We start from the raw sequence: 72,089 nt of genomic DNA on the forward strand, positions 1-72,089 counted from the left end.
TATCATAAAACGCTTATTATATTATTTTTTAATATAAATATTTTTTTATTGGTAGGGACAGAAATCTGTAGTTCAAATTTCAAAACTACTACAATTAGCAGAATCATTGCATGCTTCAAAATTTGGCTAACATCACCATGCAGCACTTGCGGAATTTCATGAGGAGGTGATCTGAAGGTCCTCGCACCCAATGACCTGTGTACACATGCTAAACCCTTACTAGCCAGTCCATCTTTCTTCCTAAATAAAATTTTCAAAATAATATTCAATATAAAAAACATTTATTATATTTATTTTTAGTATTTTTATATATTTATATTTGTGTTTTTAATATAAATATCTTTTTAGTGTATTATATTTTTTAAAATTTATTTTTATATAAAAAATTAATTCAAAAAAATTAAACATGGACAAATCAAGGTGAGTCTGAGTTTATCTTTTTTTAATTTGGGTCGCCAAGTTAGAGTTTAGAAATTTAGACTTGATGTCTTGCATGGGTCAGGTCTAACACTACCCACAAACAAATCTACAAAATGATGCCCCAAGTTCTCATTTCGTAATGAGACATTGGGAAGAGTTTAAAATGAATTTTAACACATAAAAAATGTTAGAATGATATGTGAAAATTGAAGGTTGATTTTGAATTTAGATTTAACAATTTTCTTACTCAAATCTAAAAAATTGCATTTTGAGTTCTCGTAGTGCTTCAAAAGATTTCATATATACTAGTTTTAGAAAATAATGATAAGTGATTTTAAAGTGTGTTTAAATTTATGTAAATGTTAAATTCTGTTCATGAAAATTTGTTGGTAAAATATCTTTTTACGAAATTGAGTAAATTGGTCTCTCTAAAAAAATTTAGAGCAATTTAATCTCAATCAATTTCGAAAGTAAGCAACTAAAGACAATTAATCATGGCATTAATGTCTGTCATCAATTATACATGATTTTGATTGGTATAATTATAAATTTAACCTTCGATGTTTACATATTTTGTTATTTTAATCTTAATTTTAATTATAAATTTAGCTTCGACATTTACACAAATGTTACGTGATATATTTGTTAAATTAGGACCAAATGGACAAAATGTTTAAACTTTGAGGACTAAATTTACTATTACACCAATCTAAATCATGTACAAGTGACATAAAACATTAACATCATGATTAATATTCCTTAATTGCTCACTTTCGAAATTAATAGGGACTAAATTGTTTTGAATTTTATTTTCTCAAATTTGAAATTGAGAGAACCGGAGAGCCTTTTTTCCAAATTTGTTATATGGGCAAATATTGATTTTTGATATAGGTACATCTTGTTAAAGTGATCGTTTTGTCAATGTGACATCATTTATTCGTATCATTTATTCGTACTAATCATCAAGATGTATAAAGGGAGTTACATTTAAGGATTCGGATTCAAATATTGTTGATTTCTTACCCACAAATATTACAATTATTCTATGGGTAAACTACATCCAATGTCACTAAATTATTAATAAGTTTACGTTTTGGTCACTCAACTTTAAAAAGTTATAAAACGATCATTGAACTATTTAAAAGTTTTCATTTAAGCCCTTGGGCTGTTAAAATCGTTAAAAAACTTAACAACCCAATGGCTTAAAAAAAACTTTCGAATAGTTCGTTGGCTTAAATGAAAACTTTCGAATAGTTCAATGGACCTTTTTGTAACTTTTTGAAGTTTAGTGACCAAAATGTAAACCTACTAATAGTTTAGCAACTTTTGGTGTAGTTTACCCTTATTTATTTAGACCAAACATAAATCCAACTTACCGATAACCCGATGTCCGAACAAATGTAACATTGTTTTAGCACGGAAAGTTGGATTAAAGTCTACCTTACATGTCAACAACAGACATTCATTCCCATTACTTGGAAACACAATCCAGAGAACAACCAAAGAAAGATGGGGGATGAAGTAGATTCTACATCTGCAACGGGTTTCATTTTGGGTGATGAATTTGCTCTTGAGAATTATTATATTGGTTTTGGTTTAATGGAGGATCAAGACGATCACGTCCCATTTCCCTTGTTGACTAATCAAGAGCCTCATCAGCCATTGACGTCTCTCGATCGAGAATGCAATAACAACGGCGCCGCCCTTCATGGCTCTAGTGATCGCTGCTCCGCCGTCTCGGGGCCTCTCAGTTTCACCACTACTCACGGCCCTGACCTCGACGACCAGCAGTTGACTCTCCCTGGCATCGCTGAAATCGCAATTACTCAGCACCACCAGCAACATGGCCAGGTCAGCTTTTTCATGTATTTTTTGACATAATCAACTGATCAAACATATAAACTGGTATTGTTTCCTAGCCTATGTTACTCGGATTAAGTGTAAGTGTCAAATACGGATGGGAAGGATGCTTGGAGCTCATAACCTGGTTCCCATGTGTTAGAGCAAAGTTGCTTTCGTTCCCCCATTTATGGTCAAATGAAGGCACTGATGATAGCTTGGAAATATTTGAATCTGTGCTGTGACAGTTTTAATTCATTAGAAATCATGAATTTGTAATTATATATTTCATTTGTTTAACAGAAGATGGAGAACTCAGCGAAACATCAATTGAGTTGTGGCACTCATTCTTCATCGTTAGACAGTGATGGCTATGATACCGCGTCGTCGGAGAGTGTCTGGGATGAGATGCTGCAACAATCGAAATTGAAAATTGATCACCAAATTAGTATTCAAGCACCACAACTTGGGATGGAGTTTTCTTCCGAGGAGGATGCATACCAGTTCTACAAAGACTATGCTAAGGCAACTGGTTTCTCTGTGAGGAAAGGAAAGTATCAATGGTCGTCAAATGGAACAGCTAGGAAACGAACCTTTCTATGTTCGAACGAGGGGTTCCGGTTGAGAAAAACTAACAGCAGTGCACTAAGGTATAGAAGGAAAGAAACTAGAACTGGATGCGGAGCCATGGTTCAAATCACAAACGAAACTGAGAAATGGATGATCTCCCGCTTTGTTCTCGAACACAATCATAGCCTTGTCGAAGGTTCATACACTCGCAACCGGCAGGCCTTGGAAGATCATTGGACAAAGCGCACAATGGGGAAAACCCGAATGGCATAAAAGGCAGGGGGTGCAATTTGTGCAAAAGTTCGCAACGCAGATTTTAGTAGCCACTTGAGTTATCTGAACCAATGTAATCTAAACCCTGAAGATATCCAGGGTTTAATCAACTACTTCAAGCAACAGCAGCTCGAGGATCTTTCCTTCTTCTACACATTGCAAGTCGATGCAAAAAGCAGCCTCAGGAGTTTCATTTGGAGGGATGGCAGATCGAAAACAGACTATCAGCACTTCGGGGATGTCGTAGTTCTGGATACCACATTTCGAGTCGGGTCAGAAGGTATGATTTGTGCACCACTTTTAGGGCTTAACCATCATCGGCAGTATGTCTTGTTGGGCTGTGCTTTGCTGCTTGATGAAAGCTTGGATTCTTTTATGTGGTTGTTTGGGACTTTAATGGCAGCAATGGATGGTCTTCAACCAAAGACAATTTTAACTAATGAGTGTCAAGCAATGGCTGATGCAATAAAGGAAGTGTTACCTGATACACAAAATCATCTTGGCATGTGGTACATTCAACAAACTATTGAGGAATATCTTCCTGAACCTCATCAGCAGTCTGCATTCAGAAACCTTCTCGATAAATGCATCTTCGATTGCCAGTCCGAGGAAGAATTTGATATGTTGTGGAATTCTCTAGTGGATCAATACAAGCTGCATGAAAACGAACGCCTCAAAACCCTATACATGTTGAGGAAGAAATGGTCTCCTGTCTTTGCCGGAAGTACTTTCTTTGCTGGCATACAATCAGCAGATGGTTGCAAGGCCATTAGAACCATTTTCCAGAGCTTGATGAAAGAAAACATGACTCTGCTGAAGTTTGCTCATCGATATCAAACAGTAGCAAAGGAACAACGTATAAAAGAAATCGATGATGACTTATGCTGCAAGAAAATGTCTCCATTGATGATTCTAAAAGGCAGCATCTTGGAGAAACAAGCTGCAGATGTCTATACTTGTACCATTTTCAAACTGTTCCAAGATGAGTTACGCGGATGCCTATCTGTGGCAATCGAGGACATGGGGAAAACTGGCACCGTTGCTTCATTCAATCTGAAAGAGGAAGGTCAAAAGGACAACATTGTCAAGTTTTGTGATTCTTCGAATCAAATCACTTGCAGTTGCAAAAAATACGAATCTATGGGCATCTTATGTGTTCATATTCTTAAGGTATTGAATGCCAAAAATGTCTTCAAGTTACCTTCTCAGTACATATTGAAGAGATGGGCCAAATCTGCCACAGATGGGAATGTTTTGAATCGTCAAAAGTCACTGAAAGTGAAGAAACTAATGCAAAAAGCTCTACATGTCATTACCAAAAGCCTTGCTTCTGAAGATAGCTATAAGATAGTTGAGGATTCTCTGGACATAGTATTGGGAAAGGTCGAAAATGTTTTGAAAACCAAACATGATGGACACCGGGAAAAAGCAAAAGACGTTGAAATTCTTAACTCTTGTAATGAAGGTTTGGAAACTCAAACTGTGCTGTCTGCTCCACCGTTTCAAAAAGAAGCAGCAGAACATAGAATGAGAAGTAAATCAAAGAGAAAGCTCGAAGATGATGTGAGTGAGATAAGCTGCAAATCTATGGATGATTGTGTTCTCCATAGTTATCCTCCTAGAAAAGCAACTAAAGGTAAGAAATGTTATATTCTACGCCGCTCCAACTCTTCATTTTGGTTCAAGTACCCATTTCCAACATTGGATGATCTATCTGTCACTTGATTAGGAGAAAATAATGGAGCAAGGGCAGTATCTAGCCACTCGTATTTTGCATGGGATTTTTTGCAACAACCTGCCTGCATTTCACCCCGACCTCCATTGCCTTCACCGTCAACTGTCCACCAGTTCAAAGGTTTTAGCAAGCCTATGGGTAATTTTCAGGTAAAAAGACGAAGTACTATATAAATTGTTAATTAGCCGTAGAGGATATGCACTAAATTTCTAGTGTTTAGCAAGTAGTTTATCTCAGAGACCATTATATGTTTTAATTGTCATGAGGCATTCAGACTACAGAGCTATGTACGTGCTTGTCCATCATGATTTTGGACATAGGTACGGGGATATTGCATTGAACTTTATATTCAACGAGAAACTATATTATGGTATTGTAGGAAAGAAAGAAGCAAGCACAGGATGTACCAGTGAGTAGAAGAGAAATGGAGACAATGGAAATGACAATAATGGTGGGAATTCATACCAAGTTACTGTCTGGTTTTATATTCTTACCATCATTCTTATGTTGTAAATTCGTGATGCAGGCAAGGATGAAAGAGATGCAGGAGGGGATCTTAATGGCTATAAATGAGACTATGAAGTCTTAATCATGGCCATGAATAACAACCGAGTATAGAGAATCAATTATATTTATACAAGTCTCTTTACTTATTCTGAAAGACTGAAACAATTAAATGAGATGAATCCATGTTTACTTTTCATTTTATATTTGATTCTGCAATTTCATTTGAAGAACCTTGTCTTGCTGTTCACGGAGGCTCTCCAATTTGTTTTGTGAAGCGTTGCGAATCCAGAAAATGAAGGGAAAATATATGGAGCAAGTATGTAAAACTTCATTGATGAAACTTGGTATCTTATAAATGGGGGAAACAATCTCAAACAAAGCATTTAGATCATGTGATATCTCCTCCTCAAAAGAATAGCCTGAAACCAAAGATGAAATAAATACATAAAATGTGGGAACAAATTCATTGTTCCTCCACCGGGAAATAAGTGAAAATAGTTTTAACCATGTCTAGCAAAGTGGAAGGTCCTTTGGTGGTGGTATAATAGATTCTTCAGGTGACATCCCATTCTCAACAACAAAGGCCATCTTTAGACCCCACATCGTATGCAGTTCCAGGTGACAGTGCATAAACCAAACACCTGCAAATGTAGACACAAAAATCAGAGTAAATTCAATGACCTTACATTACATGGATCATCTCTGCGAAAAAGTTACCTGGATTATCAGCTCGAAATCTAATAGCTGTCCATCCTCCGGTTGGCACTCCGACAGTATTTCTCTCGGGAGGATCGACTAGGTTAAACTTAGCAGGGTCTTTGGAGGGATCAAAGTTTCCAACACCACTGCCAACTTACTGAGCCTTGTTCCTAGTGAAGTGCCTAAGTTCACTGTAAGTGGTACACCGGTGTAGTTAAATGGGACCGGAGGTCGGTCGGGAAAGTCAGTTTTGAATACTCCTTTGATGTGGAAATAATGAGCCTGCAGAAGACCAACCTTTGGCATCACAAATGTTATGTTGTTCAATGAAGCAGTTAGTTGTGTACCATTTTGACAACTTGAACATGGGTTCGCACCCAAACCGTGTAAAACAGATGATGGTCCACTTTAAGTGGGACTTTTGCCGGAGATTGTGGGGTATTTAGGCTTCTAAGCCGATTGTTATATCTCAATGCAACATTGGTGTTGTTTGGGGCAGGCAATTTGGGCATAGATGGGAGAACTGTGTTTGGGATGCCTTTGTAATGTAGAATTGCGGTAACAGTTTTGTTATCCACAGGAACTGGTGCGTCCATGAAAGGCCTGGCTGCCATGAAGTACCGACTCTGAGGTTGATCGGCTTTAATAAGAACATTGGTGGTTTGACCTGGCGCGATTAGGATAACCCTGGTTGTAAAGGGCTTTGTGTATACTGCATCAATCTCTACCACAGTCATGTTGTGACCGGCAGTTGCAAAAAATAGTTCATCATTGAGTGCAGCATTGATAATCCTCAACAGGTAAGTCTTGCCTGCCTCAACCTCCATGGAAAAGGTATCTAAAATTGAAACTGTAATAGCCCAAATTTGACCGGGCTGGAAATAGAATAAAAGAATTAAATAAATAAGTGTTTATTTAAAATGTCCATTAAAGTCCATTTACAAATAAACAGGCCCCAAAGCCTGATAAGCCCAAAGCCCGTTACACCTGTAACCCAATTAGCCCAAAAAACCATTTACCCGGTTACTACTCAGCAGACCTAAATTAGACCCAAACAACAGTGGCCCAACTGGCCCAAACCATTATACCGAGGCATGAAACCCTAGGGTTTCTGCCTCTCTTTCCCCTCGCGCCACAACAAGTTCTGGAAGGTTTGGGGAGCGTCTGTCCAGCTCCCCAATCAAAGCCATCACTCAAGGCTCTGCCTCCCTAATCAGCGCCTCATCGACACCACCACCAGACTTCAGGCCTCCATCAACGCTAGCGACTCTTCCATCACCGGATTTCTCGCGAGAGATCTGCAAAATGAAAAAACCACAATAGAAAACAGGGGCAAAATATAGAAAGAAATCAAAAGATTTCTTTCCCAGATTGTAAATCACTTACAAAGGGTTATAAAACCCATCTTTTTCTGATTTGTAATATACGATTTTCCAGAGAGAAATATACACATAGATTCAACAGAGCACAGTTTTACTAATTTACAGTACCAGAAGTTAATCAAGAGTAGAGGTGATATATCCTTTATTTTCATTTTTTTTCTCTTCGAATAGCATGCAAATACTGTTAAGATAAATCAAAAGAACGAACTTACCGTTAGAATCACATCAGAAAGTCGAGACTTTTCGAGTTCTGGCCACCGCACTGGGTGGCGTTGGTGGTGGCGCGTCGACGCGTAGGCGCGGAGGGAACCCAATGACGGAGACACCACGGCGCTCCGAGGGTTTACCCTCAACTCTTTTCAGAGTTTTCTTCTTTTTTTTTTATGGGCAAGTTTGCAAATGAATTTTCAGGCTAAGATTTGGCTTATATAGCCCCTGTAATACGACGTCGTTTGGCTTAATTCAATAAGTATTTAAACGGCGTCGTTTCAAAAGGAGAATCCGCGCGTTGACCCGATGACCCGGGGAGGATCCGCGTGTTTTTTGTAAATTGGGAAAATTTCCCAATCGACCCTTCTGTGTTTTCAAATTTTTAATTTCATTTTGGTTTTTATTTTAATTTAGCCCCAATATTTTATATTTGTTTCAATTTAATCCTAACGCTTTTTTTAAATCAATTCCAATGAACGACGTCGTTTTGGGATTAGGGTTTAATTACCAAATAAATCCTTCGGTTTTAGCGTGTGTTTTAATTAAGTCCCAAATTTTTATTATTTTATAAATTAATCCTAGATTTTTCAATTAAATTCAATTTTAATTTATTTTATATATATATTCTTTAATATTGGTTATAAAATAGTATATATTATTTTTATTATCCCATATATTATTATTTTTAGAAAAGATTTGTTTATCATATATTTTGTTGTTTTTTTTGCATTATATATATTATTTATTTTGTTATATTTGTATTTTTGCTATATGTTATATGTATTTTTATATTATTTATTTTACTATACATTTTTAGTTTTTATCATATATTCGTTATATATATTATTTATATATTATATGATTTTAGTACATATCATTTTTATTTATATCATTAATTATATTATAAAATATAATTATATTTTATTTATAAAATTAGTAAATACTATGTATTTTCTTATATGTATTAATTATTTTACTATATTTTTATATGAAATACTTATTAGAATATTATTATTTTATATATTCTTTATCACATATATTTTATCACTATATGGTTTATATTATTACATATTTTTATTTGTAAATTATATTATATTTTACCATATTTCCTTATTACCTTTATTTTATCCTAAAGTATACATTACTTATTAATTATATACATTTTTTTAAAAAAAATAAACAACCTAGTATACTATTTTTCTTATATACTAAGTTATTATACCTTATAATATAATTTGTATATATATATATTTTTTTAAAAAGGGATCTCTTTTTATTGTTCTTACATCGTTTAATATATTTCTAAATAGCTTACTTTTATATTTCATACATTTAATTTGCTTATTTATTTTTAAATTCTCTTTTATTTTGATATAGTTTAATAGGTTAAATTTTGTATAACATTTCTTTTGTATATTTGCATGAAGTTAATTATTTATGGTGGTTAGTATAAGATATTATCGTGTGTACACTGCAATTTATACTTATTGTATTTATTATACATGGTATGATATTTTGCATGGAATAATGATTCGTGAATATTATGATATATGTGTAAAATAATATTGTATGTTGTGTAATTTATGCTCTCATTTGTTGTTTCCTATACTATATTTGCATGAAATGATAAAGCATGTACATTGAAATTAGGTTATTTTAATTTTTTTTATATGTAAAACATATCATTTTTAAACTAAAAGTCATATTTTATTTAATTAAAAAGGAACTTTTAAAAAAGAGTAAGGCAATATTTTGAATACTTAGAAATTCAAGAAATAGTGTCCTAACATGCTGGGTTGTAATTTCTCGTTTGTCTAAATATTTAAAATATTTTTTAAACAAGTTTTATAAATCACGAGATGATTTTAGTTACGAAAGATATCATGTCCAATCATGCTGATCTGATGTTTGTACTCTTTTAAAACGAATGAATCTTGATTCTTCTCTCAAAACATCATGGTTTAAATGAAATATCATTTTTTAAAATTCTTTCAAATTCCTGACACTAAGACAAGAATTACTCAATTTGGTACCAATTATGGGCGTTACGAGGGTGCTAATCCTTCCTTGTACGTAACCGACTCCCGAACCTATTTTCTCATAATTTCGTAGGCCAAAACGTTTTATAGTGATCCAATCGCACTTTAAAAGATTGGTGGCGACTTCATTTTTGTTTTTTTTTTCAAAAAAAAAGTAGAACCCCGTTTTTTTAAACCCCTTTAAAAAATGGTTTCGACAGTAACAAGTCAGAGTGATGACAATTTCTTAAATTTGTTTTACTACTCTAAAGCTGGTACTTACGTTTCGAAGAACACGGTAAGAGTGGCCCCGGTTTCCCGTTGATCGTATGACTATCAGAGGTTGGTGGTGGCAACCCCAACTTATTGGCTTGGTTTACAAGCGTTTCAACGTCTGAATTCCATCATTCCCCTGCATACAAAAACTTAGCCTGTTATACTTCCATGTCTACATAGCAATGAACTTAGAAATATCAATTCCTCTAACCAATTACAACCTAGAATTATTTTAATTTCTCCATGAGGTTGAGGGAATGGAAACATCCTCCCTTCTTTCGGCATGATGACAATGGCACCGTAGACAGTAGCTCTTAGCCATAAAATATGTGCATGCCACCATAGTGTTCCTCGTTGTCCCATGACAGTAAAATCATAGGTGTAGCTGTGTCCAGTCTTGATGGGGCATTGTGTTATGTATGCAGGTCCATCCGCCCAACCATTACGAATTTGCTTTAACCCATGCCTGCTTAGTTACATGCAAACACAAGCTGATTCAATATATATATGTACATTGTGCATAAAGATAGATTGCAAATGAATGTAAATAACATGCCAATGAATAGAGATGCTATATTGTGCATAGTTGGTGACGTTGACAAGAACTCGATCTCCTTCTCTTGTGTAGACGGTCGGTCTTGGAAACTTTCCATTCACGGTGACAATTGGTTTTGCATAGCAAAGCCTGCTCACATTCTTCACTCTTATCTGAAGAGCAATGTAAGAGTTATATAAAACCCATTAACCAATCCTTCAATAAAACAAAGTTATGCAGTCAAAGAAAACACCCACATCAAACTGATACTTCCTCACAGCTTCAGCTGGAGAACTCAAAAACCAAGAAAAGTAGAAGCAGCCGAGAAAAAACAACTGCAAGTAACTATCAAGCTTCATTTCAATTTTTTAGATTCGAGTTCTGCTAACTAATTATTTTGTGCCGAAATGGAAAGAAAAGACATTGATATTTATAGTATTAGAAACTGTTGGGTTTTTTTATCACAAAAAAAAAAAGAACAAAAAATCTAAAATTTGTGTTGAAAGATGAAAACAGAAGCAAAACTCAGATGTTGAAGGAGAAAAGAAAAAACTGACTTCTTTCTTACATTTTTTTTAGCTAAAAAATGTACATATATTCAACTATTACATGAAAAGAGCAATAAATTTGATTGAAAAGAACATGCTAAAAAATGGTTGAATGATAATCTAGGACCTGTCTAAATCTGCTAAGTACAGAATAACTTTATCCTACAAAAGGTAGTTGTCAAATCAGATATAGGTCGGCAGATACACAATAGTACTTCATCCGGATAACATACGGTATATTTATATGCAAATGTATTTCATCCGGGTAACATACATACTGCTATTTGTTGTGTAACAACTCGATTTTGGGCCTAGTCGGAGCAGTGGTTTCAGAACCACTATTCTGAGGCTGGAGAAAATTATTTTGATAGTATTTTATGTGTTATAACATGTTTATAAAGGTGCATGAAAATTTTGGTATATTAATTTTAGTGATTTCTAGTCCAATTTCGAAAAAGGACTAAATCGCGTAAAAGGTAAAAGTTGTATTTTAGTACCCAAATGTGTCTAAATATGGCTTGGCCGGCCATGGGACAAGAAATTTCAAATGGTCAATGTATTTGGTAAGGTGATGTCATATTAGGTGATAAATGGTACCCTAAGGAATTAGCTTCAACTTTTTCATTTTCTTCATTCTTCTTTGACCGAAAATACCAGAAAAGAAAAGGGTTTTGAAGTTTTGAACTTTCAAAAAAGAAACTTCCTTGAAAGTAAGTGATTTTAATGTTTTTTCTTGAAGATTTTTACATTTTTGGAACCCCTAATACATGAGCTTTCATAAGAGAGGACCATTTTGCAAAATGATTAAGAGTTTGTTTTCTGAGTTTTTATGGAAGAATATGAGTTGTAGTTGCCTAAAAAACAACTTTTGTGAAGGAAATTTGCATGAAAATACCTTAAAAAGGTTATTATGCAAAGTTGTAAAATGGGTTGTTAATGTGTGTAATAATGATTTTTGTAAGTTGCCATAGTTATGGAAATGGTTTATCTAGGCTTAAGGAGTATAGAAATTGAATAAGAATCTTGTTTCGAGCCTAGGGGCAATTTGGTAATTTTGGCAAAATAGATGGGCAAAATTATAAATTTTGGCAAAGTTGTAAATTTTGGCAAAGTGTGTCAATGGACTAATTTGATTAGTACATTATTTTAATTAGCTAAATGTGATGTTTTAAATGTTGAAAAATGCGATTTGGGCCTAGAACGGGGAAAATTAATTTATGGACGATTACATCTTTTTCACCTTTGTGGTATCGAGGTAAGTTCGTATGTAAATAATACCATGCTATACATGTATTTAAATGTTATCATCACATGAATTGTACAAATATTAATGTGTATGTGATTAATATAAATATGATGAGACAAAGCCTTGATAAGCGAGGAAAAATTCTGTTTGAACCTTAGGAATAAAATAGGATACGAGTGACATGTCACTAGGAATTATGAGTCTAGATGACTAGCTCGAGAATGAGCATTTAAATGCCATGAGATATGAGGCAGCTTTAGCTACAATTGAGACACTTATGTGCAAAGGTTTTTTCGAGTATCCAATTAGTATTCCAAGTGTTTAACGGGTAATCCGAGGAAAGAGTTGATGATGGTCCCAATGAGGTAAGTCATTGGTGAGTATGCATTTGAGTTATGTTACTAGTTGTGCAGGTATGTACACTAAGCCTATGAGAATGCCTTGGTATGTGATGATCTATGATGCATAAATAGGTGTTCTTACCATGATGGATGAAATGATGTTGTATTAAATTTGTGAATAATGATCATGAATGAGTAACTTAGCCTTGACAGATTTGAGTTACTGCAGTAGTGTAACTTTGAAAATACACTAAAAATAGTGGAAAATAAGTTAGAAGCTAAATAAAATATGTAAATAAAGCTTATTGAGTTTAGTTTCTTATAAAAGAAACTGTGTAAGTAAAAGAATTTCCTATAATGAGATACTTGAAGTTGCGTGGGATAGAGTCAGAATGACCTTGAAAGACCCTGTTCTGATTTGAGAAAATTATTATAAATTTTACAAAAATATTTATGAGTTATAATTTATATGTTTAGAACCCTTAATAAGTATATTTTCAAGATAAATAGACAAGAACATTATTCGAGTCCTATGCTATGAGATAATTGAACTTTAGTACAGAAGGGTCTGAACTGTCAGACAGTGAATCAGGGGTAAATTTGAGGAATTAACTGTACTAATTGGCTAAACCAAAAATTCTAAAAATTTTATAGTAGAAATGTACATGAGTTTAGTTTCAAGTAAAATTAATGGAACTTAATTTGGAGTTTTTTAGCTCCAGATATAAATAATTTAGTGACTGTTGCTTAGGAAGACAGCTTGTTGTGAATTTGAGAATATGTTGTAAACATTGATAAAACATGTTAATGAGTTGCTTATTGTTTTCATATGTACTTACTAAGCGTAAAGCTTACCCCCCCTTTCTCTCCCATGTTCCCTAGGGTTGCCAGGTTAGCTTGGGTTGGAGGCCGTCAAGGATATTATCACACTGTTGAGTTAACGCTATCGGCGTAAGTAAATCCTAATGTTTCGAGTCTATGGCATGTATAGAGTTTTAATGTTGAATGTGTGATATTATGATTTAACCAAAGGCATTGGCTTGTTATTAAGGTAGTATGTACTCTTGTAAATTGGCCTATGTTGGCTAATGACGTTATGGGCCTATATGATTATTCTTATGCATGTATGTTATTATCTCTTGTGATGAGGCTTACAGCATGTATGCCTAGAGATTGAATTGAGATTCATTGATGAGTTAATAACTGATGCAAGATTAAGTGATTGGTAAATAGTTAATAATGCCTCGTGAATGGTTTGTAGATATGATTATGCATGCTTGGTGATGGACATGAGGTTTGTGACGTAATGATAGTTATGACAAGTATGTGGTAATGATGTAAGTAAATTCTATGATATTTATTGCATAAGAAATTGTCATGAGCATAAAATGTTTGTAGATGCTTAAGAGCTCATTATGCCATGTTGTATGTTATTGGATAAGTATGTGTGCATATGTTGTGAATGTGACAAATGGCTTGGAAAATAGCCTTTTAATTGTCTACACGGGTAGACACACGGACGTGTGTCTAGACCGTGTGTGACACACGGTCTGCCCCATGGGCGTGTTGTCCAACCGTGCACCCCTTGCACTTAAAATTTTAAGTCAGTTTAGTACACGGGTAGGTCACACTGGCGTGTGACATAGTCGTGTTTTAAAGTTAGTGTTGCACAAGGGCTACGGGCACGGGCGTGTCCCAAGCCATACGGGCTTGTGTGACCTCACGGTCTATACCCACACAGGCGTGTGGAGCCTTAAAGCATGAAATTTTCAAGTTTTTCTTAAGTTCTTGGTTTAGTCTCGAACCGCCTCTAATACATGTTTTGGGCCTCGTGAACCCATTTAAAGGACAAAATGTATGTGGAATGAAAAGTTTTAAATTGATCAAAATTTTACAGCCCAGTTTTATATAGTTGGTTGAGTTTAAGTCCGGTAACACCTCGAACCCTATCCCGATGTTGGATACGGGCGAGGGGTATTAGATGTTGCCACCTTTAACACTCCTCCTTGGCTACAATACACCAGACTCCAATTTGCTTTCTCAAATACTCGAACCTTGTGGCAGATAAAGACTTGGTAAAAATGTCTGCCAATTGAACCTCTGAGCAGCAATGGACCAAGTTGATCTCCTTTGACAATTCTGCCTCCCTCACAAAATGATACTTGATCTTGAAATGCTTAGTCTTGCCATGAAACGCAGGATTTTTGGCAATGCAACAGCTGATTGATTGTCAACTTTGATCTTTATTGCTTCTACTTGATCAGCATTCAAGTCACTTAAAAGTTTTCTAAGCCAAATGGCTTGATTTACAGCTACAGTAGCTACTACGTACTCTGCTTCAACTGTTGATTGAGCAACAGCTTGTTGCTTGTTTGAGCTCCAACAGAAAACTCCTGAGCCTAAGGTGAAGAAATAACTTGATGTGCTCTTCATATCGTCAACTGAGCCAGCCTAATCACTGTCTGAATAACCAACCAGCTTCAATTCTTTAGCTCTCTCAAACTTCATACCATAGCCTAAGGTGCCTTTGACATACCTTAGGACTCTTTTAGCAGCTTTAAAATGTGCAACATTGCAGCAGTGCATGAATCTTGATAGAAGGCTAACAGCATACATGATGTCCGGCCTTGTTGCTGTCAAATAGAGTAGGCAACCAACCAAACTCCTGTACCCCTTTTCATCCGCTCGATCATGCTCACTGGTGCTTGAAGTTTCTCTCCTAGTTCAACAGGAGTGGTAGCAGACTTGCACTTTAACATGCTGAATTTGTTTAGAACCTTTAAAGCAAAGGCTTATTGGCTTATGAAAATGCCATCCTCATTCTGATTTACTTCCATACCAAGGAAGTAGGTCATCAAACCTAAATCAGTCATCTCGAACACATCTTGCACCTGCTTCTTGAAATCTTCAATCAGCTCACCCTTGCAACCAGTAACTAATAAGTCATCCACATAAAGTGAGACTATCAACAAGGTTTCTTTCTTAGCCTTCTTCACATAGAGTGTACGCTCACTTAAGCTCTTCTCAAATCCAAGCTTTGACAGGTATGCATCAATCTTGTCATACCAGGCCCTTGGAGCCTGTTTTAGGCCATATAAAGCCTTCTTGAGCTTATAAACCTTGTGTTCATCACCAGGGATCTTAAAACCTTCAGGTTGTTCTATGAAGATTTCTTCCCTGATAAATCCATTTAGAAATGCTGACTTTACATCCAATTGATGCACCTTCCACTGTTTTTGAGCAGCTAAGGCAAACAACAGCCTTATGGTGTCTAACCTTGCAACAGGTGCAAAGGTTTCGAAATAATCAACACCTTACTGCTGACTGTACCCCTTTTACAACTAGCCTAGCCTTATGCTTGTTCAGAGACCCATCTGCATTGTTCTTGGTTCTGAACACCCATTTGACACTTATAATCTTCCTGTTTACTGGTCTATCAACCAGCTCTCATGTGTCATTCTTATGGATCATCTCCATTTCAACTTTCATGGCCTTCTTTCAGCATTCTTCTTTAGCAGCCTTTTCAAAATTTGAAGGTTCAACTATTGCAACATTAAATCTTTGGTAGATGTCTACAATAGTCATTGTCCCTCTCACAGGTGCTTCATCAAAATTGTCATCAACTGGCCCTTCTTCAGCTAGCTCCAAACTGCTGTCCAGGTGATCTTTATTAGTCAACCTTGCATCAGCATCATTCCAGCTCCATACTCTATCTTCATCAAACCTCACATCCCTACTCACCAATATTTTCTTTGTCGAGGGATCATACACCCTGTAGCCCTTCTTAGTGTTGCTGTAGCCAACAAATATTCCTGGAGCATCCCCTCTCTCGAGCTTGGTTCTCCTCTCAGCTGGAATAAGGGCATAGCAAACACAGCCAAACACCTTTAGGTGTGAAACAGAAGGCTTGATTCTATGCCAGGCTTCAAAAGGTGACTTTTCCTTCACAACACTAGTTGGCAACTTGTTGAGCAAGTACACTGAGGTATTGACAGCCTTAGCCCAAAACTTGCTTGCCAGCTTGCTCTCAAACAACAGCCATCTGGTCATATCAAGTACAGTTCTATTCTTCCTCTCACATACTTTATTTTGCTGAGGAGTATAGACTGTTGTTAGCTGATGGTGAATCCCAGCTTGCTCACATTGCTTCTGAAACTTTTCAGATAGGTACTCAGAGCCATTGTCAGTTCTCAAGGCTTTAATCTTGCAACCAGATTGATTCTCAGCCAATGCCTTGAATTTGCTGAAAGCTTCAAACACTTCAGACTTCTGCTTCAAGAAATAGACCCAGCAAAACCTATTCAGATCATCTATAAACAGTATAAAATACTTACTGTCATTCAAGGAAAAGGTCTTCATTGGTCTACAGACATCAGAATAGACTAACTTAAGTCTTTCTTGAGCCTTCTATGCCATATCAACTGGAAAAGGTAACCTGGTTTGCTTACCAAGTTGGCAAACCTCACAGACACTGTCTCTAGCTTCAACTTTCGACATATCTTTAACCAAGTTCAACTTGTGCAACTAATCAAGTGACTTGTAATTAACATGGCGTAATCTCCTGTGCCATAGACCATCATTATCAACAAGGCTAGTGTAAGCCCTCTTCTCAAGTTGATTAACATCAAGCATAAAACACCTGTCTATCATTGCTACTATGACCAACTCATGACCATAAGAGTCTTCAACAATGCATGAGCCATTCTTAAAAGCAAGTGAGTAACCTTTTTCTACAAGCTGACCAACACTAAGTAGATTCTGATTTATGTCAGGCACAAAAAGTACATCAGAAATCTCTTTGTTACCTGACTTTGTTTTGATCACTACATTGCCCCTGCCTTTGGCTTCAATCAGGTTTCCATTACCTCTTGATCTTTGAGGTAAAACTTCTGTCAAGCTCCTTGAATAGCCTTTCATTAGCTGCCATATGGTGTGTGCAGCCACTATCCACTAACTAGTCACAACTGACCTTGGTCGAGGTTGCAAAACAGGAGGCTGTAAAAACATGCTCCTCCTGAGCTTAAAGATCCTCAGCAGCCTTAGCTTGCATTTGCTGCTAAGCTTGTGCCTTCCCTTTGTTTTTTCACACCCTCTCAACATGTCCTAGCTATTTGCAACTCCTGCACTGAACATCTGGTCTGTGCCAGCAGTTCTTCTCCAAATGTGAAGTCTTTTTGCAGTGAATGCATGGTAGAAACCTCTTCTTCCCTGCATCTCTCCTTGATTTCTCCCTTCTATCGACCCAAGGTTTCTTCCCCTTTTGACCAGAACCTGAACCTTTATTGGCCTTTGCTTGGAAAGCTCCTTCAGGATGCACTTCTTGCCTGTTGCCCTCATTTGCTCAAGTGCATATAAGGAATTTACCAACTCAGACAATGAGATGGTTGATAAATCCCTTGAGTCATCCAATGAAGAAATCTTTAACTCAAACTTCTCTGGGAAAGTTGTAATGACCTTTTCAACAACTCTGCTCTCACTGAAATTATCACCAAGAGGCCTAATATTGTTGACTATGGCCATTATTCTGTCAGAGTATTGCTTAATGGTCTCTGACTCTCTCATCTTCAGATTCTCAAAATCCCTTCTAAGGTTGATCAGCTGTTGCTGTCTTGTTTTGTCTGACCCCATAAACTCCTCCTTTAGCTTCTCTCATGCTTGCTTTGGTGAGTCACAAGCCATTATCCTTGTGAAGATCACATCAGAGACCCCATTTTGCAAGCAGGTCATTGCTTTATGCTTCTTGGCACACTCTTCACTGTGTTGCTTTATCTGAACAATGGTTGGATTGGCCCTCAATAGAGGTGGTTCAACATCATTCTCGATCACACTCAACAAATCATGTGCTTGTAGGTATGTCTTTATCTTAACTACCCAAATGTGGTAGTTTTCACTAACAAACACAGATGGTGGTGGTGGTGGTGTAAAACTCATCCTTCCAGCAAACAAACAGACCAACAAAAAATAGCTTCTACTTCTTTTCTCTTCAAACACAAGTCACTTACAAGCAACACACAACCAAGGTCCTTAAAGACTTAGCTTCTTGATACCATTTGTTGGGTTTTTTTTATCACAAAAACAAGAACAAAAGATCTAAAATTTGTGTTGAAAGATGAAAACAGAAGCAAAACTTAGATGTTGAAGGAGAAAACAAAAAACTGACTTCTCTATTACATTTTTTTAGCTAAAAAATGTACATATATTCAAATATTACATGAAAAGAGCAATAAATTTGATTGAAAAGAACATGCTAAAAAACAGCAGAATGATAACCTAGGACCTGTCTAAATTTGCTAAGTACAGATTAACTTTATCCTACAAAAGGTAGTTGTCAAATCAGATACAGGTCGGTAGATACACAATAGTACTTCATCCAGATAACATACGGTATATTTATATGCAATTGTATTTCATTCGAGTAACATACATACTGCTGTTTGTTGCCACCTTTAACAGAAACAATAGGTAGGTTAAGGGAAAGCAGTGTATGATTCTAATTTGGTAAATAAAGCAAATGCAAGTGCTACACAAACCTTGGAAGCAACTGTTTAAGAAGTTGAGATATCCATATATGACCAACAAAGTTGATGATAATTTGTCTATCACCAACAATATAACTTAAAATTTATAACCCATATTATTATACCAGAAATGCTAACCAGCTACAGGTGGCAGTCACCAGAAAACTTTTCCTTTGCCTTGGCATCTTTGATTGGTTAGGTGCTGGTTTTTGCCTACAGGAGGTTAAGATGTTAGGACACCAAAAGCGACCTCTTCTATAATCCACTTAACATAAGCATTAAGCTGGTTTTGATTATTTGTTTACGTAAAAATTTGAAGGCTTGAGATTTTGTTTATGTAAAAATTTGAGTGCGATATCAATTTTTCTCAAGCGGTTTCATATTCAAAAGTTTTTGTTCAAGTTTAAACTTTTTCGATTTTTTTATCAATTTGGGTTGAGCAAGCCTAAATAGATTTAAATAATTTTGATGTTTTATAAATTATATTTCAAATGTAATAAAAAATTTTATTTTTACTTTATGATAACACAATATAAATTCACTTCATATAAAATAAAAATTTTATATAGATATTTTATTTTAATAAATTTATTTTATATAACATATCTAAATTTTTATTATATGTAGTACTTATGATTATATATATAATATATATATAATAATTTTATAAACATAACTAGTATTAATATATGATATGCTTATGAAATTGTATGTAATAATTTTTAAAATTGAAACTAAAAGCATATTCTAGAGCCCGTGCTCATACTAGTGTCATAGGCCTTGGATCAGAACCTGTGACAAATGCACACAAAGCATTACATCGAGGTCAACTGATTAAATGAGGCTCATTTGACACACTTAAACTGACTCGATTTGTGAAACCCATGGAGAAACTCATCTACTTGAAACTTTTGTGGCCCAGTGAAACACTCTAGTAAAATAGAGTTATCATGGTTAATGTAAATCTTAAGGGATAAGATTGTATAGAGTTTAAATCCCTTAAAACTCTCAGATTATATGTAGACACTAGTCTCAATCGTTGATGTAGTTGAATCTGTATCGTTAAATCTTGGGAAGCTCAACTATATATAGAGGTTTTCCCCCTCGTTTGTAATCACTTCATCCCATTGTACTTTACTTCATTCTTGAGTAAAAGAATATATTTGAGAGCATTTACTCAAACACTTAGTGTGTATTATTTTCTTGTAGCTTTTTAATTCTTTCGTTACTCTTTTGTTTTTGAGTTTGTTTCCACATTACTTTAGTGCCTTAGAAAATTTTTAGGAGAATTCCCATCTTTCTAGAGTTAGGGTTTACTTAGACGGTTTGTTAAACTTAAAGTTCTAGCCCCGTTATAGTTTGGATCAGAGCTAGTGTTCGAAAGCATTGGTGGAGATGTCGAAAAGAGTAGACAAGCAGGTTGAGCCTATGAAAACCCGTAGGAGGGGAAAGAAAGTTAGCACCTCATTGGAAAGCATGGTTGTCAAACTTAAGGATTCTATAAGTGATGTGAGGGAGACCTTTGAGGAAATTGATAAGCATACCACAAAGCTGGAATCAAGACAAGATCAACTCAAGGAACAATTGATAGAGACCCTCAGTGCTAATGTGAATGCAATGCAAGGGGTCCTCAATACCGCTGTGGGTGAGCTAATTGAGAAGGATGGTACTCTTGATGCCATGGTGACAGCCTTGAAAGAACAAATTGTGCAGCCTAACAGGGAGTTTGCTATCTATAAAGCTACTTTAGGTAATAGGATGTTGACTACAACACTCATACCTAAGATAAATGTCCCAAAGCCAAAAGAGTTTGATGAGACAAGGTTCGCAAAAGATGTGGACAACTTATTATGGGGAATGGAGCAATACTTTCATGCTAGAAGCATCATGAATAATGCTACTAAGGTAAATATTATTGTTATGTATTTTATTGATGTCTCTTTTTTATGGTGGCGTCGTAGGTCCACAAATAAGAAATGAGGTGGAGCTACCCTTAGGACTTGGGAAGAGTTCCAGAGTGAATTCAAGAGGAAATTTTACCAATAGTATGTCGAGGATGAAGCTCGAACTAAGTTGCGCCAGCTTGCGCAACAAGGCACAGTTAAGAAATATGTGTGGCAGTTTGGTGAATTCATGCACCAGATTTCCAATTTGAGTAAGTATGCATTTTTTCCCCTTTATGGATTGGTGAAGCCTTTGGCTAAATAAGAGTTGCAACATCAATGAGTCAAATAACTTTTCAAACCATGACCATAGCAGAGTCATTAATCAATCTTATTCTGAGGGAAGACAAGTTCGAGTCTTCTAAGTCCTAAGAAAAGGGCAATGGTGGAGGAGATGAAGAAGGATAGATTAAGAATAGCAATGATAATGGTGACAATGAGACACCACATAATGGGAAGTGGAAGCTCAACAACAAACTGAAGGGGCTAGTAAATACTTCATTTATGATAGTCTCCATTTCTACCATCAAAAGGGATGAGGAACCAGAAAAAGCATCGTTGAAGCTTGGTTCAATCTTGAGTTCTACCAAATCCAAGAGGGTCAGAGAGAATGAAAAAAAGTTAGTGAAGTACTTCTTATATTTTGGTCTGTATATGAAGTGGGACTGTCCAAAGAGATTTAAGTTGTTTGTGACTTGTAGAGAAGATGAAGTGGGGCTAGAGAGTGGGAGTTTAAAGTTTGGGTCAATAATACTCAATTCTGTCAAAGTGTAAAAAGATCGCAAGTAGAAAGGATTGATGTTTGTAGACATCAAAAGGAGTGCTCTTGCTAATACGGGGACATCAGACTTGTATATTGGAGAAAGTCATGGGTAAACTTGGTATCTTAATTAGCAAATCAACTAAGAAGATTAGGACCGTAAAATCCAAAAAGGTCCCAACTATGAAAGTAGTACAATGAGTTAAGCTATAGATCAATCAATGGAAAAGTAAGGAAGACTTCAAAGTAATTCACTTAGATAACTTTGTTCTTGGCATGAATTTCCTTAACAAGATTAATGCTTTTTGTTTCCTTTTTCTAATTGTATATGTATCTTGGATATTTGACAACAACATTACATTGTGTCAATGAGTTAAGACATGAGGGGCGAAACCAATGTATTGTCGACAATCCAACTAGCTGAGGATGTTCATTGTAAGAACATGGACTTGGTAGATCAGTGTGCTGAGGAAACCCTTTTAGAAATGCTGGAGGGGCAACAAATCGATGTAAAGCCTGTTGAGTAATTAGTAGGGTTACATGTAATACCCCGAAAATTTTTACAGTAAGATATTATCCTTGATATAGTAAAATAAGGAAATAAAGTGACAAAAAGGGAAATTTTGAGTTATGTTACTATTGGGAAGTATATTATGATATATTAATTCAAGAAAGGACTAAATTGTAAAAGTGAGAAAAAATTTGTTACACAAGAGTAAATACTCAAAATTTGAGGGGTTAAAATGTAAATATGAAAAAGTTGAAGGACCAATAGTGTAAATATTTTAAGGGTGGAATGATCTAGAAACTAAGAAAAATGGATGAATTAGGACCAAATTGAATAGGTGAAGAACTATGAGGGACTAAATTGTAATTTTACCAAATTAAATGATGACTCAATGATGAAATTTTAAAAGATAAGAAAGGGCAAAATGGTCAATTGAAAGAGAGAGAAATCTGAAAGTAATGATGATGTTGATGATATTAATTATTTAATTAAATAAATATTATTTTAATGAGATATTTTATTATTTTATTATTTATTTAGTATAAAAGGAAGAAAAGATGAAGAATTTTCATCATCATTCCCATGCACTAACGTGAGAGGAAGAGAGAAAGAAAAAAAGTTTTGCTTTTTTACAAATTGGTCCTTCTACCAAAAATTCACCATTTTCACCCAAAAATCAAAAGAATTTCCATAGCTACCAAGAGAGAAAAATGTTAAGGAGACTATGGGAAGTTAGAATATCAAGTTGGATTCAAGAAATAGAAGCTGAAGGAGAGAGAAAATTAAGATAAAGATTGAAATCAATAGAACAATGTAAGAACATCATGATTTCAATATATTTTTAAGTTTGATATTATTAAAAAAGCATGGGATTGATGTTAATGTAGAGTTTCCTTACATATGGTCCTATGTTCTTGATATGTTAATGAAGAGAAAATAAGAGAAAGTGATGAGAAATAATGTAGAAAAAGAAAATAGGGGTGTTACATTTAGTGGTATCAGAGCTATAGTTTAGTCAGTTCTAGGACCAAACGTAGTATATGTGAAGTCTAAAAATACATGTCATTATAATATTTGATAGTGTGATGTCTCTCAACTCTGATGATATTTGTTTTACTTATAGAAAGAGATACTTTTCAACCAAGCTAATTTCGGTAATGCTAAAAGCGATACTCAAGTATATGAGTAGAAAGTTGATTATGATGAATTCGTACAAAAAAAGGTATGAATAAATGTTTTATAATACATGTCGATGATGAATATTATATTATATGTATTATTAAAAGAAAATTATATTACTACATGAAATATTGTGCTGATGACTAAATTACAAAATATATAAAAGTAATATATGAAGTACATGATAAGGATTATTAGAGAATTATGGATGAATAGTGAATTTTGAAATATATTACATGTATTGAAGATATAGAAGATATAAGTATATGAATTATTGGTACAAGGATTAAATTGTAAAGCATGTAAAAGTATTATGCGAAAGGTGTAAAAGTGATATGCGTGCATGAAATAATTTGCCCAAGTAGACAAGATTAGAACTACTAGGATATTAAGGGACCTCAGCATGCTCTCTGATTACTAGCACGTTAGTGCTCTCTAATTATTAGCACATTCAGCACATTCATACTCTCTGTATAGCACTTCAGTGTTCTCTGTTTAATAGTGAATAATAATGCACTTCTGTATAAGTCCCGTATATTCGAAGTGTTCTATCTAGTCTACTGGGCCTCTGCTAAGTAAAAAGTAAACAATTTTCGTTATGAGGTAAAGGATTATCTTTGAGTAAAAATGTTAGTTATGATGAAGCAGAACTCGTAAAAGTACGGATAAATGTTTTATAGTACTTGAGAATGATAAATGTTATATGAGTAAATACATGAAAATTAAATTATGAGGCTTTACGATCTATACCCCTTTACTAGTACGGTTATATGCAATGAAATTCATGAGATTTATATTGATTAAGTTCAAAAGTGGAAAGTGAAAAGTTCAATGGTTGAACAATTGATAATACAGTCGAAACTGAGAATGAGTTAATAGGTAAAAATGGGTTCTGAATAGAGACATCAATTTTTTTCTGAAAACTAGCTGGGATATACGGTACCACTGTTAAATAAAGAAGTTATTTATAGGAAAATCGATTTGTTCAAATATGGTATTTACGGAATGGTTAATTGAAAATTCCTTCCGAATTAGTTTCTTGAGTGAACTAAATAATGTGAAATTATTGATGACTATACTAGTCAATGGATTGGTAAGTAAATTGCAAAAATATTTGAATATAGATGTTATAAATAGGTATATTACAATAATTTTTTGGGGGGGATTTTATACGAGTATCTTATATGTACTGATATTTTCAGAGGTATATACAATTGTTCATGTTTGGATGCTATAATCATTATATGGAAAAGTTGGATAAATATGCTAATAGATAGAAATTATCGCAAGTCTGATTGATTCACAAGTGGTACTACTCTATCTTTCTTTGGTTTTCGAAGCCAATATATGTGATAAAACACTTGATAATAAGATTCATATGATATTATCTTCTATTTCTGTTGGTAGAAGCTCTGAGAGGCAAATGTGAAATATTGAATTGAAAATAAAATGTGAAATGAAAGGATAGAGAATGGATATAAATGATAAACTAGGTAAATATGTGCAGAAAGAAACTATAGAATTATAGAAAAAATGAAGTTCATGATCAAAAGAAAAGAAAAAGAAGAAAATTTCGAGGACGAAATTTATTTTAAGGGAAAGAGAAATGTAATACCCCGAAAATTTTTACAATAAGATATTATCTTTGATATAGTAAAATAAGGAAATAAAGTGGCAAAAAGGGAAATTTTGAGTTGTCACTATTGGGAAGTATATTATGATATATTAATTCAAGAAAGGACTAAATTGTAAAAGTGAGAAAAATTTTGTAGCACAAGAGTAAATACTCAAAATTTGAGGGGTAAAATGTAAATATGAAAAAGTTGAAAGACAAATAGTGTAAATATTTTAAGGGTGGAATGATCTAGAAACTAAGAAAAATGGATGAATTAGGACCAAATTGAATAGGTGAAGAACTATGATAGACTAAATTGTAATTTTATCAAATTAAATGACTCAAGGATGGAATTTTAAAAGATAAGAAAGGGAAAAATGGTCAATTGGAAGAGAGAGAAATCTAGAAAGTAATGATGATGTTGATGATATTTTATAATTATTTAATTAGATAAATATTATTTTAATGAGATATTTTATTATTTTATTATTATTTATTTAGTATAAAAGGAAGGAAAGATAAAGAATTTTCATCATCTTTCCCATGCACTAACGTGAGAGGAAGAGAGAAAGAAAAAAAAAGTTTTGCTTTCTTTACAAATTGGTCTTTTTACCAAAAATTCACCATTTTCACCCAAAAATCAAAAGAATTTCCATAGCTACCAAGAGAGAAAAATGTTAAGGAGACTACGAGAAGTTAGAATATCAAGTTGGATTCAAAAAATGGAAGCTGAATGAGAGAAAAAATCAAGATGAAGATTGAAATCAATAGAACAAGGTAAGAACATCATGATTTCAATATATTTTTAAATTTGATATTATTGAAAAAGCATGGGATTGATGTTAATGTAGAGTTTCCTTACATATGGTCCTATGTTCTTGATATGTTAGTGAAGAGAAAATAAGAGAAAGTGATGAGAAATAATGTAGAAAAAGAAAATAGGGGTGTTACACTACTGTCTATGAAAGAGGTGGGTTGTGGGGGAAAAGTAGTGACATGAATTGGGCAATTAAGTCGAGTAAATACTACAAGTGAGGTACATCTCAAACACTTATCTAGTGTTTTACATTATGACTTATTGTTAGCTGGTTCCTTCTAGATTTCTGAAGCAGGTAAGTCGAAGGGTTTACAAATTGGAGTTGGCAGTTATACACAAGGTTAACTCAGCGTTCAATATGGGCATGCCTAAGCCTTTTTGTGCTGATAAAGGGGGATAGGCAAGTCACGATGAGAAGAAGTAAGAGCGGTGGGCTCTTACGAATGACAAGTACAAAAGAGAGAAATGATTTGAGTTAGGTGATGATAAAGACATATGTCGAGGGAAATGTTCCAAGGGACAAAACGACCAAAAGAGAAACTAGTTGGGAATTGGCCCAAGCATAAAGGCAGTTTCGAGACAAGTTAAACTAGTGTCATTCCGAAGATACAACGAGGACGTCGCAAGAATGGGTGGGGAAAATGTCACGAGCCGCGAATTAAAGCCCCTGACGAATGCACAGGGAACATATCATAAAAGTCAATTAATTAAATGAGACTCCTTTAACCCACTTAAACTGGCCTGATTCGTTGAACTCGTGAATAAGCCCATCAACTTGAAGCTTTGGTGGCCTAATAAAACATTTTAGTAAAATTAGAGTTACCATAATTAATATAAATCTTAAGAAATAAGATTGTATAAAGTTTAAATATCTACTCTCATATTGTAGATAAGCATCAATCTTAGCTGTTGATGTAATTCAATCTATATCATTATATTTGAAGAAACTCAACTATAAATAGAGGTCTTCCCTACATTGGTAATCACTTTATCCCATTGTACTTTACTTCATTCTTAGAGAAAAATATATATTTAAAAACATGTACTCAAGCACTTGGTACGCATTGTTGCCTTTTAACTTTTCAATTGTTTCGTTACTCTTCAACTTTTGAGTTTGCTTCCACTTTATTTCGGTGCTTTAGAAAATTTTTAAGAAAATTTTCATCTTTCTAGAGTTAGAATAACTTAGGCAAATTTCAAACAAAAATATTGCCTAAAACCGCGCCGTTTGCCAGACTTAAGTTCCAACCCCATGATACTAGCCACGTACATATATATTCATGGAACTCGAACACCATGATCGACTTACTTGAAAATTAACCTTATAATTTTGAATATGAAAGCACAATACACAGCACGTTGATAGATATGAAAACATAACACGATCAAGATACCTTGGTGATGACAAAGAAAATATCATGCCACAAGCATTTTGCGTTAAGTTCCACATTATCATTTTGCACGGATAAACCTAAAATTTTACTAGCATGGGATGTTATAATTGCTTTGGTAAGTTGTGCAAAAACTATATTACTCAAATTAAGATATGAATATGTGTTGAAAGTACTATAGTACGCGTTAAGATACGAATCTTTAAAGATTATATCCTTGTATTAATCCATGTATTTGAGGTCATTAAAGCTCATAACCTTGTATTTGTGACCGTTAACCGCATATATTTAAAAGAAAAATAGAGATCCAGAGAAATATAGATAAAATCAATCAGTAACATGCGAAAACTAAATGAATTCAGCATTTTACATATCTATTTAACAGAGCTTTAAAAAAAATTATCGATAAAATGCCTGCATTCCAATATCATGTAAGAAGCTTTCACTTCGTGTCACCCTCTGGGAGGAAACCAGAAAAACAAAAACACACGGGAGGAAAGATCAAAAAGGTTAAGAGATGGGCAAAAAGAAACGAGTCATAGCTATGCTTACAATAACAAGAGTTGCTTATAAAACATAGAAAGCTATCTTAAAGATGGCTATCTTCTCTATAACCTTACGTAGCTATGACTAGGAGACAGCTTTACACCAGTTCTTACTTGAGCAAGAGAACATACTACCATGATTTAAGGCTGTTAAGTGATTTAGTCCTCGTCGTCGTCGTCGTCCTCATCATCATCGTCGTCTTGATCATCATCAGAGTCATCATCATCATCTTTACCCTGTAAATGGACACATATCAAAGCAGGAGATATTATCTAGCCTATTATCTTTAACTGAGTCAAATAAAATTATGTCATCGTCATCTTTTCCCTGTAAATGCGAGTATAAATGATATAAACATAAATGCTACAAAATTATTAGTCTTATATATCTTTACTTTAAACAGAAAAGATAATTAAGCCATCAGCATCTGACAACAATGTAGTTATGTCTGACAAATTTCAGAATTTCCAGAAGCAGCAACAAATTCCAAAGAGCTATTACCTGAATTGTGACCTAGGTGCAAGTACTCCCTAAGAATAAAGAGAAAAGACATATAATGCTTCCTTAAATAACAAAACAATCTTCATTATTGAAAATTCAACCTCATCTCCCACTTTCCTTTATTCCAGATTATAAACATCTCCATTCTGAAACCTGAATCTCTAATTTAGTCAAATATGATACACTGGACAACAACCATTCTTTCTCCACATGAAATATTCTCCAAAAACTTCCCTTAAGCATCTCAAATTATATTCTCAGACACCTATCACCTGCAATCTCAAAGTGCTTCTTCATCCAATATAAGATTTTGACCATATTGAATTGGGTGGAGAGTTCTAGAGCTAAACTTGTCAGAGAAAATTTAAAAGGCACTCATAAGGAACAAGATTGACATATCAAATTCCACTCATTTGATTACGGTTAACCTCTTGCCCCATATTGCTCTACGAGGCATTCAAGTATTCTTGGCCCAAAGCATAGAACACATTTTTTTGAGATACATAAATCACAAATTTCACTCCTATCACTATCCAGTTTCAGAGGGCTTCTCCAGGATTAATATGGAAAGCATAGAAATCATAATATATTTACATAAACAAGTAGGATTACAAGAATTTTAACAAAAACCAGCACCTTGTAGCACTATCCATACAGAATAGAAATTCTCTGAGTTAATATAATGCATTATAAAGAGGAATAGTAATTTACTGCATAAACTATATCATCTTCAATAACCAACTAACATATGATTATTAGAACGGTTTAAGAGTTAAAGTCTATGAACAAGTAACCTCAAACCTACACAAGTGCATTCTTTTCTGGAAGAAATAACACAGTAAAAATGGGAAATGAAAGAAAGTATTCAGTTTCCCAAAGAAACGAAAAACAGAAAAATAATATACCTCTTCATCACCTTCATCTCCATCAAAATCCTCCTCATCGGCCTCCTGGATCAAGAAAGTTCCAATAACAATTAGCAAAGGGAAACAAAACATGATCACGAAAAACAGTATGTATAAAATATCATAAGAAGAAGAAAGAAAAAAGAGGTTACATTGTTGAAATAAGTGAGAGGATTGGGCCATAAATCCTCCTTGATAATCTCTGCTACCTGCAACATTCATCAAGTGAAAGCTTAGACCAGCTCTGTTACAGAATGAGTAAAATAAACTGATAGTACATGCACAGAGAATTTACTTCATCATGAATTTCATCCATGTCATCTTTTTGCTGAGCATCAGCAAACCAGGCAAAGAAGCTGCGTTATATGTTGATAAAATTTAGCATAATACAGAATTGGTTTGCGGAGTGACTCAGAAATGAAGGATCAAGTACAAGTGGCATAAATGCATATGAACTTCACAACATATTATAAGAAATTTCAAATATATACATGCATATATATATAAATACATAGCAGTTATAAAAACACCACCAATATTGTCAGAACCGGACTGGACCAGCCGGTTGAACCGGAAACCAGTGGTCCAACCAGTTTGACAATGATATATAACCACGAATAGAGCAAACTGCTATGAACCGGAAAGAAAACTGGGAACCATGACCAGAAAAAGGCAGTCCAATCGTTTTTTTTTTTTTTATATACTTTTATTATTTATTTAACTATTGCTCAACTGGTTGGACTAGGAACCAGCTGTCTGACCAGTCCAACCACCAATCCAACTCTTATAACATAGCACACCAGACAAAGTGACTGCATTTCACAGCATGGATTGATGGAGATATTAATAAACTGATCTCAAGTTTTATGTTACTCAAGTCCTAAGCCTGAGAAAAATTGACTGATGGGCATGATAAACAAACCTTTCTTCAGCAAGTTGTCGCTTGTTTCCTTTTTTCTCATGATTAACTCCATTTGGCAAGCCCTTAACATTTAAGGAAAATAATTTCATATGATATCCAAGGAAAACATAAAACAAGAAGCAGGATAGTCATCAAAAGAGAAGGTCTGACCTTGCCCTCTTTCCACTTGATTGGGGTAGCAGTAATTTTGGTTCCATCATCAAGGAAGGTAAAGGTCTTCGTAAGCCTTGTATTTTCAAAGTACGGATTGGAATTGAAATTCTGAAAAATTATAATAAAGCCGGTCAACAAATCATCAGATATATTAGAGTATGAATTATGTTTATTCTAACAGTAGTTCAATGCAAGCAAATGAAATTAAGAGCAACTTCAGTCACCAAAAATAAGGTAAGAATAGGAATATGAATGAACTTACAAATGTGATAGTGTATCCAGATTTCAGATCTTTAAAATCCTCCACTTCAAGTGAGTTAATATATTTGAATATCTACCAAGAAATAATAATTGAAAAGAAGAAGATTAATAAATAAGAAAGAATTCACAAAATTCAGGCAAACATTAAGAAACATCTATAAAAAATAAAATCAAAAATCAATGTTGGAAAGTAAAATAAGCGCAAAATGATAAGTTCATTTTGGGAAAGAAGTGACATTAAACCTTCTGATCCTCTTCAGTCAAAAGATCACCAAGAGCAGGATGGCTCAAGAACTGCACACGAAGAATGCAAGTCAATTCAATATGTTCTTCTGAACATGTAAACAAATTTAACAAATTGTTCACCATATTGAAAAAGGGAAGAACAGAATAACTTACAGCTGTTAACCAGAAATCAGGAATTGAATTGATGATTTCATTCCGCTTATCATAGACCGGTTTGCGAACTTCATTGTATTTCTGCTCCACTTCCAAGACTTTCTCACTTGCCTCTTCATTGATCTAAAACCAAAAAAACAGCACCGAAAAACTTAAAATCAGAAACACCACGTGACATTTACCACATCATCGGTACGCTTGTAAGCAAGCATAGCCACATTAAATCACCTGCCTCGTAATAAGACATAATAATCCAAAGTAACTTCACAAAGAAAAGAAGAAAACAAAATCGTGCTTAACAAAGCTAGGGGAAACTTAGATACACGGAAGAAAACATTAATGGACTCAATCATACTACAAAGATTATCAGATGCAAGAATTAACAATCAAAATTAGATCACCAAATAAATATACATATAAAACAAAGCTTAGCACAATAATTCAGATGAACCCGACATAAAAACAGCATACAAAGCCGATAAAGTACAAATATTAACGACCAGAGAAGAAAATTTTGAACATTTATTTCATCGACCCGCAATTGAAATTACAGCAAATTCAATACTTTGACACTTAAAACATCATTCAATTAACATTATACCATAAAAAACACAAGGAAATCCAAATTTTTTATTTAAAAAATTCTAAAATTTGCTAATTTTCCAGCTCATACACCTTAAACAAGGGAGAAAGGAGAAGAAAAAGGAAATCAGCATATACACGCATTATATAAATGAAAAAGCGGTATGTAGATAAAAATGGACCTTCTCAAGCTCGTCTTGGATCTCTTGAAGCTTCTCGATGGAAATGACGAGGTCTCCATCTATTTGATCATGGTTCTCTTCCTCTACTTTCTCTGCTACTTTCATCTTCTTTCCTTTGTCGGCCACCATTTTCTAAACCCTAGAGAACAATATAATAGAACCCTAATCCTAAAAATTTCCGCCTCTTCTCTCTTCTCTCTCACTTTTGCTCCCTTTCTCTTTAAAACCCTAGTTTTTTTTTTTGTGTGTGTTTTCCCTCTGATATCTACGGGGACAAAAGCGAGCGAGTGAGTGAGAGAGAGAGAAAGAGTAGAGAATGTTAGGGTTTTGGGAGTTTATACCTATTCAGTTGGGAGCTGACACCTGTAATTTAAGGGTACTAAGGTCATTTAATTGTGAGATATTGGGGGTAGTAAGGGTAATTCAAGGATGGATTCCGATGTTTTTGAGTTCTGATGTTCGGAAACAGAATCTTTCTGCGTGCCTTGCGGTAGGTAGTACTTCAACCCACTGTGTCCATAGATAAGGCTGGTTAGTTTACATTACAAAACTTTGATATCTTTGTATAAATATATAAAAAAAAACTAATGTCACTTTACTTTTATTTAATTTTTAACCTTTCAAATCTTTATATTTTATTATTATATTTAAATTTAGAATTATAAGGATAATATTTGGTATCAAAATTTTAACAAATCTTCTAATGTATTACCTAAATTTTTTAAAAAAACTTATTTTTACTTTTGATAAACAGTGATAGGTTTTTAACCTATTGAGACACGTGATTCAATGATAAGATTTCACGTGTCATTGTACGTAAAGTTATTTTTTTATTCAAGCAATTCAAGGGACTTAAAGTTAATTATATCAATTCTATTTTTGAGGGAAAAAATCTCTAGAACAGTGCCTTTTTCACATTCTCAACTTTTCGTGTCATCTTTTCTTCTCTGCTCCTTTAATCAATTAAAAATCAATAAAATCATAAATCTAAAACACATTTTTCCAGCTGAATAAGGATTATAGGCCAATTTTTTTAATTAGGCCTTTAGGCTAATTTTAACATTAATTAAGGAAATAGACTGGTTTTAGGAGAGAAAAGGTGAAAGCAAGCCCAGTTGGATGTGCTTTCCCTCAATGGTAAACTGCAACGGTTTTTTGACCGTTGTTGCGTCAAACAGTAAAAAAATTTAAAACCTAACAATAACTTTTTTTAACCTATAAATTCCTCCCAATTTTTTTTTCATTCACATCCTTCTCTCAAACTCTCTCAACTCTCTCAAGCTTTTTATTCAAAATTTATTTATATCTTCATTTAAAAATACTGTTTTTTTAATTATATCATATTTTACTCGTTCAAATCAATTTCTCGAGAATGAACGCCTCTCTAATCAGCTTCGGTGACAACCATATTTCCACCGCCTAAATAGTAACGGTAATTCATTATTTTTAAATTCTCGATATTTCTAATTATGCTAAAATTTTTTTATAAATCTAAATAATTTTTTATGTTATAAATAAGCGGACGATCGTGTGCTAGAGACGTTCATACATAATACGGGGGAGCCTCCGATCCCTGAAATTCATGGGTACCTGCAAGAGCTTGGATTCTTGCATGCGTCTCGCATACAAGGAAGCTGCAAACTCGATCCCATAATAATTAGCATGTTGGTAGAAAGATAGAGGCCAAAAACACACACTTTCCACCTTCTATGTGGTGAGTGTACAATCACACTCAAGAACATAGCGTTACAGCTCAATCTGCTGGTGGATGGGTCAGTCATCACGGGATCAACGGTGGTTTGGGAAAGAGTGGACATTTGCATGGAAATGTTGGGAAGGTCCCGATCAAGTTTAAAAATGGTCGGATATCGATCAATTGGTTGAAGAAAATTTTCGATAGGCTTCCCAACGGCGCAACAGAGAAGGTCATACAGCAGTACGCCCAAGCATTCATCATGAGGTTAATTTGGGGCATTTTAATGCCCGATAAATCTAGAAATTTGGTGCATGTAAGTTGGCTTCTACATCTAATTGACTTCAGTGAATGCGCAAAACTAATTTGGGGATTTTTCGTGTTTCGACGTTATACTGGGAGCTTTGTCAGGCAACGCAACCGGATAAGATGTCGATAGGTGGTTTCTTTGTGACAACCCGAATTAGGGCCTAATCAGAATAGTGGTTTCGTGACCACAAATCCGAGATAGAAATAATTATTTTATAATTATTTTGGGTTTATGATATGATTTCATAATTTCATGAAAATTTCGTGATGAAATTCTATGCATTGAGCGCTTAAGTTGAGATTAGGGACTAAACCGAATAAATTGTAAAACTCGTGTTTTAGAAGTTTTTAGTATGAAATTGCTTTGGGATATTAACTAGGAGGTCTTAAATAGCAATTTGACCAATTCCTAAGTTATGGACAAAAGTTGGACATGGAGGGAATTTTTGGAAAGTTTAGTAGTACGGGCATTTTGGTCATTTGTATATTAAATGAAATAAAATGGGAAAAATAACACAAAATTGGTCATCATCTTCACTAGTTGCTGCCGAAATTTTCTCTCATCCATAGCTAGGGTTTCTTCAACTTTCAAGCTTCATAGTAAGTGATTTCAAGCCCCGTTTTTAATGTTCTTCACATTTTTGAAATCCTCGTAGCTCGGTTTACCTATTTCTACCATTATTTCGAGTTAGGGTTTATGTTTAAAAATTTATGCATGAATGATAGGCATGTATTTTGTTGTTTTATGGTAGAATATGAATGTTTGAAGTTAGGAGAACGATATTTTCTATGCAATTTTTAGCGAAAACGAGCAAAACGGCATAATCGATAAAAATACCTATTGTTCATAACTATGTGTCAGAGTGAGAATTTGATGTTTCCATAGAAGAGAAAAATGATCAGTAGGTCATTAAACATAAGAATAAGGGCTGAAATTAAATTTCCGAGCCTTGGGGAAAAATCGTAATTTTGTAAAAGTTAGGGGGCAAAAATGTAATTTTTGTATAATGTGATTTTTGGATTAAAATAAATAGTTCGAGTGTTAAATGAGCTAAATATGTTGTTATAGATCAAGAAAGACGTGGAATCGACCTCGAACGGGGGAAGAAGAAAGTTTTGGACTAAATTGCAAAATTCTCATATTTTGCACCGAGGTAAGTTTGTATGTAAATAATACATTAATTTCATTTAAATTCTTATATTTCAGCCTATTATATATATATACTAGCTGATGTTGAAGTATAAATCGACTATTGGAAGAATGGAAATAAGTAATAGAGAGAGAGATCCCGATTGAACATTCGGAAAGATCGAATAAAATAGAGGGAGCGTAGCTAGGTCACATGTATGATGCTGAGTGCACATCATGTGTACAAGAAAGCTACGAGATACTATGTAGTAGCTAGGTCACATGTGTGATACGGGATGTATCCCATGTAGACAAGAGAGCTACGAGAGAGATAAATATAGCTAGGTCGCATGCGTGATTCCAAGTGAAGAACACCATGTAGACAAGAAAGCTACGAGACAAATTGTCTAGGTCGCATGAGTGGTACTAAGTGTTCACCATGTGTACAAGAGAGCCGAATTAAATGAAATATGATGGTGGGGCTGTGTGCTGAAACCATCAAGTATCGAGGATTAATCCGAATTGTTCAACGGGATGGCTTTATGGTGACATTGTAATCATGGGCCTATACTCGCGATGTGTGAAATGTGGTGAAAATGATTTGTGATATATATATAAGTTAAAATGAGGTTAGTACAAAGAATGTGTGAAAGAGTGAAATTAGCACTAAAACTGTTTTGGACAGTAGCAGTGACATGATTTTGAAAAATCACCAAAAATAGAAGGAATTTAATTAGAGGTTGAATGAAATGTTAAATTAAATCTTAATGAGTCTATTTTCATATAAAAGAAATAGAGCAAGCAAAGGAATTCTATATTTTGAGATATTTACAATTGTGTGTGACTTGCTCAGGATGACTATGTGATCCCCTGTTCCAACTTTGAAAAATCATTAAAAATTGTACAAAACACAATAATAAATATAGTTTATATTCCTAAATTCCTTATTTAGTCTAGTTTTAAATGAAATAGGTTTCATGGTTATTTGAATTGTGTACTGAGAGAAATTCAATTCGTAGTGAACAGAGGTCAGATCAGTTGAGCTATGTAACAGGGGAAACTTAAACTAATAAACTGTACTAATTGGCTGAACCAAAAACTCTAGAAAAAATTTAGTAAGAATATTTATGAGTCTAGATTCAGGGAAATTTTACATATTTGAATTTTGAGTTTCGTAACTCGAGTTATGATTTATTTAGTAATCATGACGCAGGAGGGACAGCTTGATCAAATCGGAGTAAATAGTAAAATTAAAAATATGATATAATTGAGTTATGTTGTAAACATATTAGATTCCTTATTTGTTATTTATATACTTACTTACTAAGCTATAAGCTTACTTTCTTTTCTCTCATTTGTCTTATAGTGTCATCTAGCTAGCACAGGAGTTAGAGATCATTGAAGATCCGCCCGCACTATCAATACTCTTGGTATTTGAACTCAACATTTTGAAATATGGCATGTATAGCAGACTTAGTTATTTTGTTACGTGTCATAATTGTCTAGGTTTAAAATACTAATTATAGTATCAAACTAATCATTTTGTACGAAGCCTTTGAAATTGGTTTGTATTGTTAATGGCATATGTTATAATGATTCATGACCAAATTGCACGCCATATTTTTGTTTGGGTTCTATTTAATAGTATATACTATAATTTGTTAATACCTCATACCCTGTTTCGGCGACGGATACGGGTAAGGGGTGTTACATTCTTAATGTTGCTACAGTCATGGGTCTGGTGGCAAATACTGTTTCTACGTCCTAGAGTCACCGACCCATACACGTTCCTGTTGGTGACAAGGTAAACATCATTTATCAATAAATATGTAGTTTGTGCAGTAAATGTTTTTATTTATTATATGTTTCACCTAATATATCATTTGTACAGATGGAACCGTAGGTCGAGTTATGTGGGACTACCCCACGAGTTGGAAGACATTAGGTGACCGCCTTCGGACGTACTAACATCCAAAGTGTGAATACTGCAATGAAATATAGAATGACAATATGGTATCTACAAGTATATAGGTCGAGTTGTAACATAGTTTTACAACGAAGTAAGTAAGTACTCCGAGGATCGTACCCAAGGAAGGCGAGTGCTAGATCTATTCTAACCTAAACATTAAAAGACCTAATTAGTACTTTTAAATAAATTATAGTATAAGAGCAAAAAGAAGGTTTTTATGGATTTTATAATAATAATACTAAAATAACATATAATAAATAAAACTCAAGAGATAGAAGAGGTGAGTAAATCAAATCTCGATTATAGGTGATTAGCTCACTTCGATAATCCCCATCAATTATTGCTTCGAGTTCTTCGTTAATCAACTAGTCGCTACCTTAGCAGGATCTTCCAATCTTCCACTAACATAACAAGTCAGCAAGAACTACTTATCTTTCGACCTCACAGTTCAGACTGGCGTGGGGTGAAGGTGTTCATGAATGAGCAATACTAAATTTAGGTTAACTCCCACCTTGATGACTTCCCGGGGTTGTTAGGCCCAGGGTTTGTTTCACGTTCTTCTTTTCTCAAATAGCTAATCCGTTGAGTGACCCTACAAAACAGTTAGCAAATAATACCTCCACTTGCTTATACCCCATAAGGGATTAGTTCCTCATGGCTTTCATAAACAACATGAAATAGATGGAAGAATTAATCATCATAAATGAATTGAACTAAAGAGTTTAAGAAAAGCCTGATTGATATTGATAATAAATGTGAATCCACAGAAGTTAATCTCCTTCACAATTCAAATCTCTTGAAATGAAATAAAGACAAATAAACCAAACTCTAGAAAACCTAAGAAAGCAAGAAAACAAAACTAAATCTAAAGAAAGAATCTAAGCTAATGGAATGGTGTCTATAACATGTGCCAAATAAGCCTATTTATAGCCTTCAGGTGGTTGTCATCCTTAACCCTAGGTTAGCTGATGTTCTTGAGCTTTAAGTTCGATTGTACAGACCAAAATACCTTTACTTTTATTTGTTTTCCATCATAAAGTCAATGTTGCAACATAACAAGACTTATGTTGTGACAAAGAAGCCAGTATGCTCCTCATTGGGATGTCTTAAGGGGTATGTTGCGACACCCTTAGTCAGTGTCACGACATCGAAGGCAATTTCTTACTTTCTCCATTTTGCTCTCTATGTTGCGACATCGGACCTCCCGTGTTGCAACATAGCGTCTAGTATTTAGCCTAAAATACCTTCTAATAGTCTCCTACACACTCACGAAGTATGTTAGCTCTCCCTTAGGCCTCATTCGGCCCTTAAGGTTAATAAAAGACTAAATTCTCACATTTTATTATATATAAGTAAAACTAAAAAGACTTAACTAAAATGTAACGGAAATGCTTATATTCAGGCTCCTTAAGTGTGAAAATTAGTTTAATTTGCTACACCAAATTACGATAGATCAAACTCCCCCAATAAGTCATTGCTTGTCCTCAAGCAACATAAATAAAGATAATGAAATGGCAACCTTTGAGCAAATACAATACAAGTATTAACTTCAAAGCATGTGACTTAGGCATTTCATACTTACAAACAATCTTAACATGATAAGTAGTTGACTTACAACTTTTGACCACAAACATCAAGTTCAGTATGTTACAAAGTATACAAGTATTAAGGGTCTCACCTATAGGAATCCATCAATAGATCATAAAAGCACTTTGATTATCCGAACATAATAGCAATTTTCATATATGCATATGTTCAGTATGATGTCCATTCATTTATAAGGATATTTTAGGTCACATAGGACTTTTTGGCTTGTAACGTTCTGATTCTTAGGACAGGTATGAAATTAAAAAATAATAAGCATAAAAAATGGTTACAAATACGAAAATAGTTTGACACATCGTATTAGTTCCTATTATTTTGCCCTTAGTGACCTTAACCACTCACCGCCTTATTACTCTTTTTCTCACATTCCTTGTCTCTCCATATATAGGAAGTCATAACATGACATAGTGACTACAGCTAGCCTTACGAGTTATTGTACACTAATGAACGAGATTTTCTTTTTTTTTGTGACTTTGTGACTTTTCTCTTTTTGAATACATCTCACTAATGAATGCTTTTTCGCTAGCTTAAGACTTTTTCTACTTGTACTAATTCTTTTTTTGGATTTTTCTTTTTGTTTCGCACATTAGGCTAACTTATAGTTCCTATATCACACCAATCTTTCCTATTTCACTCTATTTTTACAAACTCCATCGTGATGTATCTACTTAACCCTCAATACGTATGGCCAGATGTCTATAATCATGCAGTACAAGACCAAAGAAAAAAGGCAGATACAAATTAACGTTTTCAGACTCGGGGCTTGTGATGCAGTTCATCAAGAAGTGTAAACAGGCTTAAAAATTGGTACTAAAGGTGAAATACAAATAGGATAGCTTTTTGGCTCTAAATGTGTTTCAAACTATGCCTTAGGTCATCCCTAAATATCTCAACATGCACAAATTTAATCAACCAAACAAATACAAATTCAACCATTTATCATTCATACTAGTATGTTTGTTTCCTTGTATTTTCTATATCACTTGGTACAGTTGATTACTTAATGTCTATTTACAGTGTAACATATAAAACTTAGTAGTTTCATAATCAAAAATTTAAAATCACTTATCATTATGCCAAATTTATTCATAAACACATGCAACCTATGTACATGCTCCTAACTAATCACATGTATTTCTACAAGACCAAGTACACAAAAGAAAAGAAAAATCAAAGAAAATGTAAAAATTTGAAGCAAATTTTCTATGTTACCCCCTACACTTTAGTTGACACATTGTCCTCAATATGTAGCCTATAAAAGATAAGGATAGAAGTTACTCGATTGATCGTGGTCGCTCCAACTGCTAATGGTGGGTGCTTCCTCCTTTGATCGTGTAACGCTTGAATTGTTTGTGTCTCCTTCATGTTGGGTTCCTATATAGAAAAATTAAACAAAATACAACATACTAAAAATTTACTTATTAATCCTACTCATAAAAAGTCTAAATTAAAATTATCCAAAAATTAATACAAGTTTTCAAAAATAAAAAAAATGTTCAATCATCCTCTTCAAAATCCATCTCCTTGCTTCCATCATCTTCCTCATCCTTATTGTTGTTACGCACTTCTTCTCCTTACTCTATATTTGTTGGCCCGAACATGTCAGGTGTATAATTGGGGACTCAAATGTTGTTTTGCCTTGCAAATTCTTGAAAAATTGGTCCCAACTCTTGCATCCACTATATCATCTAATCAAGCATTGGATGACTATTTTCACTGATATATTGTTAAGCTCGTGTCAATCTTTGTGACGAATATGGCGTAGCAATCGTTTCTTGTTGTTGCTTGTTCTAATCCTGCGATGAATATGGTGCAGCAGTGGATGTCACAAGTACACCCATCTTTTTACATAAAGCCGTCATTAGATGAAGAAAGAAGATGCGCACCTTCTGGCCACTAATGCATCTTTTCATGTTCTGGTGAATCCATTTATCATACATACTTATTTTTCTGCAAAATAGTATAAAGTAACACTTCCCTAAAGGTATTAACGTTAGAAAAATTTAAATTCGGTACTATTTTTGTGCACACCTATTGGATCCACGTCTTAGCCTCTGGAAACTTAATAGCTTGATGAAAGGATATGAGAACATTGGTACTTGAACGATATTTCCATTCACCCCCTCATTCAGTTAAAAAATTTATAATGTTATCTATATATATGTCCCAAAAGTATTCTAAATTAGTTTCATCAATAAAATCATTTTCATAGTATGAAGCATTATAAAAGTCGCAAACTATTCGAGGGGTTACTTGCACTTCTTTCCCTCGCACAAGTATTGATTCCTACATATGGCCTTCAGTGTTTCTAAACTCATAGTCCTGTAGGGATGCGCAAAATTCTTGAACAATAGGGACAAAAACACTGTCTTTAATGATCATCTAAAAATGTATACACTTGTGATATCTGACTAAAAGCTATATTTCCTTACACAAAATCATAGATGGATCAAATCCCCTCTCTTGAATGAATGTTTTTCCTTGATGTTCATTAAAATATTTTTTTAACATTCATATTTGGAAAGGTAGAGGGATTTTGAACTATCAATGGCTCCATTTCCATAGTTCGCCTAACTTTCCTAGGGGACATGATATTTCAATCCTAATGAAGTACTAAGCAAACAATTCAATGGAGCAATAAAAAGTTGACTTTAAGAACCGTTAAACTTAAATATATTGTCGAAGTTTGTTTGAATTCCTTGGTTTCCCGCAATGTTCTCGTTTTTTGTTGCACTGATGTTGATTAAAGAGTTTATGAAGAGCAAATAGAATTTTTAAGATATTGGGGGTTTAGGGTTTAAATATGTTGAGAATGGTTTTTCAAAATATGAAAGTAAGAGAGGTTAAGCAAGGTTTAATAAGAGAGATATGTGATTTTAGGTAAGAAAATAGGTGTTTTAAAGGGTTAAAATTGGGTGTATTAAGGGTTAAACCACCAGGTTGCGCGAATAGGTCAGGTTGACTTGCAAAAAATTACAGCGATGTCGCAACACAGAGATTCTGTACCGTACACATCTTCTAGTACCCTGTGCGTATTCTGAGATTGGTTACAGAACCTGGTACGTACCGGTCCAATACTTGACACCATTGCCATAGATAGTTATACTAATCCTTCCACCCGTGATACAACTTCTTTATAGCCTTCTGTTTTGCAACCTAAACTTTGTAGTACGTTAGAGTGTACTAGTACTAGCTATATATGTCTATAATCAGCACTGGTATTTTAATCCGAGGACTGGCCTTCACCATCAGTAGAATAATGCAGCAATCATGTTTGAGTCTAGCTTTGAATGGTCCTAACTTGCACCCGTCAAGAACATACGTATGAGGACCGGGATACTTATTTATCATCCACATCTCAGTTTTCTTCTCGTAAGATGCCATGATTTTCCATTTACACCTCTCGTCCTTCATTACGTACTTTCTTTTGAATTTATCAGAGCGGAACATTGTAACGTAATAGTTTACGCCATTCTTGACTCTGTTCTACTTCAGTGCAACAAGAAAAGCATCTTTTTTAGGGTATTCCATTTCAACTTCTAGTACTCATACACCACGATATGTGCTTGCATGACCAAGTGTTCTGTGCAGAAGGCGCGAAAACTCTAAACCACCCTCAGCCAATATGTCGATGTTTGTCATGTGGGGCAGAGGTTCATACGCAATGAATCGCGCATTTGGATCTGGAGTATTGTTCGAGGCATCATCGTCAGAATCGTAAGGTTCCGGCTCTGTTGTAACCGGATCCTATTCAAAAAATAGTGCCACTTCTAAACCATCCTGACTGTGATTTGGGATTGGCTCAGGTTCTAACTCCTCCCCCTCGTTTGTGTCTGTAGTCCTTTCTTCCTCACTTGCATCCCCTTACTTGTTTATGCCTTTATTGTCACCTTCGAGCATGGTGTAAGATGTACCCTCGTCGGCCCCCGTCGAAAGAAGTAGGTCATTGGTTCTCCTATTACCCATGTGCCCAACAGAATATTCAACTGGTTGATGACTAGTGTACATTGACCTCCGGTATAACTGCTTTCGCCAATAACATTGACCCAGTGCCGAAGTTGAAATCAAATGCACTGATTGAATGTCAAGCTTGACTGTCTAAATTTGGATTATGCTGATACCTCGATAGGTCTTGACCCTCAAAGTTTAGATTGATGCCGGAGTCTGATGAGTGCTTATTCATAGATGTTTTGGGGGACACCGTAGTAGTCGCTTTAAAGGAGGCCAGAAAATCCACCGCAAAACTCTATAGTAGGACTTTCTACTTCAACTTCGGTACCCGTATTCGCAGTGGCAATGGTCGAAGATGGGCCAAATCCATTAGCACCGGTGAACTCGACATATAACTCAATAACAACATTTTTGTTTAAGATGTGCAATGATATGACCGTCTCGAGACATGTCTCACTAATCACAACGAATAACTCATACTTATAAGGGTCAACGAAATCTGTATTGCAACCTCGTAATTCTTCTCCGAGATGATTTCTTGACTTTCCTCCTGATTCTGGTCCCTGGCTTATGTATTTGAACGTTACTATTGATTGCAAATTCCATAGACTTTGCTCCTACAAACGCCACCCCTAACTCCGTATTACAAATTTGACCGTCGTAGTATATAACAAATTTCAATCGTTGACTCATTTCAATTACGGTCATGATTTGGATTAATAAAAGCAAGAAAATAAGTAGAGATGTAACGACCCAAATTTTAAGGTCATCGAAAACTTGAATTTTCGGGTCATAATTTCCGTAAGATGAATTCGTAAATATTTATTAGAAATATTTACGAAGCTAGTTGTGTAGTTAATTAGAATTTGGTTAAGTGAATTAGCTTGAATTAAGGCTAATTTAGTGAAAGGACTAGATTGAATATAATGTAAAAGCTTAATTGTAGAATAGAGAAAATTCAAAGGATTAAATTAGCAAATAGCCTTAAGTGACAAGTGTGTGGTAAGTATAAATACATGTGTATTATTTTAATTGGTATAAATGTATGAATATATATGTATTTACTTAATATTTAAGAAATAATAATTATAATTAAAAATATAATATAATAATATAAAGTAAGGTAAATGAAAAAATAAAGAAAAAGGAAAGAAAGAAGGACAAAACAGAACAGGGAAAGAAAGAAAGAAAAAGGGGGGGAAAAAGAAAGGAAAAATAGGGTTTTAAGGTTCAAGCTTTAAGTGGTAAGTCATTTTAATCCCTTTTCTTGTAATTTTGGTATCTATGGAATCCTAGGAAGAAATACTATTTGAATTTTGTTGAAATTTAGAAAGTTATTGAATTTTTAAGTGTTGATTAAGTTGAATGATTGAAAGAATTGTGAGATAAAATGATAGAAATTCAAGTTAGAAGTGGGAGAAGGATTGGATTATAAAGAGAGATATAAGTTTTGTTATAGTAGGGATTAAATTGTTTAAATTGTGGAATTGATGTTTTATATTGAATATTAAGAGTTTTGAACTCCTAATCACATAAAGATCGTCACCAAGCCCCCAGTTATACTCGAACTCATGACCATATTAAGACTGCCGACTGGGACCTCCACCTATACTTTGACCCTTGATCGTATCAAGCACCGTCGCCCCCAAAACCTAATTTCCCCAACATGGGTTTCTCAAGTGATGGTCCTATCCTACCATGACATATGAAATGTATGTGTGTTGAGGCGTATTATCACATCCCTGACCCCTCAAAACTACCTAAGAACTTCTACCATTTTAGCCGAAAACTCTGAAAACTTTCAAAATACCCTAAACCCTAAAAAAACCAAAACCTTTACCCTAATAAAATAAAAGGCCCTAACCCTAGAGAGAGAAACAAAAAGTGTAGCCAATTGGGCACGCTTTACTTCCATCTATGCAAAAAGTACGCTTATTTGGACGTGCTTTCCATTTCTCTCTCCTAAAAGCGACATATTTCCCTAATAAATATTAAAAACGACCTAAAGGCCTAATTAAAAAAATTGGCATATAGCCTTTATTTAGCCCATTTTTCCTTTCAAAAACAAGAAAGAAAATACATTTTCATTTCATTTGTTCTTCTTAGCTTTTTTCATCAATTAAAAACACTACATTTTCTCCTTATTTCATTTGTTCTCAAATATAAAAGTGTGCATTTCCTCTTTTATTCTCATGTTCTTTTATCATTTTTTTAGGTAATCAACATTCTTTCATCGATTTAATTGTGTGGTAAGCAGCAGGTCTTCTTAACCTATTCAAAACCTTAACTAAACATCTCTTCAGTCCTTATAATTAGCAATACTTTGCTATTAATTATAAACTCATTTAGTCACGAAGTTATTCCACTATAGTATCATGATTGAGCTCTCTGCACTTACATACCATAACAGAAGCTACTTGATCAGTGCTTGTCCAATGACCTTGTCATAAGTGTGTTACCCTCATAGGATATCCTTAATCTTTTTGGGATAAATTCGTTCCCCCAATATGATCCTATTTTATCTCGTGGTAACTATTACATCTTCCTTCATGAAAAGCCAACTACTATCAAATAGTAATTAAGTTATTCATCACAAAGACAAACAACTTGTGACCATGTTTACTTTTTATCTATCATGTAATGTAAATGAGAAGATACCATTTACTCATGTTTTGGGCTATGAATTCCACTATTATGACTAATGCTACATATTGCAAAAGTTATATACCCAACGTACCATCTTTCAGTTCATTATCTATTCGAACTAAGACTTTTACTTGCATCAAAGTATTCAACTCACACATACATAGTCCATCATCCGCTCAGGATTAATGTATGACACACTATGAATGTCACAAGTGAATAAATCCATAAACGAATTTAGGATCTATTCTATTTGGGTCCAGTCTAATATAATACCAGTCCAGTTAGTCACATCTATGTCTCTATCTTCTAGGAGTCATCCGCTTCGATTTCCAAGATAAAGCATCTCCCCAATTAGACTTGATAAAAGGTGTATCAATTTTTTAATCGGTTTGCTCATTTTCGATTAGAATAAGAACATATTTAGGTTCATTTACTAATATAAGTTGTCTTTCTGTATTACGATCTGATTACGTAATATCGCTTAATATTAGTTAATATTAGACAATTAGTGTGTAACAACCCATTTTCAATGGTACCAGAAACAATGGTTTTGGAATCTCTTTTATCAATTATTGAGTCATTAAATTTTAATATTTAACATCTTCTAGTCTATGATAGCGTTATATGAAATCTTGATTTATTGATTTGATTGTCTGAATAATTGGTTTTAGTATAGGGACTAAATTGTGAAGGTGGTAAGAGTTAGTCGATCTTGACCTCTATGAGTTGAAAGGTTTTATATGGAAATTGTCCACTTTTCTTATTACGTAGACGATTGATGCTTTTTTTTATGGATAGATGTTAGAACATTAGTAAAATAATCATATGATAAACATGTGATTAGGTATTTAAGTAGAAAGAAAGAGAACGATATTCATTTTCATCTTCTCCAACGAAACCATATAGTTGTAGGAGAAAATGAAAGCTTCAAGAATTTCTATAACTTTTGGCCTTGCATAGTAAGCAAATTGTGGTATGTTTCTCATGAATTTTATGTCTTTGTGAACATGTTAACTCAAATTAGCTAAACTATGTATCTAATTTCAAAATTGTTAAAGTTTCGAATTGTTGTCATCGAGACATGCTTGAAACGTTGATGCTAATTGATGTGGTTAGAAGTTTAAGTGTGAAAAAGAGTTACTTGGTAAAGCAAAAAAATTGTTATTTTTAACAATAAGGACTAAATAGTGAATGTCCGAAACTGGTTTAAACATATTATAAGTTGATGTGTAGTGTGTAACACCCCTTACCCAAGTCCGAGGCCGGGACTGGGCACGAGGCATTTCCTAACTTAAACGCATGCATACAATCATTTTCGAGTTATAAAAACTAGATCAAATTTAAAACTTTTTACTCTTAATATAGAAATTTTTAATATGGGCCTGCAAGGTCCAAATCACACTTAGGAAATGATCCGGGATTAATCTGAACACCGTTGAAAACTTTGAAATATGTCACTTGAAACAGGGGCACACGCTCGTGTGGAAAGGCGACAGGCTCGTGTGAAAATGTGACATGCCCGTGTGGCCATTTTGATATGGCCGTGCTGAACACGGGCCTAAGCACAAAAGGACATGCCTGTGTCCCAAACCCGTGTGAATTTAGTTCCAACTTTGAACCTACAAAGGTTTTCACACGACCGGGCACACGCCCGTGTCTATAGCCCGTGTCCCTCATAGGGCCATGACACACTCGTGTCGCGGCCTGTGTGCTCTTGACATTCTGTTTCTGACGTCAGCAACCAATTAGGGGCACACGGCCAAGGCACACGCCCGTGGCCAGAGGCCATGTTCTCCACACGGCTGAGACACACTACCGTGTCTCTGCCCGTGTGTTTACTACCATGCATACTGACTTGCAAATTCAAGGTGCAGGGGACACAAGGCTGGACCACACGCCCATGGGGTAGACTATGTGTCACACATGACCTAGACACATGCCCGTGTGTCTACTCGTGTGGACAAAATAAGGCTATTTACCAAGCCCATTTGCCACCTTTACTTGCACCAAGCTATACTACACCAAGACAAACCGATTTCATACACAACCACATGGCTAAATCAGCCCCCAACCAAACATTCCACACATTAGGGCCACTCTACTGACACTGACACACAACAAGCTGACGCCATGTCCCAAATAGGTCTTACACTGACTTGTATATCTCGAGGCCGATGCATGTCCCAGACATGTCTTACACTAGCTCTCGTCTCAATGCCAATGCATGTCCCAGACATGTCTTACACTAGCTTGTATATCTCGAGGTCGATGCATGTCCAGACATGTTTTACACTGACTCTCGTAATGTGGCCGATGCATGTCCTAGACATGTCCTACTCTAGCACACATATCACCCAATGTCATGGCATGAATATCCAAATCTATTCCTAATATTCAACCGAGAGTCTTTATTACATTAATTTCTAAACATGTATACTCATATTCACAATCAAAAAAATTTATGCAATATCAATTCAATCACACATCATAACAATATAATTGCATTATTAACATACAACTTACCTTGGTTTACAAAATCTGAGCTACTAATCAGCCTAATCCACAAGCTTTGCCTTTCCCCAGTCCAAGTCTAATTTTCGTATTTCTTGATATAAAATGGCAACATTTAGTCATTTAATCATCAATTAAATCTAAATGCTCAATAATTTATAAATTGGAAAAAATGACCATTTTGCCCCTAAACTTTCACAAAATGACCATTTTACCCCTAGGCCTGGAAATTGATTTTTATCATATTTCCTTATTAGAAAAGCCTAATCGACCATTTATTACTGTTATGAAAACCGTAAATTTCCATTATTTCACACAATTACAACCTATTTTATAACTTTTACAAAATGGTCCTTTTAGGGGTTTTCCCTGAAAATCACTTTACAAAAGTTGTTTATTTCACAACCATAACTCATATTATTCCATAAAATTTCAGTTAACAACATATATGATTTCATGTAAAAACCCTAGACTCTCAACCATTTTGCAATATAGTCCCCTTATTAGCTAGATTAAGCTTAGGGGTTCCAAAAACACAGAAATTATTAAGAAAGACCACCAAGAAGACTTACTTACAAGAGTTTAAGGTTGCTAAAAATTTTAAGCTTCCATGGTTGTTTTCTTGAAGAGAAATTGGTGGAGAAAGAATGAGAGAGATGAGAAAATGACAACTTTTCCTATTTGTTTTATTTTATTCAATTTTATCACCTAATTTCACCAAATGTTGACTTTTCTATTTCTTTGTCTCCCATGGCGGGCCACCTCTCTAAAAAAGGTCTATTTTCCCTTTAAAGACCTCTAAAATATGATTCATAATCAATTTACACCTTTAGCTAATAAAACAGGACTTTTGCACTTTATGCGATTTAGTCCTTTTTCACAATTATGAATGCAATCGCTAAAATTAATTCACCAAACTTTTCATGCACCTTCATAATAATGCTATAACCCATAAAATATCATTAAAATGATTTCTATAGCCTCGTATTTGTGGTTTTAAAACTACTATTCCGACTAGGCCCAAAATCGGACTGCTACATAGTGTTAGGAATTTCTAAGTTAAACTAAATTATGTTAAAGTTTAAGCGTTGAACAAATCGGAAGACAACTGTGGAAAAGGAAAGATTGTGGATTGACATTTTTCATTGAGTCTATTTCTGTTTTGCCAGGTAAGTTCTTTTGTTCTTTAATTGTATAATTGAAAATTTGGTAAGTCAAATTTGGTTTGTTAAATACATAGAGAAGAAATATTGAATTATAATACGAAGGAATATGAATGAGATTACAATATGAAAGCGTCCCGATGAACTTAGGAAAAGACTCGTACACATAGTTACATGTTATTTCCTGATAATTTTGAGATCCAACATTTGTTGTGGACTCAAAGATACATGTGACACAGATTTAGCTTGGATTGGTAACCTGTTGTCATTTTAAAGGGTTAGCTGGGACTGGTAACCTTACATGTATATATAGCCAAGGTCAGGCTTTAATTGTGTCGACAAAGGTTTAGCCCGAACGGGTAACCTGACACCCCTGTATGTGATTAGCTCAGATGAGCCTTTGATGTGAAGTATACCTATGTTTTGAGTTCTTTTACGATGCTCACTGTGGTATTATAAAACATGCAAAATGTGAAATTTGTGAATTAAGAAATGATGGATAATGGAAAATTTGCATATGAAAAATTTGAGTCTGCACCAGTGAAAGGTATGTGAATAAATTAGATATGAAGTATGTTATAGTATCATGTTGTGTACTCGATATACTGTATGAGATAAAGTATATACACTTATTTTGTTGGCGAATTGTGTTGGTTGATAGGTAAACTATGTTTACATATTAAATTATCATATAGTCATCATGTGAGGTAAGTTAACTATCAATTTTGAATGAGCTTACTAAGTATTCTTAATACTTACACATAGGTTGCTCTTATCTTATAGATTTTGAACATTCAGAGCGTAACAATCGGATCAGCAAGAAGTTCACACTATCCATCAGAATTGCAGTAGACATTTGATTTTGATTTAGTTCATCTAAGTGGCATATATTTAAACAAATGGTTATTTTGTACGCAAATATATTAAATTTTGAAGATGTTTGCTTTGGGCTCTTTTGACGTCTGTAAATAAAATAAATTCATGTTATGTTATGTTTCGTGGAACCTATCAGTGTGGGTATCCGTCGAACCGTCTGCCATTTAGGTATCCATAGTAAATTACAAAATAAGGTGTCTGCATTACTTTCTGCAATAGTTGTGTCCGTGGGAAATTTTTTCAATTGGTCAATTCATAGGATCGGTCTGCCGCATATTAGTTCGTGGCAGGATCCACCATGTAAGTTGTATATGTATGTCGTGTGAATCTTACATGGTAACATTTTGTAGCTCAAGTCCGAGAACCAAACCGAGTAAGGGGTTTTACATTTAATGATATCAGAGCTTTTACTTAGTCGATTCTAGGACTAAAATGTAGTGTACATGAGTCTAAAAATAGATACCACTTGTAACCGGTGATAGTGTGATAACTTCTGATTCGATTTTATTTTATTTTTTCATATAGATTAAAGATATCTGCTGAGTTCAATCATGCTACACTTGATGAAGTAAAAAAGTAATGTTCTAGCTTCTGAGCAAGAACCTGCTCAAAGTGCACTCGCAACTCAAAGGCCTAGAAGTGAGACATGTGATGCCTTCATCCAAATGATGAATTGAAGGTATTCTACATTTCTACAAACTCACCTTGTGACTCTACAACCTCCACCCCTACTATATCTTTCTCAGTAACTCTACATCCTCAAGATTTAAACCTGATAAATTTGCATAGACCCCCAATCGAAAAAATTAGAAGTGTGCGGTTGAGAAATTTCCAGGGAAAATAAATGATGATCCAGCTAAAGTTGAATATTGCTTAAAAAATACACAATGGGTTCTTGATGAGTTGATGTGTTCATCAAAGTACTGTTTGAGGTGTATTGTGTTTTTACTGAAAGAAGAAGCGTATCTATGGTAGGCTACGCTGATGCAGTGGTTTCAAAAGAGTAAACTCGGAATTTTTCCAAAGTGAATTTCAGAAGAAATATATTAGTTCTCAGTATTTGGAAAAGAAGAAGAGAGAGTTTCTTGATTTAAAACAAAGAAACATGCAATGGAGGAGTATGAGAGGAAATTTTTCAACTTAGTAAATATGGTATAAAGATAGTTTCCATCGAAGCTGAATTGTTTTCTCGCTTTGAGTGGGGCATGAATGAAGAAATTCAAATATTGGTTGAAAGTTTTGAAGTTAATGAGTTTGTTACTCTGGTGGATATAGAACAAAAAATGAAGGATATATGTAACGCTAAGAAGCTAGTTGAAATGAAACATTGGGATTCAGGCAAATGGAGTACGTCTAGATCCTTTCCCCCTTTAATCTACCATGAATTACACTATTATTTATACCCTTTTTACACATAACTTTAGCTTGTTTGATAGTTAAATCAAAGCATCTTAGTTTATATTTAGGTTTTCATACTTAAAGTAGTATTTATGCTTTTTAGTAGTTTTTATTAGATTCTATATATCTAAATAAGATTACATGGTCTTGTAGGTCAATATGGGAGCTAAAGATGTTTATTTGGCCTAAAATTGATGTCTATGTCATGACACCAATATACCAATGTCACAGCGTTGAAGAGAAAAGCTAAAAACAAGTTCTGGAGCGAAACTGCCCTTGATTTCACGACATGACCCTCCTGTGTCATGACATATCCCCTGTAGTTAGTTGCAACATCGTAGGCATGTGTTGCAACCAAGCCCCTGCGCAGCCAAAAAATTCTAGCACGTTTTAGTTACATTTTAGGGAATTGGGAGTATCTGTCCTAGTCGAACTCTAAAAACTTAAAGAATATTTTAGGCACTTTAATATTTCGAGTTTAGCCTGTATAAAGGCTATTGTAATAAGTTTAATCACTCAATTTGAAGGTTTTTATTCTTAGGTTTTTCTTTCATTCTTATTTTTTACTTAGGTTATTTTGTGTTCTTGTAATCAAAAGATTCTATTTCGAAGTGAGACTTACGTGAGTAGAGATTGTTCCGAATCTGCGCTTTCACTGATAAATCCATGAGCATCTTTTTTCCTTATTCTATTCTTTATATCCCTTTCTTTAACATTCTTAAATGAATGTTTGTGTAAAGATTATAATCAATTTATTCTTTATACATATTTTGCATGTTTCAATTGCTTTAACTTAATTGATTGATTGAATCATAGAGTTTCCTAATGGATCAACTGTTTAGGAAAGGAAGAACTTAAATCCTAGGCTTGATGACCATAGGGAGTCATTTAGATGGGAATTAACCCAAAATTGGTATGACCTATCCGTGAACACCTTAACCTCGAACCAGTCTGAACTGTGAGGTAGGAAGATAAGTAGCCCTTGCCAACTCATTATTTTAGTGGAAGATCAGAAGATCCTAGTAGGGTATCAACTAGTTGATTGATTAGAACCCTACATCAATAATTAATTAGGTAAAATAACTGGATCTAGGCTAAAGGAACTCACGTAGTCGAAATAAGGGATAGAAGAAGCCGATACTTGAACTTAGGAATAGATTTATATTTACTTCAATTTATTTCATTTATTATTATCATCTTGTTTCTTGATCAGCACTACTAATTCATGACTCGAGTAGATTAGTAATTATTTTTGGTAATTAGCTTAATAGTAGTTTTCCCCAAACTGCAATCCCTTGGGTATGATCCTTGGAATACTTACCAAGTATTTCATTATAAACAAACTATATTACAACCTGACTAGTATACTTGCAGACACCGCCTTAAATCTATATATTTAGTTGCAGTATTCACACTCTGGACGTTTGTACATCTGGAGGAGGTTACCCTCCTCCACCGAAAAGGTTGAGAGCTGTTCTAAATAGGTTCATGCCTTCTTCTAGTTATTTGGGGAGAGAATAATCATGACATGAAAATTCGAGACCCTAAGCCACATCAGTAACCAGTGCGAAAAGTGTTCGTAATTAGAATAAACTGATATATGAGCATCGTGGTAAAAGACATTTTGGTGAATGTCGATTGAAGAGTGGAGCCTGTTTTCGATATGAATCGCCAGAGCATTTTATAAAGGATTGTTTGCATAAAATCAAAATTTGCTCCGAGCAAATCACTAAATCATCAACCACCCCACAGAGAGGTAGAAAATAGGAATCCGAAAATAGTATAAGAATTAGCTATAGCAGCACACGTGAGGTGACTGTGAAGTCTGAGGGTCGAGCTCCCACCAGAGCATATGCGATCTGGGCTGGAGAAGAAGCCACTTCTCCTGATGTGATTGTTGGTACTTTTTGTCTTTTTGATGTTACTATTTATGCTTTAATCTATCCTGGATCAACGCATTCGTATATTTTCACTACATTAGTAATTGAGAAAAAATATGCCAGTAGAATTAACTGAGTTTGATGTTAGAGTATCGAACCCTCTAATATAGTGTGTCGTAGTTAATAAGATTTGTAGAAAGTGTTCGCTAGAAAAACTAGGTTATGACTTTCTTGCAAATTTTATGTTTTTATTGTTTGACGAGTATGACATCATCCTTGGTATGAATTGGTTGATCATACATGACGCCATTGCTAACGGTATATAGAAACAGATTGTGTTGAGATGTTAAAATCCCTAACTAGTTAATAGTGAAACTGAGCGGGCGGATTGTGTTACTAATATTATAACAAAGTTGAAATCTCAAAGGTTGGTAAAAAAAGGATGTGAACATACTTAGCTTATGTACCGGATACAAGATTGATAGGAGCAAAAGTGGAGCAAGTCCCAATTGTGCAAGAATTCACAAATGTATTCCCTGAAGAATTATTGGGGTTATCGTCGGATAGAGAAGTAGAACTTATAATTGAATTAGTGTCGGGAACTGCTCCGATTTCCATTTCTCGATACAAAATAACTTCCACAGAATTGAAAGAGTTGAAAGTTCAATTGCAAGAACTGATTGATCGCGAATTCATTAGACTGAGCATATCACCTTAGGGTGCACCAGTTTTGTTTGTTAATGTTAGCTCAAATAATCAAAGCAAAATTGCCAAGAGGGGGTGAATTGGCATTTTAAAAATTTTTTAGAGCTAAAGATTAAGGGTAGAAAATTTTGACACAAGAATTTATAATGGTTAGACCCCAATTACCTACTCTATTACATTAGCTTTCGACTACTAAGAATTTTCTCAAATTCACTAATTTGATAACCTGTGAGGACAATGTTTAACCTTACAAACTCCCTTAAGGTTTCTACCCCAAACCATGAGACACAAACTCCCTTAACATTTTGATTTTTTAGCCTGAAGCTATGCTGACTTGTTTAAAAACAATTTAACTTATTTGAAAAAAAAGTTCTAACTTGATTGAAATCATTTTAACTTGATTTAAAAAATTAATTTAAAAATTTCTCTAAGATTTTAAAGTATAATATTCAAAATTTTATCTGTTATACCTCATTTGAAATATCATTTTGCCAATTTTGTTCAATTTTAACTTTTATTTAAAAACACTTAAATTTTTATATTAAAACATATTATCAAATAAAGTTTGGTTTAGCAATCTCCCCATTTCTAATATAATATAACATTTGGTAAATTTGTTTTTGAATAAATGGCTCCCCCTTTATAAAAGTCATTTTCATCATTTGTATTGCTGATTTTTTTTTCTTGTTCAAAATAATAATAATAATAAAAGAGAAAAAAATAAAAATATTGATTGAGCTTGAATCGTTAGTTTCATATTATGTTGAAAAGCTCATTTTTATTATTTATTTCTTGTTGATATGAATTCTTTTAATTCATCATTTGATTTTTTTTCTAGTTTGGTAACTTATCAAGTCAATTCTCGATTATAACAAACTATTCTACATATTTCATACCCTTAACCTAAGCCTCAGTACAACCTTATAAAGACCTCTTGCTTGGTTTGTCATCTAATTTTATAGTGATGGAGATTTGATTTTCAAGCAAGCTTATGGTAATAGCATTTCTCGTTTGACTATTGAGTGTATCATATTTGAACCTTAAACAATTTGAGTGCTTTGAGTGATCTTGAATGAAGATGTCAATCCTTGTTGCTTTTGAATTGAAGATAATTATTTAGATAAGGGGAGACACCTACATTTTTTCGCTTTAAAAATTTCAACTTGGACTGCTTGAATCTTTAGTATCCTTTTGGTTGAATTTCTAATGCATGATTGTTTGCTAATTATCTTGAAACATTATTGATAAAAATGAAAAATTGAAAATTTTGAATTTGAATTTGGGTTGAGGATTTTGCTTGAGGACAAGCAAACGTTTAAGTGTGGGGATATTTGATAAAGGCAAAAAGTAATATGTTTTAATTACATTCTTAATACGTTTTTGGATGATTATTCGATGTAAAATGTGAATTTTATGCTCCTAATCCTTTAAGTTCATGTTTTTATACATAAGAGAGCATTTTGAAGCAAAATGAGCAAAAATCGAGCGAAAATAAAAAAATGGAGCAAGTTTCAAGAGCCACTCGGGTTGGACACATGGCCATGTAAGCTACACAGGCTGTCACACGGCCATGTACCAGACCATGTGGATTTCACAATTCGCACTCCAAACACACAAAAAAACGCAATTTTTAGGTTTTTTTGGGCATTCTAAGACCTATATATTGCAAAGATAAGAAGATGGGAGCAAGCTGAAAAAGAATATTTAAGAAAAACAACTCAAAAAACACCATTGAAGCCGGCTCTGAAGCAGATGTCCATAATGATTAAAGATCTTCTCTTGATTCCTTTGAAGCTTATTATGAGTTTCTTTATCTCTTGAGGTTATACTATCTTCTGGATGTTTTTATTTGTGATTATGAACTAATTTTCCCAAATACCTAGGATATGAACCCTTGGATGGATTCTGTTATTTGATTTTTATTTTTACACGATAAATACTTGGATCTTGTTATCATTTATGTGTGCTTAATTCTGGGTTTAATATTTATAGACTATTGATCCATGTTGGATGTGCTTGAATTAAAGGAGGAATAGACCCTGTTTAAGAGTAGATCTAGCATAATTGAGTGGAGTTACTGTAATGTGTAGGTTTGTGCAAGCGTACACAGTCGTTATCAAGTAATAAGTAAGTATCGAGTTATCGTCTCCATAGGGATTGTATTTGTGTTAAATCACTTAATTGTAAAATTACACTAACAACTTGGTAAATAAAAACACAATATGGTTGAAAAGTGATGATTAAAATATATTAAACTAAATGCAATGATCCCTAATGCAAGTTATCCTAAGTATGCAAACTATATGAATGAAATAGATTTTAGCAAAATTAAACACAATTTGCAACAATTATAACATAAATAAACTAGGACAATTACTTTAATTAAACTCAATTTATTCTCAGCATGCTTAGTAACATTCGGAAAAACATTCTATGGCAACTCGATCTTTCATGAGTTTGGAAACCACATTAGATCCTTTCAGAATCCTTTACTTAGTAAATACTCATTTTACTGATCCTTATTTACGAAGGGTTTTTTAGCATTCATGTAAGGTAACAGGGATGTTTTAGGTTTGAAACAGTTTAATCACACAAATCTAAAAATTATGCAGATAACAGAGCTTGGTTAGAGTTGTTATGCAACCTGCAATTTAATCGGGTTAGGATCTAAATTGAGCATGCGCATTTCAATTATGTGTCCACTGGTTGTCGTCTGGTTAGGATTGCTCAGCTAATTCAGGTGCATTTCAATCACGTATGAACGAAATACAAACTTGATTTTAATTGAAAACATGGTTGATTGAGGCACAAACATTATAAGCATCAAATAAATATTATTTAATCAAAGAAATCATCCTAGCTTAAATAAAATTAAGCTAACATTGGTGAAAACAAGAACAAAGAACACATAGCAAACATTTTTAGATTAAATTAAAGAAAAGAAAGATTAAACCCAAATCAAAGTAGCTGTAACCCAAGACTCTGACTGATGGGGCTCTTCGCTTCTTCACTTTGCTCCTTTGCTAATGGCTCTCTAAGGTGGCCGACGAAGGGCTCTTTAAAAGGATTTAATTGCTAAAATCTCTATGAAGAGATGATTCTATGTGTAAGAAATGGAAAATGCTAAAGAGGATTGAGAGAATAGAGAGAATGATGAGGGATGAGGGATGATGAATGAGGGAATGAAGGGGTCTTATTTATAGGTGAAGAGAGATGGGTAGTTAGCTAAAAATAGCTGGGTTTAGTCTCTTCACACTTCTTCCATGAGTTGCCGGCCACAATTAGTGGAATTTGAGCTGATTTTTGCTTTATTTTAAAGCAATTTAAATTCCATAATAACTCAGGACTGAGACTCGGTCCAATGTAAATCTTTAGGCAAATCTCTAATTTCTTAAACAATGCAAGGACCTTGTGTAATTAAAACAAAAAGTGGTAAGTGGCCAGCCATGTGTAGATGAATTTGGGTTGACTCGGTCTTCAATTTGTACAATTTTTGTAATCCAACAAAGCTATCAGACCTATCCAAAATAAATCAATAAGTTAAAGGACCAAGGAATAAAATTTATCCAATTTAAATAATTAATTACAACCCAAATTATTAATGAAATATTTAAAATGATTTATTAAATATATTTTTATATTTTATTATTAATTTAATCATGTATGACCCATTTTATGTCTTAAAAATATAATATGTCCAAATAAGTATAAAATAAGCCATTTTATGCATGAAAACTATATAATAAAGCATAAAATCACATTTTAATAATTTTTATGTCCTAATTTCATATTTTCACATATTTCATTAATTTATTAATCAATTACTTAGTTTTAACAACGAATTTAAGTAAAAATGTGATAAATAACATAGGAAAAATCCTATATATTTTTCAGTTTACAGTTCCATGCAATCTATTTTTTAATTTATAGTTGCATGCAATCCTAGAAATAAAACGACATAAATCTATTGGATTAGAGTCACATTAAAAAGGGGGATCCATAGATCAAGTTAATGCGACAATAGAGATTTTAATCAGAAAGATATTTCAATTAATCAACCTAGAGTCAGATTCTCTCAGTCTTGAAGAAAGATATTAGCATAATTTAAGGGTTTCTACGGATCAAAATACTAAGTGAAGAAATTACGTAATATAGATTGATAATGATAGATGAAGTCTAGGTGAATTCTTTCCTCGGTATTGTTTCGTTTCTTGGTTGTTTACTCTATTATTTTTCAATTTGTTCTTTTTCGTGTTCTTTAGTTAATTTAATTAGTTAATTTTAGTTTTAACCAATCACTCCAATTTGTTGGTTAAATAATAGAAAGATCGTAATTACTAACACTTTTAGTCTTTGTGGGAACGATATATGTGCTCACCGTAGCTATACTATTAATTGATAGGTGCACTTGCCTTTTTCAAACTTTTAGTTGGCTTACGACTGCATTAGCTAGGTTGGGACACCTATCAGATTAGACGAAATCGATCCACCAATAGTCGATGGAGTGAAGCATGACATGTTTTTTTGATAGGACATAAATTCCAAGTAATAATGAAATGGAGAACACTATCATAGAGATTAAGTTTGAATGCGTGTACACAATCAATAAAAAGAGCGGGGCTGTAGGCTCCTCTTTCATTAGAGGTACCTCCGGAAGACAAATGAAGAAGATTTTTGACATCATCTCAAGCGAGTCTAATTGGGCTGTTCATTAAAAAAAGGTATAGCAATTACGGTATCACCAAACTTATCATGTTCGAGACCGGCGTTTGAGTAAAAGGCTCGAATAAGATTAATCTAAGTCGATGAGGAAATTTTTTAAAATTTCAATCCAACCCCAACTTTGAAAAATCAGAAGATAAGAAAAATTGACACCTTCTAACATGGCAAATCTATCTTCTTAAACTCTCAAACTCATTTTGACGCAAAATTCCTATCAAACTGCTCTCATTCTGATACGGGACGAAAACAATCATTAAATGACAATCTAAGCTCACTAGAAGGGTTTGAAGATGAAGCACTAGTTCTAGGACACAATAAACACACTTAGACTATAAAAAATTTAGTTTAGGAATTTTGTCGAACACTAGTTGGGCAAAAGGTTTGAGACAAAATTTTGAGAAAAGGTTTAGTAATAGCCTTGAAATAAACATTGTATAGAGTCCAAATCAACCCAATAGCTCATCAAATATCAAAATCTTAACCTAATTTCATAAAATCTAAAAATAGAAAAAGTGTAGGTTTTACCTAAAAAATGTTGAAATGTGGAAAACCTTAAAGCAATGTTGAAATAATCTTGAACCAATGGTGTTAAAAAGTATTTTAGTCCCAAGATTAAAAAATCATAGATTTTGAAGAGATTTGATTTTTGGAAGAGAGAGTTTTTGGAATGAATAGCAAAGGAAATTTGGGGTTTTAAAACTGTTTTGAAAAACTCTCGATGTAGGTACTCTGAAAACCTAATAAGTATCGATATTTTTAGACGAATATCAATAATTTTATAAAAGTGTCGATAATTTTAAAATGGTATCGATACCAAATTGCAAATATGTTTTCTAAGTGCAGAAATTCTCCAAAAACTCAATTTTTAAGTCCTAAAGTGTTCTAAGTGTCTTAAAATGACTCTTAGATAAATCATAATAATTTCATATGTATGAAAATGCAAAAAGTAAGTATGATACATATGATTCATAATGCATAATAGGTTCACTAAAAAAATTGACTAAGTTAGCCAAATAAAGTTCATTCTAACAAGTTTAAGGGCATTAAAAATAAGTTATGCTAGACAAATAAGGTCAAAATAGATCAATCAAACATATTAAACTCCCCCATCTTTTTACATAGAAGATCCATGAAAATAATACAAGCATGCTTTTACAATACAATATATATAAGTTTAAAAATGATTCAAAGTACATCCTAAAAATTTAACACAAAGTGAAAGCAAGGTGGATGACTGCGTCTGCATGTGCGCATAAACCAAATGATTTTATAAAACAATTTTGAAGTGCGATATTACTGCATGCATACAGGTCAGTTGTAATATTTGTAGTGTTACAATAGAACACTAGAGTATTCCAAAGATCGAACCCAAAGGAGATGGCGATTGGGTGATAAATAACATACACTATAGAGTCTAAGAGACTACTAATATGATTTTATAGTACACAATTTGGTCCTTAGTTGATAAATAGGATACACAATTTGGTCATTAGCTGATTTAAAGTAAAAGAAACTGAAATACATTAAACTAAAACCAGAAATTTCTTACAACAAATGTACAGAGACTAAAAGTATAAATAAACCTAAGTGACAATGATAACTAACTTAACTAACACTAAGAATACTAAGAATAAGAAGTAAATGCAGAAAAACAAACTCTAAAACTAAGAAAGAAGAAGAGAAAATGAAAACCCTAGAAAAGTTGCAGGAAAAACTAAGAGAAAACCTAGAGAAACTAAGGCTAAAACTAAACTAATGTGTGTGTCTCTCCTCAGCCAAAAATTGGCTATTTTAGGCTGAATGCTAATGAATTTTTATTTCAAAAATGGCCCCTACATGGGCCTTGGATGATTGGTGGATCGAGAAGACAAAGACTACCTTTATTGTCCAATTTTATCCCCCTCATGATTTTGATGTTGCGATACCCAAAAAAGGATATCACAATACTTCAAGTAGTTTTGAACCTTGTGGTCTTTTTTTAAGGGTGGATATCACTATACCCAAAGTAGATATCATGATACCAATGAAGGGTGGTCTTCAATCTTCCATACTGTTAGAGGTATCACGATTCCAAGCTATGGATATCACGATACCCTTTCTTTTGGTGTCATTTTCGCTCGTTTTCAACCTCCAACACATCCCTACACCACTCAACCACATGTTAGGCCCCCCAGTGGAACCATTAGCATTGGGTCCCAAAATGAGTAAAAATAATACATTTACACTTATGAACTAAAAATCTAAAAATTACGAAAAACTATGAAAGATACGCTACTTTGCTCAAGAATAAGCTCCTTAAGTATACCGAGAAAGCCTAATTTTTCATATTAAATTATGGTAGATCGGTGGTCAAACCTAGTTCTCTCCTAAGTGTCCAAAATCTTTCCTTGTCTACTTGTTTTTTTAAAAATGTCAACTAATTGATGCAAAGTGTCTCTATATTCTTAACAATATCACCTTTTTGGACATGATATGTAATGAGATGATGCCTTATTTCAATATGCTTAGTTCTAGAATGTTGGATGAGATTCTTAGTGAGACAAATAACACTAGTATTGTCACACTTGATAGGAATGGTATCTATGTCAATTCCATAGTCCCTAAGTTGTTGTTTCATCCATAAAACTTGAGTACAACAACTACTAGCGAATATGTATTCTGCTTCGGTGGTGGATAATGCAACACAATTTTGTTTTTTTTTTGAAAACCATGAAATTAATATGTTGCCTAAGAATTTAGAAGTAATAGAGGTGCTTTTCTTATCTAGTTTGTAACCTCTAAAATCCGCATCCGAGAAAGTATGCAAGCTAAAGGATGAATCTCTAGGATACCAAAGTCCTAAATTAAGAGTGTCTCTAAGGTACCTATAAATTCTCTTAACGATTTATAAATGTTATTCCTTAAGTCATGATTGATATCTAGCACACAAGCAAACACTAAACATAATATTCGATCTGCTTGTGGTAAGATAAAGTAAAAAACCAATCATACACCTATATAATTTAATATCTACACATTTACCTTCTTCATCTTTGTCAAACTTTGTGGAAAGCCTCATAGGAGTGGCTTAAGGTTTAAGGATGTCCATCCCAAACTTCTTGAGCATTTCCTTTGTATACTTGTGTAACACCCCAAAACAAAGCCTAAGAGTTTTAGGAGTATTTAGGAATTTTACCTCCAGAGTGTTCAGAATTTCGTAGCATGGTAAACCGGAATTATATTCAACTATGACATTATAAATGTTAAATCAATTCTTGAAAAAATGTTTGAGAAACCTTTAATTTTAGAAAGAGGACTAATTTGTAACAAACTCAAAATAGTAGGCATTTATGTTACAGTTTTACCAGTTTATAAAATTAAACCTAATTCTTCCCCATCAACATATTTTCACGTCAGTTTTTCCTCTTTATTGTACTTGTTGTCCCTTTGATTTCCCTAACTCTCTCCACTCGATTTTGATTACCAAACTATAAACTTTTGATTTCTCTCAACACCCAAGCCTTAAACATCAATAGAATCTCATTAAAACACTCAAAAAATCCACAGATTTCATCATCTTCTAACGTGGGTTTTTTGGATTTGCGTCAAAATTCGTTTAATCTTCCATCAAAGGTAATATTTCAAATTCTTATAAGTTTTTCATGATATATAGTCCTTAAAATTGAAGTATTAGCCATTGAATCGTAAGCTTTTAATAAAAGCCGAAAATGGAGTCATTAATGGTGGATTCCGAGATTTTGGGTAAAAATGTGATTTTAAAGTGTTTTTCTATTAGTTTCAATGTGCTTAAAAGGCTTTTAAACTTCTATTGAAGTTTCGTTAATGACTTCTCATGTTTTAATGAATTTTGTGAAAATTGCCTAAAAGATGTCGAAAAATGTCAATACCATGAACTGAGCATTTTAGTATAATTTAAAGGTTGGGAATTAGGCGTAGATGATTAATAAGATAAACGAAATTCATTTTAGGAAAAAAGGTTAAGCGTAGACCGAGTTATGAGCATTTTAAGTTTGTTATATTAATGGTTTTGAACTACTTGGGAACTCAACTTAGGCTTGTGTTTTGGTTGGTTTGATTGAATCCTTGGCCATTATTTGACTGCGTTTATTGTATGATTGTTGTGTGTGAAGCCTTGGATTCATTAGGGCCTTCAACTAGTTAAAGAAAGAGCTAGATTGAGCTTTTGGCTTCTCAGTGAAAGCATTTGTGGTGAGTATTTGGAACAGCTACACCTAGACACGAGTCATGCGTATTTGGGAATTTAGTTGTACCTTAAACTCCTACTCTAAATTCCAAGCGTAAGTTTTCTTGTATCTATATTTGTTTATAGTTAATTTGCTTGCATGATTATGAACTTGTGCATAGTGATGAGAAGCTCAAATATGTGATATATGGATGTTATAATTGTTGTGAGAAGTGAAAATGTATACATGATATATAAATGTTATATGAAAGTAATAGTTTTTGCAAAGATGCTTGTAACACCCTATACCTGGCCAGGTCGCCAAGCCCGAATATTAAGATGCCATACCACCGTGTCATGTCATAACCAACAAGTAAAAGCTCATTGCAACAAAACATCTATCAATTTGCTATTCACATTGGCCTTAAGTCAATAATACTAGCTAGTTATCATTATCGCGTGTTAAACTTACAATGATTAGTCTTATAAACAATTTAGAACATGTATAAGGTCCGCTTTAGCAAAATCTCAAAACAGCATCGTAGGCATCGATACTAAAGATGTGGTATCTGTATTTTGCTAAAGAGGTATCGATAGCGCTTGGAAAAAAGATAACAAACATGCATTCTGTTTCACAATTAAAAAAATCTTAAAAATTATTGGTACCTTTCATGAAGTATCGATAAATTTACCCCGAGTATCGATACTCGAGCAAAGGTATCGATACTTGAGCAAACATATCGATACGAAATCTCGATTCTAACTTCTTGCATGTCTCAAAACACAGAGGTATCATTTTTAAAACATGAATATCAATACCTTTGCTCCAAAATAAAAAAATACAACATTTTTAAGCATATAAGTCATTCCAACTCGTCCTAGCTCAACATGCTATCATATCATCATCAAATAAACACTGAAACGACCATAATAATAGTTTCAAACATCAAAAGCAAATCTGAGCCATAGTCAACATATTATTAAACAAATCCCAAAATTCTAAGAGCAATTAAATCATAGAGACAACTTAAAATATCATATCCAATATCAGCACAAAGACTACCACATTGCCTTATTCCCAAAACATAACCAAATAATAAACACCTACGAATAACGAAAATAGACTTGCTTGGATCACTCCTTAGAAGCCACCCTACTTACACCGGTACACAACTAATCTGAAAAGTTTAATAAGGGAGTGGGTGAGCTTAACAAGCTTAGTGAATGCTCAGAGTAACCACAATGTACACACAATATCAAAGGTCAATCTAAAGCATACTACAACACATTCACAACCATATTCCATTCGAGTCAGAATTACATGTTTATGCTTCACTAATTCATTTAACAATAATCGTCAAAACTAAAACAAAATATACATGCTTTAATAACTCACAAGTTTAACTTATATATTCACAGGCATTCACAAGTTATTAGAAAACAACCCAATCCACAAGTACATACACAATTTACTATGAGAACATACTAACATTTTCATGTAACTTAAATAAACTCATTTAACATTTTATTCGGAATTAAAAACATCTGTCTCTTATCGTATTATCATAACATATAAGATCATATTTAAATGATCAATTGAAACTTGAGGCTATGAAACATAAAGTGAGCTCAATCATCACTCATCGAATACACGGATCTCCAACACACCAATTGATTCATAGATTCGAACATATCCCAAAAGTGAAGCATAAAGCTAGCACTCTCCAACACACCAAACATGTCTCGTTGAATGGAGCTTAGCTCACATTCACGTATCTCTCCAACGTGTCCCAAGGCCTCAACGTCCAAATCACATAACACATATAGGTGAATACTCACAATCATATGGTATGCCAACTATATCCAATGATCTCATAAGTTCACAAGGTCAAAATATCCCAATCATAATTACACATTTTTAATTACTGATTTGATGTACATCATCTCTGTTCATATTCGTCAATTCACATCATAAACTTGTACACAATGCATACTTATAGAATTCACATTTAATTGCACTTAAAGTGTCGCAATAATACTCATTAAGCCATCATATATCCGTCAGCATATAAGTGCATTAAAATTAGTTTATCACGTACAAAAACCTATTACATTAGCATCATATTCCACATTGCAACACATACATACTTATTGGCTTTTGCACACTTTCACTGCACATCTTTATATCGCTAACACAACATCATTACTGTCATTCAGCATATTTAACATACCCATAGTACAATACAATTCACAATATTGCATCATAATAATCAATTCACAGCTATTCACATATTCGTATAATTTGCCAAAAATAAAACAAGGAAAATAAAAAGCTTACACTTGAAACTTAGGATAGAGGTTTCGGCTATTCCTAAGTTCCCAATCAACAATAAGAATCATGTCTACAAGTAGCAATTCCAAACACTCATCGATTACACTTTTGTCAAAAAGATGAAAGCTTAAACTAGCTTTTCCTTGCCTTTCGCCTTGCTCGAAGAAGGTTCTATCGAATCTAGAGCTTCAACACAACAAATTCACACAATAATACATCCAAAAATCAGCCAAGGATTCATTACAAGTGTAACACCCCTAACCCATATTCGTCACCGAAACAGGGTTACAGAGAATTACCAGAGTTTACAAAACAAATACAGTTAATTCATGGCATTTATTATTTATATCTAAAACTAATCATACTCAACCAAATTTTCCTTTAAATGGACCCTCGAGGCCCAATTTATATGTTAGAAACAAGTCAGGACTAAGTTGGAAACTCAGATAATTTTTCGCAAAATTTCAAAAAATTTCCTAAGTACAGGGGACACACGCCTGTGTGGCCGGCCATGTGAGCATTCAATGTGAGGCACAAGGTTGTGTCGCAGCCTATGTCCATACCCGTGTAACTCTCTGACTTGGGTCACATGGCTAACCACATGCCTGTGTGATAGGCCATGTGTAAGGTGTTAGGGTCACACGACCAAGTCACACGCTTGTGTGCTAGGCCGTGTGTAAAAACCTGGGCATTCTGTTTCAAAATTTCAAGGTGCAGGGGACACACGGCTAGACTACATGCCCATGTACACACACAGCTGAGACACATGCTCGTGTCTCTACCTGTGTCTCTGCATGTGTGGACGAAAATAGGCCATTTTAAAGCCACTTTTCTCACCCAATCTTGGTATCAACCTATGCACAACAAATTTTACACACATAAATCATACAAGACCCTCAATTCAAGCCATTACCAAGTTCTTATAACTTACATATCATCACATATAATCAAATATCTCAACTTACCAAAATTAACAACTTACTCCTAGGTGTATATGCAACTATGCCTCAATAGACCTATTATTTGTCCATCATCTAAACATTTCAAACATGCTTCATACATGATTTATCCTTACTCATATAAGTTAGGTTGAAATGTAAACAAAAGATAACTCTTAATATTTACACAAACCATTATCACCCTATATACATGCCATATAAATCAAAATATACATTGCAAAAGCTACCAAAACAAGTTGGATAGTGTGGCTTGATGTGTTGATCCGATTCCTCGACCTCACGTTAATCTACAAAGACATTTAACAAACATAAGTAGGCTTAATGAAGCTTAGTAAGTTCATTGGTATTAAACATAAATCTTACTGAACATTCAACATCCTATAACCAAATCATGTAAATAAATCATTCAAATTACATTTCCTGCCAACCACAACTTTAATTTAGGAATTCACTTAATTCACATCAAAACCATCAATAAATTTAAGTTCTCATATACTCATTTCATATGTCACTTACCAACCTTACCGAATCTAACAACATTACATCGTATACATAAGCCCGAAGGCTACACAGAAGCACACAAGTGCTAAACGGAAACCCATAAGGGTTAAATTGAAGCTCCAAACGAGCTAAACAAAAACCTAATAGGGTTAAACTGAAACTCATATGAGTTAAACAGAAGCTCGTGAGAGCTAAACAAAAAGTAAACACGAAAGTTCGTAACAAATGCTGAAACTCAGTTTACTTGAGTAATTTGCCATCAATTCCTCATTTACACTGAACAACTGTACTCAATCCCGCGTTCCGTTCGTTTCGAACATTCAATTCAATTTCACAACTTTAACAATAATTTTCTTTTCAACAAATAATATGAATAAATACATAATACTGTTTATCAAATTAACACATAACATTAAAGTTTAACCATATGAACTCACCTGGGTTAAATTGTAAATTTGTAGTAGTTGAGGGACTATTCTGCCAATTTCTCTTTTTCACGATTATCTACTTGCTCTTGATCTAAAATGTAAAATTATTCATTCATTAGCATATATTTCAGTTTCAATTCACTCCAGAATTAATACCCTTCAATTTTCAAAATTACACAATTACCTCAACTTTTACAGTTTTTACAATTTAGCCCCTCACCAATTAGCCAATCAAATGAGTTAATTTTTATTAATTAAAAATTTATATAAATATTCTAAGCTATCATATAGCCTTTGATCAACACAATTTAGTATCAAACCCTAATATTTAAATCTTTTCACAATTTGGTCCTAAAATAAGTTTCTATTAAAATATCTTAATTAAATTATCATTTATCAAAATTAAAGCTCTAAATCCATGTTAATTTATCACAAACATCCAATACTCATCAACGGTAACTTAAAAATTTTTCCATAAAATCAAAAACTAATGAAATAAATAGTTGGACCTAATTCTAAAAGTCTTAAAAACACAACAAATTCAAGAAAATAGCAAGAATTGAACTCACATGAAGCAGAATATGAAAACCAGCATTGAGAGCTCTTCAATGGTGTTTTTGGACAGAAAATTGATGAAGAAAAATGTCTAGAAACTTTTAGATTTTTCAATTTGATATTTAATTTCATTTGTTTCCAATTTTGCCCTTTAATCACATGATTTTTTTGTTTTCTTTTCGGCTAATGCCGCCCCAGCCTTCTAATAGGTGTTTATTTGCCTTTTTAGTCCTCCATTATTTACCACTCATGCAATTTAATCATTCTTTCTTTAATTGGTAAGTTTTGCACCTTTTTCAATTTAGTCCTTTTTACTTAATTAACTATCAAAAAGTTAAAATTTTCTAATGAAACTTTAATGCTAACTTCATGGCACTCCGTAAATATTTATAAAAATATTTACAGCTCGATTTATGAAATCGAGGTCTCAATACCTCATTTTCGAAACCACTTAACTTAATACTTTCTTCTAAAACACAAATCACTAATTCAATAGTCTTCCTAAATCTTATTTAACTCATAAATATTCAATAATAAAATTTAAAGCTCATTCGTCGGATTTAGTGGTCTCGAACCATTGTTTTCGACACCACTGAAAATTAGGCTCTTACAGCTTCCCCCTTTTAGGAAATTTCGTCCTCGAAATTTGTTACCTGAGAATAAGTTTGGATATTGTGATCTCATCGATTCTTCTATTTCGCAAGTAGCCTTCTTCGAACCATGACGATGCCATAATACTTTAACTAATGGTACCCGTTTATTTCACAATTCTTTAATCTCTCGAGCCAAAATCTTCACTGGTTCTTTCGAGTACGTCATATTCGGTTGCAACTTAATTTCACTACGAGAAATTACATGCGAAGGATCAGATCTGTACCATCTCAACATCGATACATGAAACACATTATGAACCTTCTCAAGTTCAGGAGGCAAAGCTAATCTATAAGCTACCGGGCCAATTCTTTCAACAATCTCATATGGTCCGATGAATCTTGGACTCAATTTCTCTTTCCTACCAAACCATAATACTTTCTTCCATGAAGAGACTATCAAGAACACTCAGTCACTAATTGTAAATTCTATATCTCTTCTTTTTAAATATGCATATGATTTCTAACAATCAAAAGCAGCTTTCAAATTGTCTCGAATAATTCAAACTTTTTCTTCAGTTTTTTAGATTAAATCGACTCCCACTAACTTCGATTCACTTAACTCAGACCAATATAATGGTGTCCTACACTTTCTCCCGTAAGGAGCTTCAAATGGTGCATTTTTATACTGAATTGATAATTATTGTTATATGCAAATTCAGCCAATGGTAAATACCTTTGCCAATTACCTTCAAACTCAAGTATACAACATCTCAACATACTTTCTAAAATCTGAATTACTCATTCTGATTGCCCGTCTATTTGAGGATGAAATGTTGTGCTGAAATTTAACTTAGTGCCCAGAGCTTCTTGTAGCTTACTCTAAAATCTTGAAGTAAACCTTGGATCTCGATCAGAAATATTAGATGTTGGAACCCCGATATATACAATTCTACTAACTTCTCAAGTGAAAAATCTATTTTGACCGGAATAAAATTTGTCGATTTAGTTAATCTATCAACAATCACCCGAATCTATCGTGACATGCTTCTATTTCCACTCAGGAGTCATGACAAGTTGTGACAAACCCATTGGTACCTGATGTTCTGCTTTGATGTTTACAAATCAACCACTTAGCTACGAACTCACAAATTTCCTGTTTCATACCCAGCCACTAATACATCCTTTTCAAATCACAATACATCTTCGTACAACCTGGATGAATGGAGTACATACTACTGTGAGCTTCAGAAAGAATATCATTTTTCAAATCTGAATTATTTGGAACACAAATTCTACTGCAATAATGCAACATACCATTATCATCGATGCTATACTTCGAACTCAAATTGTCTCAAACCATCTGTCGTTTCAACATCAACTTCGAATCCTCTTCTTGCAATTCCCTAATCCGTTGAAAAAACATAGGTTTCATTCTCAATTCTGCTAATACAGATCCATCTTCATTAAATGATAAATGAGCATTCATCGCTCGGAGTGCAAACAAAGACAACTTCCAAATAAATGCATTTACAACCACATTAGCCTTTCTTGGATGATAGTCAATAACCAGACCATAATCTTTCAATAATTCTAACTACCATCTCTACCTCAAATTCAACTCTTTCTGAGTCATCAAATACTTTAAGCTTTTGTAATCCGTATACACGTAACATTTTTCACCATATAAATAGTGTCTCCAAATCTTCAAAGCAAATACAATTGCAGCTAGCTTAAGATCATGTGTAGGATAATTCTTCTCATGCAGCTTTAATTGTTAAGAAGCATAGGCCACTATTTTTCCTGACTGCATCAATACACAACCCAATCCATTTGGAGATGCGTCACTGTACACAACATATGGTACACTTTATTTTAGCTGAGTCAAGACCGGTGTTTCTGTTAACATTTTCTTCAGGTGATCGAAGCTCTGTTGGCACTCATTAGACCAAACAAATTCTACATTTTTCTGTAGTAATCGGGTCATTGGTGAGGTAATCATCGAAAAGTTCTTGACAAAACATCGGTAATAACCTGTTAAACCTAAAAAACTTCGTACGTCTGAACTATTTCTCGAAATTTTCCAATTCACCACAGCAAAAAATTTACTTGGATCAACTCGAATCCTATTGGCTGATACAATATGACCTAGAAATCTAACTTCATGAAGCCAAAATTCACATTTGTTGAACTTTGCATAGAACTGCTTCTCACTCAAAGTCTATAGCACAATTCTCAAGTGTTGTGCATGTTCGGATTCTATCTTTGAATAGATTAATATATCATCGATAAACACAACCATAAATCTATCCAAATAAGGTTGAAAAATCCAATTTATTAAATCCATGAAAGCAGTAGGAGCATTGGTCAAACCGAATGGCATTACCAAAAACTCATAATTACCATACCAAGTTCTGAAATAAGTTTTCGGCATATCACACTTTTTAACCTTCAACTAATAATACCCAGATCTAAGGTCTATCTTCGAAAATATCGTAGCACCTTTCAGTTGGTCAAACAAGTCATCAATACAAGGTAAAGGATATTTATTTTTAGTTATGACCTTGTTTAATTGCCTTTAGTCTATACACAGTCTCAAAGAACCGTCTTTCTTTTTCACAAATAAAATAGGTGCACCTCAAGGAGACATACTCGGCCTGATGAACCCTTTATCTAGTAACTCTTGTAATTGTGTCTTTAATTCTTTTAACTTAGTCAGTGTCATATGATATGGTGTCATTGATATCGAAGCTGTTCCCGGAATTACATAAATTACAAACTCAAGTTCACGATCAGGTGGTAAACCTGGTAATTCTTCAAGAAACATATCAACAAACTCATTAACAACCGGAAACTATTCTAACTTCAATTCAGAATCCCGAGTATCAAGACTGTAACTAAAAATGCTTTATCACTTTTATGCAACAATCTTTGAGTAGAAAAGGCTGAGATAATTCTAATAGTATTATTCAGATTCTCTGACTCAACTGAAATTACCTCCCCTATCTGACATTTCAGATCAATCCGTTTCTCTCGATAATCTTCTATAGCATTATGTTTCGATAACCAATCCATTTCCAGAATAACATCAAATTCCCAAAAGGGCAACATCAAATCAACAGGGAATTCACAGCCTTTTACTTTCAGTGGACAATTCTAACACACTAAATTAACTATCACACTTTGGCCTAATGGACTAGTGACTTGAACATCATAATTAGTAAACTCAACAGGCAATTTCTTTTCTGTTACTAATGCAGTGCAAACATAAGAATGCGTGGACCTAGGGTCAATCTATGCATATACAGTAACATCAAAAAGATAGAAAGTACTAGCACTTACGTTTAGAGCCGTAACTTCCTCCCTCGCTCGGATGGCATAAGTACGTGCAGGTGTCTTAGCCTGCGACCAAGCAGTAGAATCCCTCATACCCGAATGACCTGTTCCAGTAATACTGTTCTGGCCTGAACATTTACTTCGTTGAGAAGTGGCCAACTATTTTTCTTTTAGCTCTTCTTCCTCTCTTCGCAATTGATGATAGTTTTGAATAAAATTGTCAGTGGCTCTACATTTGTAACAAGCCCCCACTTTGCCTCTACATTCACCAGGATGATATTTTACACAATATTTACATTTGGGCCTAGGAGTATTATGTACACTGCCCACACTAACAGCAGGTCTACTAGTTATCCCGTGATCTTGTTGAGTCGCCTTATTCTTAATTGATCGTTCTGGCATTGAAGTGGCTCATCTAAAATCATCTCTCGACTTTATTGTTGGTAAAGCTGAAAATGACTTGGAAGAGCTTCTTTTGTACGATTCTTTATTTCTTCTATCCCGTTGCATTTTTCTATTGTACACCTCTTCATTTTCTGAGCACAATCTGACAGAACGACAAATTCCCGTATTTCTGTTCCCCCAATCATCATTCTGATTTCATCATTTAACCCTTCTTCAAACCAAATTCACATTCCTTCTTCACTTGGTACAATTTCTCAAGCATATTTGCTGAGGTATACAAATTCCCTCTCGTATTCGGCTACTAACCAGTTTCCTTGTCGCAAGTCAAGAAACTCCCTCTTCTTTCTATCCAAGTACCTCTTGCAAACATATTTCTTTTTAAATTCATTCTGAAAGAATTCCTAAATAATTTTCTCTTTAGGCACCACAACCACTATATCCACCAATTATAAGCTTCTTCTT

The 72,089-nt window shown here is 34.0% G+C and overlaps 2 protein-coding genes and 1 pseudogene across 4 annotated transcripts; 1 reads left to right on the forward strand and 2 right to left on the reverse strand.

Annotated features, from left to right (window-relative positions):
* Positions 1–1,814: 1,814 nt before the first annotated feature.
* On the forward strand, positions 1,815–5,545 carry LOC107886132 (protein FAR-RED IMPAIRED RESPONSE 1). The gene is made up of 5 exons (XM_016809975.2): positions 1,815–2,271; positions 2,563–4,738; positions 4,832–4,986; positions 5,217–5,288; positions 5,364–5,545. The coding sequence occupies exons 2-5, from the start codon at positions 3,385–3,387 to the stop codon at positions 5,424–5,426; spliced, it is 1,644 nt and encodes a 547-aa protein (XP_016665464.1). The 5' UTR covers positions 1,815–2,271; positions 2,563–3,384; the 3' UTR covers positions 5,427–5,545.
* A 120-nt stretch (positions 5,546–5,665) lies between these two features.
* LOC107887581 (laccase-11-like) lies at positions 5,666–10,823 on the reverse strand (annotated as a pseudogene).
* A 16,825-nt stretch (positions 10,824–27,648) lies between these two features.
* Positions 27,649–32,268, reverse strand: LOC107886134 (NAP1-related protein 1). 3 transcript variants are annotated; one of them, XM_016809976.2, is made up of 11 exons: positions 31,782–32,268; positions 31,018–31,140; positions 30,862–30,912; positions 30,620–30,691; positions 30,355–30,465; positions 30,205–30,266; positions 29,578–29,638; positions 29,435–29,491; positions 29,283–29,327; positions 28,011–28,112; positions 27,649–27,789 (listed from the first exon to the last, which is right to left on the reverse strand). In XM_016809976.2, the coding sequence occupies exons 1-10, from the start codon at positions 31,908–31,910 to the stop codon at positions 28,035–28,037; spliced, it is 789 nt and encodes a 262-aa protein (XP_016665465.1). In that variant the 5' UTR covers positions 31,911–32,268; the 3' UTR covers positions 27,649–27,789; positions 28,011–28,034. The 3 variants fall into 3 exon arrangements, with proteins under 3 accessions (XP_016665465.1, XP_040952583.1, XP_040952577.1); XM_041096649.1 differs by having other exon boundaries at positions 27,990–28,112; XM_041096643.1 differs by having other exon boundaries at positions 27,649–28,112.
* Positions 32,269–72,089: the final 39,821 nt, after the last annotated feature.

This window comes from Gossypium hirsutum, chromosome A03, assembly GCF_007990345.1.
Source record: "Gossypium hirsutum isolate 1008001.06 chromosome A03, Gossypium_hirsutum_v2.1, whole genome shotgun sequence".
NCBI classification, from domain to species: domain Eukaryota; kingdom Viridiplantae; phylum Streptophyta; class Magnoliopsida; order Malvales; family Malvaceae; genus Gossypium; species Gossypium hirsutum.

Bases quoted from the DNA above. Each gene is read 5' to 3' on its own strand.
- LOC107886132 (XM_016809975.2), top strand. From the start codon at position 3,385: ATGATTTGTGCACCACTTTTAGGGCTTAACCATCATCGGCAGTATGTC. The intron at 4,739-4,831 runs GTAAGAAATGTT...TCACTTGATTAG, and splicing joins TCCTAGAAAAGCAACTAAAG to GAGAAAATAATGGAGCAAGG. The intron at 4,987-5,216 runs GTAAAAAGACGA...ATGGTATTGTAG, and splicing joins AGCCTATGGGTAATTTTCAG to GAAAGAAAGAAGCAAGCACA.
- LOC107886134 (XM_016809976.2), bottom strand. From the start codon at position 31,910: ATGGTGGCCGACAAAGGAAAGAAGATGAAAGTAGCAGAGAAAGTAGAG. The intron at 30,913-31,017 runs GTAAGTTATTCT...CTTCGTGTGCAG, and splicing joins CTGATTTCTGGTTAACAGCT to TTCTTGAGCCATCCTGCTCT. The intron at 30,466-30,619 runs GTAAGTTCATTC...ATAATTTTTCAG, and splicing joins CTGGATACACTATCACATTT to AATTTCAATTCCAATCCGTA.